Here is a 72,089-nt window from a genome sequence, read left to right as displayed (position 1 = left end):
GGACATCAATATCCTGTTACAGCTCAACTGCATTTCTATTGTACCAACAACATGGCTGAGTATGAGGCATGCATTTTGGTTTTGCGATTAGTGGAAGACATGGATGTCCAGGACGTTTTGGTCTTAGGGGACTCGGACCTCCTGGTGCATCAAATTCAGGGTGAATGGGAAACACAGGATTTGAAGCTCATACCATATCGACAATGTTTGCACGATTTGAGAAAGCGATTTCGATCAGTGGAGTTCAGACATATCCCAAGAGTTCACAATGAGGTTGCCGATGCATTGGCCACTTTAGCATCAATGTTGCATCACCCAGACAAAATTCATGTTGACCCGTTGCACATCCAGGTTCGTGATCAGCATGCCTATTGCAACATGATAGAGGAAGAAGTGGATGGCGAGCCATGGTTTTATGACGTCAAAGAGTACCTCAGGATGGGGATATACCCGGAGCAGGCCACCAGAGATCAAAAAAGAGCCATTCGGCGATTGTCAAATGGTTTCTTCCTCAGTGGGGGAGTGTTGTACAAAAGAACCCCAGATTTGGGATTGCTGAGATGTATAGATGTCAGTCAAGCCACGACAGTTATGACCGAGGTACATGCTGAAGTTTGTGGGCCACATATGAGCGGATATATATTGGCAAAGAAGATTCTTCGAGCAGGGTATTATTGGCTCGCTATGGAGCATGATTGTATCAGTTTCGTACGAAAATGCCATCAGTGTCAGATACACGGAGATCTGATTCATTCTCCACCAACTGAATTGCACACAATGTCAGCACCATGGCCATTTGTGGCATGGGGCATGGATGTCATTGGGCCTATTGAGCCGGCAGCTTCGAACGGTCACAGGTTCATTCTGGTGGCCATCGACTATTTTACTAAGTGGGTTGAAGCCAAAACTTTCAAGTTAGCAACCAAGAAGGCATAGTGGATTTTGTCCATTCCCATATCATCTGTAGATTTGGGATCCCGAAAGTGATAATCACGGACAATGGTGCTAATCTTAATAGCAATTTGATGAGAGAAGTATGTGAACAGTTTAAGATTACACACCGTAATTCCACACCTTATCGTCCCAAGGCAAATGGAGCTGTTGAAGCGGCCAACAAGAACATCAAGAAGATACTGAGGAAGATGGTAGAAGGATCCAGGCAATGGCATGAAAAATTACCATTTGCATTGTTGGGTTATCGCACTACCGTCCGGACCTCAGTAGGTGCAACCCCTTATTTGTTGGTATATGGAACTGAAGCAGTAATACCGGCGGAAGTGGAAATTCCATCCCTTCGGATTGTCGCCGAGGCTGAGATTGATGATGATGAGTGGGATCAAAACCCGTTTGGAACAGTTGAGCTTGATTGATGAAAAGAGATTGGCAGCTGTGTGTCATGGCCAGTTATATCAAAGGAGAATGGCAAGAGCCTACAACAAGAGGGTGCGCCCCAGAAAATTTGAAGTGGGGCAACAAGTGTTGAAACGAATCCTGCCACACCAAGCAGAAGCAAAGGGCAAGTTCACCCCGAATTGGCAAGGACCATTCATTGTAACCAGAGTGTTGTCCAATGGCGCTTTATGTTTAACAGATATCAAAGGGAAATGCGTCGACATGACTATCAATTCTGACGCAGTTAAAAGATATTATGTATGATCTCTTTTGATTGTAATTGTCATTTGTTTGTGGTTGGCATTTATCGGAGAATGAAATGACCGAGGCAATTCTTTCTTCTATCCAAACACCTTAACCTTTGCTTACCCTTTTGAGCCTTATTTATTCTTTCATATCCCTCTTTTGGAGTCAGTAATTAAAAATAAAAGATAAAAAGAGAGAAAAACAATAATAAAGACAAAAGCAAGATCACAAGAAAAACAAAGGAGTTGGGAACTAAGTTTGACCTGATTCCTCAAAGAAGGATACGTAGGCACCTCACGGCTCGGTCATAATGTAAACAAAAAATAAGAATCCCCAAGCAAGAAAAACTGGGGCAGAATTTGTGTTTATAATTTTGGGAAAGAAAGTTTGATTCCAAGAGTTGTAATGTTTTACCCGTCAAAATTATTTTGAGCTTTTGATAGCCTTTTCTTTTAACCCCACACAAAAATCCCTATTGATGTCCAAAAAAAAGACCTCCCGATCAGTATCCGAGAAGTGCCAAGTCATGCAAACGGAAGTCGGGAATAACACTCTGATCCCTAACAGAGAAAAAGATCATAAGCTGGAAATGAATTGATAGCCGAAAGAATCCCCAACAAAGAGCGTCATATCGACAAACGCTCCAATCCCCAACTGAAAAATAAAATAAAATGAGAGAGTCTTGTTGGTGAAAACCTTCACAGGCACCATGAGGCGACGGGAGTTGAGAGAAATGAGAGAGCCTTATTAGTGAAAACCCCTCGAAGGGCACTATGAGGCGACAAGGCGAGATTGGCGGAGAAGGTCCACCTTTGTCAAAAGTTGAGTATTTATTTATCCCCAGCAATATGAGGCCATCCGAAAGATTGATTGATACAAGTAGACTAGGTTGATCAATCCGAAATGCACGACATGATCGTTGGGATTAGTTATATCATTCAGATAAGTTCTTTTCTTTTCTTTTTCCCCAGCGTTTGTTCAGAAAGTTTTCTTTTTCATTTCTCGGTTTAAAAGATTTTATTTCCCCAATAGTTTATTTTTGAAAAGGATTTTCAGAGTTTACTGCCAATTGCCAAAATGGTGCAAGGCAAAATGCGAAAAGGACAAGCCAAAGATAAGGCGACAAAGCGAAAAGAAGTTTGTCGCAAGACCAAATGATGAATGAGTCTAGATCTTAAGAGGCCCAAATTTCCAAGGGAAGTTATGGATCAAATTCCAAGATGATCCTCAACAGATTTGCGAGATACAAGGATAACTCCGACAGATTCTCGACCAAGCTCCACAATGGTCGGACGACACGGAGTGGAGAAGGAAGAGAAACGACAACCATCCCCAGCGGGAATATCAGCCCCAACAATTAATATTCTCCCCAGCAAGTTTTATAGCAATGCAAGGAAAGGAAAAGGGAAAAACCACTCTTCACCATTTTAAACTAATAAATTTTTCTTTGATTTAAAACAGGGAAAAGAAATATTATTGACCGCAGGAAGACAGGGTCACAGAGAAGATCATCAAACTGGGGCAGAAAATTTTCTCTCATTACAAAAATTTTCTTAAAATCAGATAGTCATTTGGGAAAGAGAAAAAATAACACAAGTGTTGAAGGAAGAAAAAAAATCCCCAGCAATATACGAGAAAAGAGATACAAGTTTTAAGAGAAAAGCAATCTTGGAAGAAGCAAGATAATCAGTATCATCCCTACCATTGTTAAAAGGAGAAAGATAATTCCCCAACAGTGTTATTCCCGACAGGTTTCAGGGAAGTGAAAGCACCAGCTTTAAAGGAAATAGTCTTTAAGGAAGAAAAATGACACATTAATGAAATAAAATATCGATGTTATCCCCAGCAATTTTCAGAGGAATAAAACATCAATTTTGAAGGAAGCAGTTGAAGAAGTCAGGAGCCCGCCTGGAGAATAGAGGTGATAGAATTTAAGAAGTTGAAGAAGTCAGGAGCCCGCCTGGAGAATGGAGGTGATAAAATGTAAGAAGTTGAAGAAGTCAGGAGCCCGCCTGGAGAACGGAGGTTGTTATATTTTTAAAGTTGAAGAAGTCAGGAGCCCGCCTGGAGAAAGGAGGTGTTATTTTTAAGGAATTGAAGAAGTCAGGAGCCCGCCTGGAGAATGGAGGTGTTATTTTTAAGGAATTGAAGAAGTCAGGAGCCCGCCTGGAGAATGGAGGTGATAAAATTTAAGAAGTTATTGAAGTCAGGAGCCCGCCTGGAGAATGGAGGTGATAAAATTTAAGAAGTTATTGAAGTCAGGAGCCCGCCTGGAGAACGGAGGTTGTTATATTTTTAAAGTTGTTGAAGTCAGGAGCCCACCTGGAGAATGGAGGTGTTAAAATTTTGAGAAAGTTGAAGAAGTCAGGAGCCCACCTGGAGAATGGAGGTGATAAAATGCAAGAAGTTGAAGAAGTCAGGATCCCACCTGGAGAATAGAGGTGATAGAATTTAAGAAGTTGTTGGAGTCAGGAGCCCGCCTGGAGAACGGAGGTTGATATATTTTAAGTTGAAGAAGTCAGGAGCCCGCCTGGAGAACAGAGGTTGTTATATTTTTAAAAGTTGTTGAAGTCAGGAGCCCTCCTGGAGAATGGAGGTGTTATTTTTGAGGAAGATGTTGAAGTCAGGAGCCCGCCTGCAGAATAGAGGAACGCATTTCCAGATCAAACAGAGAAATCAGTAATCAGGAGGAGTACAACGAAGATCCCCAACATAACAAGCTTTAACATAGGAAGCAGTTGTTCCCAGCAGACAGAACGGAATAATAAAACTTATACTCAAAAAGGCAAAAGGCCAGTGTCATCCCCAGCAGTTTTCGAAAGAAAGGCGCCAGAGGAAACACAAGCCGACAAGAAAGCAAGGAAACCAGAGCAAGGGGGAAGACAGATAAGATCTTGTAATTCGTAGTCTAACCTAACTTCTTGATTTTTCTTTTAAGCATGGTATAATAAGGAGGTCAGCAAACAGTAAAAGTAGCATGCAACAGCAGTAACATTGCAGTCTCATGGTAGTCCCAGCTACCAAAACTTCCCGAACTACATTGACCTGATTCCTGTTCAGCCCAGGATATGTAGGAAACCTTTGAAGCAGAGGTTCGGTCAGATCTTTCAAAAAATGCTTCACACGGAGTACTCGAACAGGCAAAAATCGCTCGTATCCGCTCACTTTATCTTTGCACGAAAACCCTTCGTATTTTCGGACAAAGAGGGGCAGCTGTGAGCACGTGATTTTTGCTCTATATGAGAATCACTCCCAAAAAATTCAAAATAAAATAATTTTCCTTTGTGTGCAATTTTTGTATTTTGGTGGTATTTTTGTATAATTATTTGTATTTTTGTATGTGCATGTTTATTTGTTTTAAATTAATAAAAATATAAAATATGTAGCATTTTCATTTAGTATTTATTTAAGTTTGTTTTACAAAATGAGAAAATCATAAAAAATAATGTACGTTGCATTTTTAGCATTTAACGTCTAAATTGTGCGATTTTATCGTTAATTGCTATTTAAATGTGTGATAATAGTTATTTGGAATTAATTAATATTTTTGATAAGTTAATTTAGAATTTTAGTTTTATTAATTAGGAAGTAAAAGAAAAGAGAGCAAGAATATAAAGAAAATCGGAATTAGGTCTTTTCTTCAATTTTGAACCACAGGCCCAAATATACCCAACCTTTCCCTATGACCCGGTCCATTTCAAAGCGGGTCGACCCAGTCCATAACCCCAAAGACCCAACACCCCTATTTCCCTATCTTTCATTTCAAAAAACAAAACCCTAAAAAAAAATTCACTGTTGAAAAATCCCACTCGCCCCTCTCTTACCTTCTTCTTCTTCAAAGCTTCCAAGCTGCCCTCCCATGTTCGCCCGTCGACCACCCTTCGTCCAACAGTCCCAGCTTTACGTCCGTCATTGACGCAGCAACGAAGCTGCTCTCCGACCACCCATGGCTGCCTTGTCTTCATCTCCTTCTTCTTCGTCCAACTGTCCCAGCCCTATCCGCCATTGATGAAGCTCGTCGAGCTCCCATGGCTGCCCCGTCGTCATCTTCTTCTTCTTCACTTCTGTTCCTTCACGTCCAAACGGCTCTTTTCTATTTCTTCTCCAATGTCAAGCTCCCATGGTTATTTGCTGAGCTCCGGTCATCTTCTTCCTCGTTCCGCCTAAACAGTCCGTCACCCATAACCCCGCCCAGCAGCGAACCAGCATCCATCATCCCCAGCCCCGTCGTCGTCATGTCCAAACGACTATCGTCGCCTTCATCAACCAAACAACCAGTAGCAACTACCATGGCTGCCGCTGCTTAACCTCACCTCTCATAGCTGTGGTTTTTTCTCCCTCACGTCAGTCCCTCGACCAAACAACCATAGCAACTTCCACAACTACACGCACACACACGGAGGAAAAGCGAAGCAGTCCGGTTAAAGTCCGGCGAAGTTCTGTCAAATTTCGTTTGGTTTCGTTTGAGTCCGTTCGAGTTCATCGTTGGTCATTTCCGGTCAGTTATTTTAAGTTTCATTTCTTCCGTATTTTGTTTGATATTTTCGGATTTGAAATAAGTATATGTTTGATTCTTTTCTTGTTCATTATTTATCATTTCTTGATTATTCCTTCATTTTTGTTTTTATTCATTTGTTTTGGTTTAGTTTTAACATAAAAGAATGTTAGTTCGATCGCTTGAATCATCCATCTTTGTTGTTTAGTTTAGATTTAATTCGTGTTCATTTTTTGTTTTGTTTGAAGTTCGTTTTTAATTCGGTAATTTAATGTGAGTTTATGTTTTGGTTTTTAATTTTTTGAATCATGTATTTTTGTTATAATTTTATTGGAGTTAATTAAAAAGATCAATTGATTATTTGAAGTTTAGTGATTTGAATATGTTTATTTGTTTTGTTTAAGCTTAATTCGAATTTGAATAAAACTTGCTTGTTATTGTTGTTGAAACTTTTCATTTATGTTCATACTTTGTTTGATTGTTCTTGAATCCGAAATTAGTATAAGTTTGATTTTCTTGTTTGTTGTTTATCATTTATGATTATTTCTTCAGTTTGCTTCATGATCTTGTTTAGTTTTAATATAGAAATTGTTGGTTGTAATGTTGTTAGATTTAATTTTAAGTTCAAATGATTATTGAATTTAGAAATCTGAATATACATGTTTGTTGTTGTTGAATCTGAAAGTAGGTTTGTTTGTTGTTAAAAATATTGGTCAATCAAGATAATTTTAGTTGTTTCTTTGTTGTTCATCATTTAGTTTGAATTTGTTGTTAAAAATTTGTTTAGAAATTGGTCATATTTGCTGTATTTTGGTTGAAATTAATTAGGTGAATTGGTTATAGCTGATGGGGGTAGTTTGGTAATTTGCAGTACGTTCAGGGGTAAAATGATAATTTCAGTAAGGGCAGAGGGGTATTTTTGGAATTAAAATTCTGAATAATTATTTATTTTGAGTGTTCTTTCCATTAAAATTAAGATAATATTAAAATAATCAATAATGGGGGGACAAGATATAATGGTGGGGAATAATGCAATTGTTTAATATAAGCATGGGGGACAAGATATAATGGGGTATTTGTTTAATAAAGTGGGGGACAAAACATTAGGTAGTGAGATTAAAAGGGGGATGAGTGGAAGATAGTGAGTTTTAATTTTTTTTTAATGCTGAAAGATGTTAATAAAAGGAAGGACTTGATCAGATTTTGAAAAAAAAAAGGAAGACAGATAGGGAGAGAGAGAAAAAAAGAGCTGAATATTTAAGAGAGAAAGAAAAATTCCGAAAAATATTAAAACTTTCAAGAAAAAAAAAGAAAAAAAAATACAAATAAAAAAGGAGCTGGAAATTAGAATAGAGAGTAGCACACACCTGATAAATATTCTGATATACGGGTTTAGAAATTAAGGGTTAAACATTAATTAGCCTTTCAAATCTGAAAATTCCCTTGGTTTCTGTCCGTTGTTTGTTGTCGGTGTTTCTAGATTTTATTTTGATTTTCAAATCTGTCACTGGGATTTCTGTTGACTGGATTGCTGGTTATTATTGTTGTTGTTGTGTTACGTACTACGTGGCTGACTTTCTTCTTCTTATATTGGCAATATCAGGTACACAACTGTAATTTTGAAATTTTGTAAGCTGAAATGAAGAATGGAATGTTAAATTTCTAATTTAGTTTTAATTTTTTTTAATTGTATTTAGATTATTTCATGTATTATTATTCTGTAAATCACTGTCATTTGGCATAACTAGACATGTTTTAGCGTATATTAAACAATGCCTTAACCTGATTATTAGGTAGTATATATTTAAGCCTGTTCATTACTGATTAAACTGTCTAATAATTAGAGCGAGAAAAAAAATAACGTAAAAAATGACTTTATTAAATTAGTTTGGCAGAATTGATTAAGTTCCTTATTTATAAGGGTTTTAGTATCGCTAACCTTAAGTTAATCAAAATCATGTAGCTAAATTTAGGTGAAACAGGAATTTTTTTTGATTTTGCGAATCAAGTATTATAACATGATTTGAATTAAAACAAGGTTAGTTAAGGTTAAATTAATTAAATTTTAGAAATACGCATTAGTAATCAAGATTGTTTCTAATTCTCCGTAATTGTAAATAATTAATTTCAATAGCTCAAGTCATCTAACAATGTGAATTTAATCAAGATGGGATAATTAGTTTCTTTTAAAATATTATTTGACAATTCCATATTGTTTTTACAATTACATTTTTAGTGATATTTCATTTCGTTAAATATTTGTCTTAAACTAGTATTTAATACGTTATTTTAAGTATGTAAAAAATTGATTTTTGTATTTATAGACAAGTTTAATAAAAAATGTAGTCATTTTAAGATATTCATAAAATAAGGGAGGATTTCGCTAAAAATAAATAAATATAAACAATACAAAATTTGCAGGGTCCTTCAATCTTATTTATTTATTTTTTTAAAAAAATACTTAGATTCTGGGATGGGCCATTTAGTAAATTTCACAGTCCTACCTAATAGTATAATAACGCGTAGTATTTTGGCGCATATTTAATAAGGGTATTTTTTTAAACATGGGTGTGCATTTATGTAACCCAAATCCCAATCTTGGCAGAGTCAAAATGCGTCAACAAATCACGTGTACACTGGTTGTGACGTGGTTCGAGATGCGTTTTCACAACGTTGCAATTCTTGTATAAAATAATAAGAGGAATAATGATAAAAGCGGTTTAAAAGCTAAATTTGCATATAAGTTCTTAATTATTTAAAAAATCAGATAAATAAGCCAAATATAATAGTTGAGCGACCGTGCTAGAACCACAGAATTCGGGAATGCCTAATACCTTCTCCCGGGTTAACAGAATTCCTTATCCGGATTTCTGGTTCGCAGACTGTAATACATAGTCATTCTTTTCCTCGATTCGGGATTAAAATTGGTGACTTGGGACACCTTAAATCTCCCAAGTGGCAACTCTGAAATAAATAAATAAATTCCGTTTCGATTGTCCTTTAATTGGAAAAAACTCCTTCACCCCTCGCGGGGCGGAAAAAGGAGGTGTGACAGCCTCAACACAAGGTCTTGTTTGAATTTGTCAACAAGTGCCTATTGCCTAGACAGGAGAAAAGGCATATTGCAAATTATATGGACCTAGTTCTTATGGAGTTCCTGGAAAGTGGAAGGTAAATTAATTGGCCTGCCTTCATCATCAAGCTACTGGACAGGGTCATCAATGGCTCCAAGGCTCATGCTACCCCCTATGGCTTTATTCTGACTATGATTCTGGATATGTGCAATGTGCCTCTGAAGAAATGGGAAATGGCCTCAAGCAAGGATCACTTTGGCATTAACACTCTGATTGTTTGTGACTATTTAGTCAGTGCCATCTCAAATGAACCTGGTTGATCCAAGAAGACTCCTATCAACAGTAAAGTCAGGACTCTTGTTTAGGAATATGCAGCCAAGGATGCTGAGATAGCTAGGCTCAAGGCTCGTGTGGCAGAGGTAGAATCTGAGAGGGATGCTCTCAGAACTGAGTTTACTAAAGAAAAGTAGAAGAATGATGGAATTCTTCATAATATGCTGAATCTTCTCCAAGCCCAAAACTAACCCTCTAGCTCCCCCAAGCCTTAGAAATTCTAGCTTTTGTCTCCTAAACCTGTCTAGTACCTTCAGTGACCAGCATTAGGGATTTTTCTATCTTTTTGTTCATGTTTTAAATGTTTTTTTCTTTCTGGTTGTGGATTGTGGTAGCAACATATCCTCTATCAATGATATCTACTGTTTTTGCTCTTGTTCTATGTTAATCTTTCCTTGATAGTTTAAATATGTTTGCTTGATTACTGATGATTAAACCATGATTGCACTTGCAGTTGCCCCAGTGGGCATGAGTACTTATTAAAATCTGGGACTCGTACTTTGTATGCAACTTTTCGATGATGCCAAAAGGGGAAAGAGAATTTGTGCTTTACTCATTCTGAATAAGTGATATTTATAACCTAATTAACCTGGTCCTTAATGATAAATAAATTTTCTAAACTTTGTATTGATGGTTAAGCTGAGTTCTTATAGGATCCAAGTAAGTAAAAAGCACAGAGTTTGTCATCATCAAAAATGGGGAATTTGTTGGCCCAAGAACAAGTGAAACTTTAAAGATTGACAAAAGAACTCAGACATGGACCAGGTCCATCTTGTGAAGCACAGTTATGATCAACCTGTACATGTGAGATGCACGTAAAGGAGATAAATCTAACTGATCAAGAAGCAATATCTCCTGATCTGATCGAAAATGTTGCATATTGGATAAGGAGAGAAAGACTCTTTACATGAAGAGAACACAGTTTAGGAAGAAGATAGTGTTAGAGTTTGAGATCACCATGAACTCTTCTACGATATAAGAGTAGCAATTGAATCCCAGTCAAACTCTGATTACTAACCTATTAAATGTCAGTGTTTCTCTCTTTTACAGGTGTCACACCTCCTTTTTACCTACACCCTAGGAGGGGGTGTATATAGGGAGTTTTTTCCAACTTAAAGTGACAATCGAAACGGGATTAATTATTTATTAAATTCAAAGTCGCCACTTGGGAGATTTATGGTGTCCCAAGTCACCGGTTGAATCCCGAATTGAGGAAAAGCTTGACTCTATTTAACGGTCCGCGAACCAGAAATCCGAGTAAGGAATTCTATTAACCCGGGAGAAGGTGTTAGGCATTCTCGAGTTCCGTGGTTCTAGCACGGTCGCTCAACTGCTATATTCAGCTTAATTATCTAATTTTAAAACACTTATGTGCCTTTTAGCTTTAAACAGCTTTTAATCATTTTAAGGAAACTTTCAACGTCATCTGAAATACATCTTTAGACCGCGCCACATGAAATGCACCCACAATCCGAGACACATTTTATTTAACGTTGTTAAGATTTGGATTTGGGTCACATGAAATGCACACCCGAGTTTAGGAAGGTAATATTATTAAATGACGCGCCTAAAGCAACTACGCGTTTGCACTATGCGAGGGCCATGGAATTTGCTAAATGGCACGCCTCGGATTCTAAGGTTGAGTTCAAGCTAATTAAAACAAGGGCTACACAATTGATATTTTATTCGGCACGACGCACCTCAAATCAACTACAAGGATCTGCTAATTAAATGAGGCTAAAGGAATCATAGCTACTTTTAAACCGCAGCTAAATTCAAGTTGTGAATATAAAGGCTAAGACTAAGTGAAGTCTGCTCTATTTCCGTCTCAGAACTTGGGCCTGGCTTGATGCCCGACAGTTAATTGCCATGATAGGCGAGGGGGCATGATTGGGCTCACCATGAAGCCCAGGTTAAAACTTAACACAAATGGGGAAGCTCAGTGTATATGGATCCCTGTTGATGGCCAACCCAATGCTGTTATATTTGAGAGTATTACATCTTCTATACCATTTCCACTTTGAACCAAATCTTGACACACATTAAACACATGAAAGTCAAAATTCGGAAAATAATACATATATTCTATGGCAAAGTGGAACTCCCAATCACGTTAATAAGCATTTGCCCAAAATATCCATCATTTGATATCAAAACTTAATGATCATAAACTCGTGCAAGGTCTGATTCAAACCAACACATTTAACTAGATCATACATGACTCGCAATTCTTAAAGAAGAGGAGAGAAAACCAAACGTGAACTGACTTAGGCCTGGGGGTTGTCAAATTTGAAGTCAGACTCAGTTCACTTGAAAATCCCTTTCCAGAAATTCGAAGAGCTCAGGACACACGTAAAAGAAGAACCAATGATAAATTATGAAAACATTGAACCGTGTTTCAAACCACACGGAATCCAAAAGCCAAATAATTTAAACTAATCAAACTACAAAATCAGAGTCCCTAATTATTACATGTTCCACCAAGTCTACAGCACTCTAGAGTCTTTTATACTCAAACAAAATTCAAATTCAGCATTTGGAACAGGTAGACAACAACTTCGATTAAGATTTAGAGCAAAAAGAACCCAAGAGATGACTAAACTTGACTAGGCCTACTGTTAATCAACTTTCATGATAATTTAGAACCACGATAAAGTTCAGTTATACAACACCATCATTTAACTATGAGACATTTGACAGAAAATGGTGTCTCTGGCCAACTCTAAACCAAATTCAGCCCTTAAAGGGTATCATCACCAACCAGTGGAAAAGGAGAACAGGCACCATATAACTCATGATTATTTTTTAGAAAAAGAAAACAAATAAAGCTACGCTACACAAAAGAACAGGTTGACAATAGGCTCCAAAGCTCCAGATTTCCATATCAAACTTGAAGCAAGCTTTACATTAGGTAGAATTAAAGAACATATACCTGGAAAAGCAAAGAAAAATAAGAAGACTGAAGGATTAGCAGTAGGCAACAATAGAAGTCAGCCCAGATTCAACCAGTCAAGCTATGAAATTAGCTCAAGAAGATCAATAGAACGTTAAACCAACAACAAGACTTGAACCAAAACTTTTCACAACCCAAATTCAATCCATTTCAACCCCAGAAAGAGAATCTATGATTTTCAGAAGTTTTTCAAGGAATTCTCACTAAGGAAAGGATCAACAATTTCCAATTTATTCGGAATTTCTGTACAATTCTTTTTCCGTTTCTGTTTTCAGGTTTCTATTTTTAATCCCTGCCTTGATTATCAAGGTAGAGTGCCTTTATAGGCAAGGCATTTAGGGCTGCTTAAAAGAATTCAATTTTGCACTTAGAACCTTTTGAAATTTTGGTTTTTGCTTAGATACCCTTAGCTTAAAACTCAGATTTTCAAATTAGCCCCCCACCCCAGCTTCCTAGAAATTTCCTTAGGCTGTTACAACTGATACAATTCCTATTTTACCCCTTAAACACCATGTTATTACCCCTAAAATTAGACGAATTTGGGTCATGGGTTGAATTGACCCAGTAGTTAAGCCCAACGTGGGCTCAATGCTGACCCAATGGCCTAAAACAAACCCCTTGGAGGAGGTTCTGATTTTTGCTTCAAAGCCCAAACAAAATGATCCAAATCAAATTAGTCAACAAATTGAGGGCAGTCACTTAAATGATTTTGAAGCTAAACTTGCACTAATTGAACACAAGTAAGTAGGAAGTTGACTAAATTATCAAAATAAACCTAATTAAATTAACTAAATGACTAAACAAGAGACGAAATCAGAACTTCATTCATGCTGTTACCAAGAAAAACTGAACCTACCAAGAAAAACCAGGGGATAGGATTTTTGAAAAACAAATTTAAAAGGGAATAAAAAGAACACTATATATTCTCTCCCAGAAAATTTTGGTCGAATTTCAATTGAATTGACCAAAGAAGAAAAAGGATAGATGAAGATGAACGAGACTAAAACAATGTCAGAAAGGAGTAAGGAGGGAAAACTCACTGACCAAAACTTGAACTCGCGACCGATATTTTGATTTAAATCCCCAACGAACGTCAACTGCTCGTTCTTTGTCGAATAACGTTGTTTTGTGGTAAAACTGGCCTTGAACACTCGTGAAGACTGGGGAAACACCTTTGCATTAACGAACTCGACCATGACTTCCATGGCTTGAACCCTAGATTTGAAATTCGAGAAGCATCAGACAGATTCGAGGGAAACCAACGGTGGATTAGGAACAAGGGGGTCATGGTGGTTATGTGGTGTAAATTTGGTGAGGATTTGAGGCGTTAGGGTTTTGGTTGTTCACTTCGATTCAAGATTCGAAGAGTTCTAGTAAGATTCAAGGGAGGGGGTTTGGAGATTTGGAATGGGGAGGTGGAGAGGAATCAGGGGTGTAAAATTTGGTAGTGTTTGGACGCCGGCCGACGCCGTGGGCGATTTCCGGCGGGGCAAAGGCGGTGGTTTAGGGCGGGGCAAAAAGGGAAGGTCTCTGATATGGTGAGAGACGAAGATAGAGGGGGGGGGGTAGGCGGATTCGGATATATATACCATGTGTCCCCCACTTCTGAGCCGTTAGATCGGTTAACCTCGACGGCTCAGATCTATCCTGACTAAACGGTGTCGTTTTGGTTTAAGGGGGATTGGGAACCGGGTAATGGGGCGGATTTGGGCCGGATTGGGGCAGGTTTGGATGGGTTTTACATTGGGCCTGGAAAGATTTATTACTTAGCCCAAAATTCCAATCCTCTTTCTTCTTTTCCTTTTCTTTTCATTTCTTTTTTTCTAACTTCTTTTAAAACAAATCTAAATTAATTCCTAATCAAATTATCCTATCCAATTAAATTGACTATCTCTAAATAATAATTACCACAACTAATTAAATACCAATCTAAAGAAAAACCACCAAAAATCAAAACTAAAACTAAAGAATGCAAGATAAACTATTTTTGTGATTTTTTCATTTTTATAAAACAACTAAATTACTTAATTAATGCAAAATTAGATCCTAAATGCAAATGCAGAGTATTTTTGTATTTTCATGAATTAAATAAAATAAACACGCACATACAAATGCAGACAATTATCAGGAAATGCCACGAAATCCACAAGAATTGCAAATAATGAAAGAAGTTATTTTGTTTTGAATTTATGGGAGTAATTCATATAGGAAAAAAATCACGTGCTCACAACTGCCCCTTTTTGCCCGGAAACCCCAAGAGTTTTCGTGCAAAGATAAAGTGAGCGTGCACAAGCAATTTTTGCCCGTTTGAATACTCTGTGGGAAGCATTTTTGAAATATTTGACCGCACCCTGCTTCCGAGGTTGCCTACATATCCTTGGCTAAAAAGAAATCAGGTCAGTGTAGTTCCGGAATGTCTGGTAGCTGGGACTACCATGAAGCCGTGATTTCACTGTTGTTGTTGCTGCTACTACTACTTACTGCATCCCCTTATTACACCATGATAAAATAAAAAGAAGCTAGACTATACTATGATCTATGCATTACAAAATCATATCTATGTCTTCACACTTGCTCTTGTGGTTCTTGTTGCCTTGCTGACTTGATGAAATCTCTTTGTTGCCGCCTTGAGTTATAATCTGAGATGTTTTCCGCTTCTCCAGGTGGATGCCTGACTGCCACCTACACTTTGAGACGTTTTTCCTTTCTCCGAGTGGACACTTGACTGTTGAACTTGAATGTATTCCCTGCTCTCCAGGCGGGCTCCTGATTGCTAAACTTGAATGTATTCCCTGCTTTTCAGGCGGGCTCCTGACTTCTAACTTGCAATGTATTCCCTGCTCTCCAGCCGGGCTCCTGACTTCTAACTTGAAATGTATTCCCTGCTCTGCAAGCGGGCTCCTGATTGCTAAACTTGAAATGTATTCCCTGCTCTCCAGGCGGGCTCCTAACTACTAAACTTTGAATGTATTCCCTGCTCTCCAGGCGGGCTCCTAATTGCTGAACTTGAAATGTATTCCCTGCTCTCCAGGCGGGCTCCTGACTTCAACAAAATAAACGAAAACAAAGGAAATTTTCTGCCCCAGTTTGGGTATCTGGGAACATATGTAAGTGTAAAACTAGTCACATTACCAAATATCAATAAGAACTTGAAAACTAAAACTTGAATTGTACTCCCTTGTTCTCCAGGCGGGCTCCTGACTGCTGAACCTGAATGTATTCCCTGCTCTCCAGGCGGGCTCCTGACTGTTGAACTTGAATGTATTCCCTGTTCTCCAGGCGGGCTCCTGACTACTGTGTTAAAATGTATTCCCTGCTCTCCAAGCGGTCTCTTGATTGCTAAACTTGAGTGTATTCCCTGCTCTCCAGGCGGGCTCCTAACTTCAACAAAATAGACAAAAACAAAGGAAATTTTCCGCCCCAGTTTGGTAGCTGGGCACAGATGTGAGTGTAAAACTAAATCATATTACCAAGTATTACTAAGGATTTGAAAGCTAGATCCCATTATTCAGGGGGGTCCTGACAACTCTTTACTAAACGACAATTATAAATCTAAGTTATATCTTCTACAGGTGTGGCTTCTGCTAAATCTTGCTATCTAAGAGGATCTTTTAAACTACTTCCCATTATCCAGAAGGGTCCTGAAACTCAAAGGTCAAATTTTATCTTAAGAGTGACAACTTTTATGGCTGAATTATACTATCCTACAACAGAATTTACGCTAAATGTTGTTATCTAATCGAAATCTTAAAGCTAAGTTTCATTATTTAGGAGGGTCTTGGAAACTCCTAATTGAATCCTATCTTGAACATACAAAATTCTAAACCTGCTTATACTCCTTTGGGATGCTAGATTACGCTATTTCTAAACTTTACACTGGGTCCCATTTTCCAGGAGGGTCCTGAAAATCAAAAATCAAACCTGTTTGGTGACCGCCTTTCTCCACGGTGGGTTTCTCCGAAACAACCGAAATTTCCTGCCCCTGTTTTAATCAAAGAAAAATCTTGTCTGTTTAAAATATGGTGGTTGGTTGATGGCATTCTTTGCTGAAGGTCTCTCCGCTTCATTGTTTTGTTTTGACTGGCTTCCCCGAACTGGCCCTGAACCGCTTGACTTCCGACTGACTTTCAAAACACTATGACCCTGAATGACCCGAGTGTTCTATACCCAAATCGTTGTTTTATATCTCTGCCCGCTTTATCTGAGTCTTTGCATCTCCCATGAAATTACTGAATCATTCCACCGATGAAACTTTCGGTGACTCCTTATATCCCACTTCACATCATGCTGTCTTTGGTATGTCCTAGCCACATTGTGCTTTGCACATTTGGACGTTGGTAGTAAGCTTTGAAATTCTTTCTTACTTGCTCCAACAAAACTGACATTGGGAACATCTTAGAGAAATAAACCCAAAGAAATGAAATGCAATGATTTCAGAGTTAAGGATAATAAAATTCAAAACTAGAAGACTATCTGAAGAGGAAAAGGAAAAGAGACTTATCTGAGTGGAGCAGCTGGCACCAATGATCATGACATGTATTTCGGATTAATCGGCCCAATCTGTTCAACCAATCAACTTTCAGTTGCCATACTTTGTTGCATTGGAATTTCCATAACCTGATTTCTTCACCCAAATCCTGACCTTGTTCATCCTGCGGTGCCTTGAAAGGTTTTTACCAGCAGACCTCTCTCATTCGTTCATCCGTCAACTCACTTTCGCCTTAAGGTGCCCATAAGGGTTTTCACTAATAAGACTCTCTCATTTTTATTTCTCTCTGCTCCCGTTGCCTTACGGTGCCCATGAGGGTTTTCACCAATAAGACTCTCTCTCATTTTAATTTCTTTTTCCTATTTGGACCAGAGTGTTGCCCCTGCTATGAATCCTCTCTACCTGCTCGAATTGGCATTTTTTGAAGACTGATCAGAAGGTCTTTCTTTGGCCCGTAATGTGGGCTTTTGGATGGGGTTAGAAAGAAAGGGTATAAAATGCTCAAAACAACTCAAATGGGTTAAAAATTACAACTTTCGGAATCAGATTTCTTGCAACAACCACAACTTCTGCCCCAGTTTTTTGCTTGGGGACTTTTGAATTTTTATTTTGATGGGACCGAACCATGAGGCTGCCTACGTATCCTTAAAAGGAATCAGGTCAAACGTAGTTCATGTCATAGAAATTACTTTGTTGTTGTGATTTTTCTTTTTCACTTTCTTTACTATCTCTTTTGCTTTCTTTTTCCCTTTTGTTGTTTTTCTTCCTCTTTTTTTCTTTTCATTCTTTTCTTTCTTTTTTCATTCTTTCTTTCTCTTTTCTTTTCTTCCTATTTTTCTCTCCTTCCTTTACTTATATTTTACGCTTGTGTTTCTGATATTTGTTACTAATTCCGAAAGAGGGTTATGAAAGAAAACAAATAAGGCTCAAAAGGGGTGATAAGGGATAAAGTGTTTAGATAGCAGAACAAAATGACTTCGTCATTTCAATATTCGAGACATGCCAAATACAAACAAGTACAATTAAAGAAAGAAATCATACATAGTATCTCTTGACTACATCAGAATTGATAGCCCTTTCTACACATTTGCCTTCTACATCTGTCAAATACAATGCACCATTGGACAACACTCTAAGAACAACGAACGGCCCCTGCCAATTTGGGGTGAATTTTCCTTTTGCTTCAACCTGATGAGGAAGAATGCGTTTCACTACTAACTGCCCCACTTCAAACTTCCGTGGACACACCTTCTTATTGTATGCTCTTGCCATTCTCTATTGATACAACTGGCCATGACACACTACTGCCAGTCTCTTCTCATCGATCAAACTCAATTGTTCCAAGCGTGTTTTGACCCACTCCTCATCATCGATCTTAGCCTTCACGACAATTCGAAGGGATGGAATTTCCACTTCTGCGGGTATCACAGCTTCGGTGCCATACACCAACAAATAAAGAGTTTCCCCTACTGAAGTACGAACAGTAGTGCGATAACCCAACAATGCAAAAGGTAACTTCTCATGCCATTGCCTGGACCCTTCCACCATTTTTCGAAGTATCTTCTTTATATTCTTGTTGGCTGCCTCAACCGCTCCATTTGCCTTGGGGCGGTATGGGGTAGAATTGCGATGTGTAATCTTGAACTGCTAACATACCTTTTTCATCAGATGACTATTGAGATTCGCCCCATTGTCTGTAATGATCACCTTTGGTATCCCAAACCGGCAAATGATATTTGAGTGCACAAAATCAACCACCGCCTTCTTGGTTACAGACTTGAATGTTTTAGCCTCTACCCACTTAGTGAAATAATCAATGGCCACCAGAATAAACCTGTGCCCGTTGGACGCTGCTGGCTCAATTGGTCCAATGACATCCATTCCCCAAGCAATAAAAGGCCACGATGCAGACATCGTGTGTAATTCAGATGGTGGAGAATGAATCAAATCTCCATGCACTTGGCACTGATGACATTTACGCACGAAACTGATACAATCTCGCTCCATAGTGAGCCAATAATAACCTGCTCGGAGAATCTTCTTTGCCAACACGTACCCAATCATGTGCGGTCCACAGACTCCAGAATGTACTTTGGTCACGATAGCTGTAGCCTGCCTAGCATCTATGCATCTCAGCAGTCCTAGATCTGGAGTCCTTTTGTGCAGAACTCCCCCATTGAAGAAAAATCCGCTTGCTAAACGACGAATTGTTCTCTTTTGATCACCTGTAGCTTGTATTGGATATACTCTCATCCGGATATATTCCTTGATATCGTGGAACCACGATTTTCCATCGAGTTATTCTTCCACCATATTATAATAACACATGCTGATCGCGGACCTGAATATGCAACGGGTCTATATAAGCCTTATCTGGATGATATGAAAAGTAGTATATAAAATACATGAAAGAAATATGGAGTAAGTACTCAACCTGTAAGTCTGAGTAGCTATGTGAATCATAAAACATTTATAATGTCATGCATGTGCATGTAAATGTCATATCATGCATAAGTATATGCGTACATAACATCATCGAGCTCTGATGGCATCCCATCATATCATCTCGACATCTGTGGGCAAAATCATCAATGTATACCAACTGATCAGGTGGTGGTGCGTATATAACGCCATAACCTTTTCCCATACCCCATATATATATACTATACGCGTATATAACGCCATCTGGTCATGGGTCAATATAATGTATAAATGAATGCAATGCATAATGAAGTAAGTCAATAAGATCTCTCAAAATGTCATGAGACCTATGAACAGACAATATGATAGTAGGACATATGGGAAATCAAGAACATAGGCAACCCTAGTACTTCTAAGAATAGAACCATTTGTGAAGCTTACGTGCTTGCTCGTTTCGTTGTATCATATGAATCATGCCAAAAGGAAAGAAGGGATAGCCTTAACATACCTGTATGATATCTTCCTTATTACTCAACCAAGCTCGACACAACATCTTGCATCTACAACAAGTGAAATGATATTGTCGTTAATATATAATGTTGTACCATCGTATTTGGCTAGTCGTATGACTTAAGGAAAATCGGGCAGAAACTCCCCTATTTTTAATACATCCAATAAGGGTCACAAACATCCCAACAACAACAACTATAACCAACAATAGCGACAACATAATCCAATATGAGTTTCTCTGATTAACTTAACAATCATATTGAGCAGAAGCTCGTTTTTACTCATAACAAGATATGAATTGAATCCAACTCTTATTCCATAAATTATTACAACCTTCATAACATCATACTTATGTGTACCATATTATTTCTGGTTTAAAACATCCAAAAAATGCCTTCCAAAAGAACCCCATGAGTCAAGCACCTTAATTTTTATCGCCAATCACTTTGTTTTCATCTTTTCTTCTTCAATCAACTTAATTAACACCTAAAAAAGCTTAACAATAGCAACCACAAAATTATCAAATTATTTCTCACAATTTACAGCCACCACAAACCATATATTTAGCCCCAAAACAGTCCAACCAAAAAGACAACCATATCATGTTCCTTCAAGTGCATCTTATGGTTTTTCACTCAAAATATATAACAAACACTAGATTAACCTTAGGAACAATCAAGAAGATGTTATACATACCTTGGACAGTAGCTACCACTCAAAACCCTATCTCAACTTAGCCCACAATAGCCCTCAATCACACCACAACACCATAGAAACATTCTCTTATAGTCTTTAACACATTTGATGATAATTTGAGTTGATTTTCCTTGAGTTTGGTTCTTGGGATCTTGGGATATGTTAGGGTGGGTTTTGGAGATGTTTAGAGTGTTTTGGTATGAGTAACATCTGCAATTTTAACGAGATTTAAGGGGATAATACCACCGCCTCAATTCTCCAAGCAGGTGGGTAAGCTGCCTGCTTGGCAGCTTGAGTAGTGCCACTTCGGATACTTGTATCTCTCTACTATGATATCATATTGACAAACAGTTTACAGCGTTGGAAACTAAACACATAGGGATTTAATTACATATAAAGATCTCCATGTAACTCTTAATATATTGAGAGAAAACTGTGTCGCAACCTGGCCTATAAAACTGCCAGTTTCTCCGAAGTGCGGCGACGTGACTTGACCATCCTACTTTATAAACTCATATTTCTCTACCTCGATATTGTATGAATAAATGGTTTGGAACGTTGGAAACTAGGTTCCAAGACCTTCATTTTGATATATAATATGTCCCAAAACAACCTCATATAACACATGAAATATATTGCTCAAAATATTTTATTACAAGGCAAATCCTTAGTCGGATTTTCCGTAGCTTAAATCCGATTTTTCCCAAACTTTATATTTCATATCCAAATATCATATATAGTCATATCATGACTTTAAACTCATTTAAATCATGATTAACAAGTCTCATATTCATCTTAACTTACCTAAGACTTTAGTAAACCTTTATTATCCTTGTAGAAGGATTTCGTCCTTTTTGAGTTCACATTAGATAATCCTATAATGACAATGACGTGTGAAGTACGAAGTGTAACAAAATTAAATCACTTTATATACTTTCAAAGAACATCTCATTTCCGAGCTTACATAAATTGACTTACGACATACTTTCACGTACAAAAATATGGGGTGTAACACTCAAAATCCATCAAGTGAGTTTTATGATCTTCATTTACCTTCCCTCTGAAGACATAGTTGTTGTGGATAGTTTGAAGCAAGCCTTGTTTCAACTCGAAATTATTCGCTGCTACTGGTGGAGGTCAAACACTGGACAACCCCTGATTGTATACTAGTCTGGCATAATCACCCAATGCTCTACCGGGCCTGGGTACCGCATTCTCAAACTGGACTTCAATCAAGGGTCGATTTAGATTGAATCTTTGACCCCTATCATCTTCGACGGTCTCCTCAGCAGCTCTATGGGTTGCCTCAGCTGCTATCCTTGCAGCTTCTTCTCTATGCTGTGCTGACTCTCTTGCAGCTAAATCTACCTCGTCGTCACCGTTATTAGCCATGTGTTCTTGGGTTGAAGGTTGCCCCAAGAACTTTTCGGTGAACTCTTTCTCTTTCCTCAGTTGTTGCAGGTATTTTTCCAACTCCGGTTTGTAGGGTATTACTTCTTTTGAAGAAGATCGAGTCATCCACCACGAACTTAACATGTTGCCTACACTCGGAAATGAAACCCGTGAAGAACAAAATAAAAATATATTCCTGAATTAGCACCAAAAACTATTTTAAATACTATTGATTGCCAATTCCAGGCAACGATGCCAAAATTTGACGAGCGCAAAACACAACACGAAATTGATGCTCGCTAATCAAAGATAGTATAGTAAAATATCGTCTTCACGGGAATTGGATTTAAACAATATTCGAGTAATTTCTGGTTTAATTGCTATTCAGGAGGATCAACACTTGAGTTAAATGATTATGAACTACGTTTAACTACTAAAATAAAGCAATTGATAATTGACAGCAAGGAATTAGAGATTCGCACAGTTGGTTTCTTATCAATGTGAGGAATAAGGGGCTGACATGACAGGTGCCAGATAGTTATTTGGGATCTAACTCTAGTTTAATTCACGCTAATGTTCTAATGATTCTCACGAATTCACTCAATGATTACTTCAATCATGTAGTCAAGATTCCTCTCTCGATTAAATCTTAACTCTATGAGGTGAAATAATATAAGCACTGTGAAAGTATGCAAGCATTCGTTAATGGATTATTCTTTAGGAAAACGTCTTTCGAATATTCTCGTAACTTGATTTAATCGACAATTCAACAAGCTCTTTCGATTACTTAAGAGAATCAATGAGTTAAATCAAACAAAATAATGCAAAGATAATCACCAAACTATTCCTCTTTCGATTAAATAAGCTGGTGAATAAAATTGCAACAATTCAAAATTCCATAAGCGAATTCAAGCAGGAACTAGAGCCCGTTTGACTTAGCTGATTTAAGTAGCTGATAAGCATTAGGTGCTGAAAAGCACTTTTAGGTGCTGAAAAACACTTTTAAGTGCTGAAGCTGATTTAAAAAATAAGCAGTTACGTGTTTGGATAAAAGTGCTGAAATTAATAATAAGCAGCTGAAGAATTGGGTATACGAAGAGTTTTGTTTAAAAAGAATTATTTTAGGGATAGAATAGTAAATATTTTGGTCAAACCTAAAGTGCTTATAAGCTGAAATTTAATAAGTTGGGGAAGACCAACTTATGACTTTTGGCTTATTTTTGGCTAATAAGCACTTTTAATTTTACAAACACGTAGATAAGCCAGTTTGACCAGCTTATAAGCTTCGCCAAACACCCTCCTAAAGTTAAAATCCACAAATACTTATCAAAACACCATATCCATTAAACCCTAAGTAAAACTACTCCCTAATCATGGAGGAAGTCATCACAATTATAATTAAAGAGTAAGAAAGCATCAATCTAATGTTACATCCAAACTCTCGTATTGAATTAATGAAAAGATGATAAAATCTCGTGTCTTGTAGCCTCAAATGCTCTCCTAAAGCTTCCAAGATCAAAAGTCACTTAAAAAACGTCGTTTTGGCGTATTTATACTATGTAGGAGTTGTCCCAGGCGAAACTACCTTTTCCAAGCCGAAACAGGAAAATACTCTGAGAAAATCACACCTAGGCGTGCCACAATACACTAGAATTCAAGCTCAAATACAAGTAAAATACAATAATTAGAGTGCAAACTAAGACTAAAATACGTGATTCTAGCCTACCATCAATAATGAATCGCTATCTCAGGACCAACCTCGTGGTCGCGAAGAACAAATGATCACTGCCTTCAAAATACACTACACGAACACAAAGCCACAGCTGCGAACACGATGGTTACCAGACCTAACTCTTCGCGATCGCATGCACAATAACGCGATCGCGTAGACTTGAAGCCCGACGCTCCAGCTGACCACTCCTCTACACGAACACGTGAACCATCTCGCTTGCGATGACTTGAAACCTCAAAGCTTCGCGAATGCGTGCCCAATATCACAAATGCGAAGAATGAATTACCACTTGCCAGCAACAACTCTTCGTGATTACGTCCCTTTTTTCGCGATCACGAAAGTGGAAACCAGATACAGAAAATCTGTAGTCCAACAAACTCCAAAATGAAGCCCAACTTGATCCAGATCACATCCGAGTCCTCCGGGATCCCATCCAAACATACCAACAGGTCTTAAAACACGATACAAACTTAATCGAAGCCTCAAATCACATCAAACAACATCGAAATCACGAATCGCACCCCAATTCAAGCTTAATGAACTAATGAATTTTCAACTTCTAAAACTAATGCCGAATCATACCAAACCGATTTCTATTGATCTCAAATTTTTCACATAAGTGATAAATGACACAACGGACTTGCTCCAACTCTCGAAATCAAAATTCGAACCAGATAATAATAAAGTCATCTCTTAGTCAAATCTCTCAACATTCCAAACTTTCAACTTTCTAACTTTTGCTAATTCAAGCCAAAATAACCTAAGAACTTCCAAATCAATATCCGGACATATGCCTATGTCCAAAATTATTATATGAAGCTATCAGAACCATCAAAACTCCATTTCGGAGTCGTCTACACAAAAGTTAAATTCCGATCAACTCTTTTAACTTAAGCCTTTAACCTTGGGACTAAGTATCCCAATTCACTCCGAAACCTCCCTGGAACCAATCCAACTACCTCGGCAAGTCACATAACCATAATTAAGCATAAAAGAAGTGATAAATGGGGGGACGACACTACAATACACAAAAGACCAGCCAAGTCGTTAAAAAAATATCATTATTGTAATACACAGGGCTTAGACACAAAGTTCATATGCGAAGCGATAAACCTTTCAACTGACCCAATACTAGGTTTTCCCCTGACAACATACAAGATTATAATCATCCTTTATTTCTCAGTCCCATTTTCAATCTTAGTTTGTTGCAATTCCACTATTTTCTCACCATTTTGTATCTTGAGAGCAATGAAGGTTAAATTCATCCCTCTTGCAGCAAATTTGTTACCCGCAATTAAGTCTGCTCAGGTCTTTTTCCCTTTATCCATTCCCTGTTTCTCTTGAGCTTCATTTTTCACTTTCTCCCTAGCATCCTGGTTGAGTGTAGTCCCATTTTTCCCTGTCTGTTAATCATCTTACCTGCAATATTTTGTTTATACGAGGCTTCAATTACTCTCTTCCGTTCCGATTGAGCTACTGTGTATTGCTAGAGTTGGCCTTCATTGATTGCATGTTTAATTCTCGATTAACCTTGTCACTCTCCATTGATTCCGAGCATGTGATGACAGTAGGGCTCACTTTCCTGATCGAACCACCCATTGATTTTGGCATAGTTACGCTGGCGTCATTGGTTAGGATTCCTAGCGGAGATTTGCCAGATCTAGTTAGCTTCCTTTCAGTTGCAATAAAATCCGCAAGCTGCACCTTCACACCTTTCCTTGCCAGCCTTCCCCTCCCCATTACCGGCGGGGCACACGTTAGCGGACATATCGTACGCTTATTAATCTATACATTTAGTTCGCAACAAAAAAATCTTGTTTTTTTGAAATATTACATTACTTTTAATGTGATGTACAACTATATAATATGTTCATATATTATTGAATATTTCTTGATAGACTATGTTTTCGGCAAATATTTTCATCTAAATACTATTTTAGTTGATCAAAGCTCAGTGTGTCGATATTAAAATCCACTTGATATGCAATTTTTCCTTTTCTTTTTCCTTTTTCGGAATTTTGACATTTATCTTATTATAAAAATATACATTTCAATTATTATTACTCCAACTTTACCTGTTACGTTTTATAAACAGTCTAAAAGTCTCAATTTATTACTCTAAACTTTACCTATCAAGTTCCTTAATGTTGGAAAAAAGTTCTGGAGTTTTCGGTCAATAGACCTATAAATATCTCTTTGAGTTCCTTTTTCTTTCATTAATTTTTTCTTCACATTTCTTCGTATCGTTGCCCAATCATTGTTCAGTGACAGTGATCACTTAAAATATTTTAAGCGATTCTTTTTTTCTTTTTAATCTCAGGCCGATTTGCTTAGGAAAAGATTCGAGGCTAATAACCATGTGGTTTTCCTCATCACCATGTTAGTTGTATTTTACACATTTATATGGTAAAAAAAGCCATTTTCTTTGTAAAAACAAATGTTTTAAGCTAAATATAGAATTTAATATCTATACATCTATTTTACTTACCAGCGATAAAAAAGCTATATGTATTATTTGTTTTCCCTTTCCCCCAGTAAATCTACTGAGTATTAAAAGCACAAATTTAATAAAGCCAATCAAACATTATATTAAATTATAGGGTGATTTTCGTTCCATACTATCTTTTTTAAAGAATTTATCTTAAAAAAATATTTAATTGTCTTAATTATGAGAGTATTTATTTAAATTATTATTTATAACTTTAAAATTTAAGTATCTCACTTAATTTAATGTCTTACTTAATTAACTTTACACTAATTTAAACAGTAAGGGTAAACTTGAAAAATAATAAATATCTTCTTTTTAATAAGAATTAATTGAAATAAATTCTGTTTGCTAAAACATTAATAATATTTTGGATTAAAGTGAGTATTAAATTTTCCATTATATGTGGCTAATGAGGCAAACCAAATGAGAGTTAGTAGTATTTAATAAGTGAAGGGGTGTTATTCTAATGGATTTAAGCTCCACCCCAGGGCACGTTTTCACATCTGATTGAATGTGAACGAACTCCTTTTATCTCTCTTTTTTTTTTTTTTTTATCTCTTTTGGAAAAAGACAAAGTTATTCAACTCTTCTGCAACCCTCATCAAACAACACTGCAATTTTTTGAAAAAGCGTCAATTTTGATGAATTTGTATTGAAAAATAGACAGATTTTACTGAATGATTATAGAAGAAGAAGAAGAATGGTAGCATTATGTGGCGGCATATTCCGCGACACATGGGATGGTCTCTCCTTCTTCCCCTGCCTCTCCGACCCCGGTCCGTAACCTCTACGATCCTATTTGTATATATTTATGTTTGTATATTGAGTGTACACTGTTTCTACAACAAAGTTAGTTCAATTGATATTTCTCAATTATGTATATATTTTAAATTTTTGTTGATTGAATTTAGCTCGGAGATCGACATTTTGTTTGAAAGTTGCACTGGTGATGCTGCACCTGATCTATGCCGGTGTTCTATTTGAATTTGACAAAGACTTGATTCAGAAAACCAAACAAGATCCCTGGTAACAAATATTCTAACTCAGTATTATTACCTTCATCCCATTATACGTGATGGTGTTTGACTAACCACAGTGTTTAAGAGAGAAAGAATTTTGAAACTTGTGAAAAATAAGCTATGGTTATTTGTGTTGCTATAATTCATCTTATTAAGAATAAAATAGGAAGTGTAAAGCTAAATTATTTCTAAATATAGAAAAGTGTCATTCTTTCTGGGACAAACTAAAAGGAAAGAATGTTATGTAAACTGGGACGGCGGGAGTATTTCTTTCAATCAACATCTAGACGTGTATACCAACCTTCAATACTCAAAAATATCACAGAAACATCACTAGCTTTATGCCTTTATGATACGTGTAGGATTTTCTATATTTTACTTGCTTGTTTTCTGAATAAAGAACATATTACTTGCTTTTATACCTAACCAAACAAAGAAAATGATGATTTGTCATGTAAAGTATGTTCGTCTGTGTCAACGTCACTCGTTGTCACTTTTATTCTTTGGGTAAAACAGAGAACTGATTTTGAAGTTGAGGATACTATGTGAAGGAATAAAATGACATGTAATTGGTTGAAAGATGCAATCTTTAAGCAGCAATGTCTTTAAGCTTGACTAGGAAATTGCTTACTATAGCTTTGTTTTCCAGTACTTGCAAATTCTAGCTAATAGTAAGTGATTTAGTTTCAGAGTAGCTAAAGACCATATTGATCAGCAAACGGGAGCTTCGGCATAATTGAAATGCCAAGGAGTTCTGTAATTCAATAAGTACCAATCCTTCGATTTAAACTGCTTTAGTGTTGATTTTGAGAGAACAAAATCATTGGTAGATAAACATGTTAAATAGAGTTGGTTGCTGGAACTTCTCCTTTTCAGGGATTAAAAGTGGGTTCTGATGATATATTAAGGAAAACAGTAAGCCTCCAGGGTTGGTGGCGGATGAGTGCAATGAAAGAGAAGGAAACAGGACGTTTTAATCTTAAAGGTAGTCCATGCTCTTTGAAATTTAGGTTTAAATTTTCAGGTGAGCAACAATTAGGTTGTGAGTGGTTAATACGAGCTTGGAGAAGTTATAAGGACTTAAAATGCCCCATCTCATATTGGACACTATAGGATGTTTGGTTAATCAGACTTTTGAGTCAGCTACTTTTTTTAAATTTAGGATTAAACTTTCAGGTGAACTGCATACATGTTACTAGCTAGGGCTAGGTTTTTATGGTTGATACTGACTACAAAAACTGTAAGAGCCCTTAACCTCTCTATGAAGTTGTTGAAGAGAGTAGTAAAAGGTGCCAGTTCCACTAGATAGATGGCAACTACCTACTATTAGACGAAGATACGAAAAATGTAATTTCTTTGTTAGTTGATCTCTGGAAGTATGATGAAAGGATTGAATAGGCTGCTTCCTTTCATTACAAATTGAAAGATTGATTCAATCAGTCTTTATTGTAGGAAGAGGTAAGGTCCATGTCCCCCTCTTCTATCTGTACATTTTTGCTTATGAATAGACATGGTAGGGGTCTTGCCTAACCCCCCACACCTAAGGCAACATGTCTGAAGGTGGTGGCTTTAAACAAAAAAAAAAAAACTGTAAGTGCTGGAGTTGCATATGGTAAAATTGCTTTTCCTTAGAATTTCATTTTATTGATTTGGTAGAAACCAACTAGTTCTGAAGGACACAATTCATTGTTAATGTGTATATAGGAATGAAGGTTCTCTTAGCTAACATCCTGTGTTTCATTAGAAAGTAGAAACTTCTTTCTCTTTCTCTCCTTGTTTTCTTTTTATCTTTTTTGAGAATCTAAAAACTCCATGATGCTGCTCAAATGGATTTTTTTTTTCCCGATTTTGTGGGGTAAAGATCTAGGTTAAATGCCAATGCATAGAAGCATTTAGAACTTTGTAATTATAGGATGTCAAAGAAATCCCAATTGAGTTACCTGCCAATGCAAAAGTTAGATTTCCTTAACTGATCAAAACTTCATGTCTTTGATTATTTTACTGGATGACTTTTCTTAATATTTCACTTTCTCCGAGGCTCTTTTGATGAAATTGCTCATCACCCTCCTTTTTTGCTTCTAAGGTACACGACAGCGTATTTGCTGTTGCTTGCTGCTACACTGGCTCAATACTTCATCACCTCTGGTTCTTCTCCTGGGTAATTGGGCTAATGATTTTATTTTTAAGCTAAGCATGTAATAAGTCTTTACTAGCTTCACCCTACTACTTTACTGAAAGGCCTGTAAAAAGTTAATTTTCATGAATATGTAGCTATGTTCTTGATGCAATGAGGGCTTCCAATGAGACAGATGCATCACATAATAGGACATCAATAACCTCAAAGTAAGATATTTTTCCTCTCTGGTTTGTTACATGCAAAATAAATAACTGGAATATAAGGATTTTCTCTGTAAATAAGGTGGAAAATAGGTTTATCTAATTTCTGTTGTTTTCTGCCTTTTGTGATGTTATATGAACAAGCAAAGCCAGCCTGCTTCAAGCAAAAATGGCAGTGTGGTTATTACGATCGACAGAAACCAGTTAGAAAAGAATCTTCTTGGGAGTGGTACAACATCTTGGGCAAAGCTAGTGATGGATATGTATCCTCCAGGAACATCTGTTAGGTAGGGCTGACTTGAATATCAGCATGTTTATGCTTTTCTTGTTATATGTAAAGCAGCTTGAGTGCTTTGTAAATTGTAACTAATATACAGCATCTATTAACTCTATTTGCTTAATCAAGTTCAGTTTTGCATTTAGATTCTGCTTATTTCAATTTTGTATGAACCATGGATTTCAAAGTTTGCTGTGAGACTGAAATGTGCTTGACGAATTATATTTCATGGTGCTAGTTGGACTAGGAGGATTCTGGCTTCTTAAGTTAAAAAGCTTATAGTGGTGAAGTAGTATTTATCCCACACTATCCATTTTGAACAATGTGATTAGCTGTGGCCTGTGGATGAACATATTAGCACTTTCAGATATAAATGTTATAGCAAGGTACTCCATTTGGAAACTGCATAGTCCCATGAAGAAGCAAAACTGCTGTATAGCTTACAAGTGAAGCCCTTATGTGAAGCAGGAGAAGCCTAATCTTGCATTTCTTAACAAATCAAGACATGGTAAAGGAATATTCACACGACCAACTCATGAGGAGACTTGTTGTTACTCGGTTGTTTAAAGGCACACCTGATGGAATGTAGTATAGCTGCTTGCATTTGATGGATGGCGATTTCCCTCTCAAGATTCCACACACTGCACGATTTTGACAAGTTATTAGATGAGTTTGATCAGGAAGCTGATGTAACCCCCCTAATATGTCATTGAATTTGATTATGTGCGCAATTTGTGTGATTAACCCGTTCTTTCTTGTTCATCGCTTTTAGTTTTAGAAGCAGTTATAGATGGATTATACAATACTGAATGCTTAACTATTTTAAAGGGTGATATAATTGCACCAACAAACCGGGGAAATGTTGTCATAAGCTCTGCCACTGTAAATTCTTCTTGTCTCTCTTTGATGATGAAGCTTGTATTATCTTTGAGGTTGATGACAGTTTACATTAATAACGATTTTCCCAGTTGGTGGACATATATTTTACCATATGAATTCAATCTACCAAAATTATTTCCTTTCTATGTTCTTTCATTTCCACCTATTTTAGATAGAAATCTTACTGTGCGGTTGTGCAGTCAGATTGCATGATTTTCTTAGTATTATCATCAGGTTTTGCTAACTGATTCTCGTTCTCTTTTCCAGAAGTGTGACGTGCACCTACTGTAATATTATGCAGGTAGAAACTCCTATCTCTGTCTTCCATTTGTATGCAAAGCAAATATTAACCTCAATACCTGCGGATGATTCTTAACGACTTGAAGTATCTTTGGATTAGCCAAATTAGTGACATGATATGCGAGCTATATGATATGAATCTCTGTGCTATATTTTGGTAGGAAATTAGCTGAATTTTGACCTTAAATACAATTCTTATATTTTCTCTCGTGAATATTACTTATTTCTAAGATATTCCATCCATACAATGGTATACTTTGTTCGAGACTTATCCTACTGTATATACATCCTGAACAAATGTGCACCTAGTTGTGTTAGATAAATGGAACACTGATATTTGATAGTCCGTCTTGTTTGAATTGGTGAAGTCGAACTTTGTCCTATCTTTTGTGCATATGTTTGTGAAAGAAGCTTGGGTAGTTCTCCTTACTGGGGCACCATGCCTTTACCCTTTTTCTCTTCTTCCTTTGCAATTGCTATGCCAGAGCATGGTATGTTAACATGTATTTCAGTATTTTGTCTTATTGATGCATTTTGGATTGGACTGTGTCTTGGAGATTTTGTGATCTTGTGTCTGATGTTATTTTGAAACTTCAAACTGCTTCCATTTCTTTCAATTTAAGTAAACTTTACGTGGTAAAGATTAGCTATACATTTTAAATCTAATAACCCTGCCAATTTACACGTCGGGGTCCTTGTATTTGCACATACTCTTGCCTCAAATGGATGATATCTTTTGACAAGCACAAAAACTTAGACATTGTGAAAGATCAAAGAGGTCAAGTTAATAGGTGAAGATTTAAAGAAATGGGTTAATAATGAGACTATTTTTGATTTGTTAAGTACTTATAATTTGTCCTTTTATGTTTGTTACAGTTGTGCTAACAATTCCTAAGATTTATGATCTTTATTCTGCTTGATTTCCAGCCTCCACGAGCTAAACATTGTCATGATTGTGACAAATGCGTTCTCCAGTTTGATCATCACTGCGTTTGGCTTGGCACATGCGTAGGACAGGGAAACCATTGCCGGTTTTGGTGAGCAAGCATTACTCAATTTGATACACTCATGATATTTGTTTCTTGCTTGCTGTTCAAGAAAAAGCATTCTTCCAATTCAGTTGAAATCATTAAGTGCACCGGCCAAACACACCCCGCCCCCTCCAAAAAAAAAAAGAAAATAAGAAGAACCTCAGTTGAAATTGGTGATCCATTTTGTTGATTTTATATGTTATGTTGGAGCAAGATGGAAATTTGATGTTGCTACGACACAATGGTCATTTAGGTTTTAGAAAACTATATGATATAACATACTCCCTCCGGTCCACAATAAGTGGCCAATTTGCTTTTTTATTTTGGTAAAAAATAAGTGTCCATTTATATAATCAAGAAAAAATTCAATTTATTTTTACAAAATTACCCTTATGTACATATCCCTAAAAAGTTTTCTTATTCCTCACATTAAATGTTTAATTAAGGGTAGTTTAGTCATACTAGGTGTTAGAATAGTTATGTAAATAGTAGTAAATAACCCTAATCCCATATGTATTAGGAGTAAGACATGTTATGTATATATATAGGGCTCATTGTATCATGTTTAACATATGAGAATAATATCAATAATATTTTCTCCCGTGCTTTCTCACATGGCATCAGAGCAATTGTGAGAGATTTATCGCTGTGCATAAATTCCAGCGATTCCAGGAAGAGAAATCAGTCACCGGAAGCCTTTTTCCGGCGACTTTTTCAAGGCTGTTGTGTCTGCGTTGTCTCTGTCAGTGGTGTACAAAATCCAACACTACCACAAGAGTCACCACTGTCCGGCGACCAAACCCCAGAAAAATCTCCGGCAACAGCCTCCCCACGCGCCCCCACGCGCCACCAGAAGCTCAAGCGCCGGCGCGTGCAGCATCCTCCGGCCAGTTTTTGAAAAAATTTCTTCAGAAGAGTTGGGTCATGTACCAATTCCGACCCCACCCATACTGTTTCCGTTTGATTCTGACCACTTTGAGTTTTTCCGGCGACTACACTGATTTTTTCCGGCAGCTACAATAATTTTCTAGCAAAAACAATGTCTCCTTTATCTGTTTCAGCGAGTTTTCAATTGATTCTTTCTGTTATTTGGTGATAATTTTATAGACCTCACTTCAATCCAACGATGTCTTTGGGAGTCGATGCTTTCGGGTCTAAAAACCCGGGTTCTGGCAGTTCCAGTGTTATGATTACCTCAGAACCTTTAATGGGAAGTTCAAACTACTTAGCTTGGGCTTCGTCTGTCGAGTTGTGGTGTAAAGGTCAAGGAGTTATCATTTAACAAAAAAGGCTAGCGAAGGTGATGAAAAGGCCAAAACACTTCGGGAGAAGGTCGATGCTCGGTTATGTAGTATCTTGTGGCGATCTATTGATTCCAAGTTGATGCCCTTGTTCCGTCCATTCCAGACATGTTAATTAGTTTGGGAAAAGGCTCGTAATTTATACACTAATGACATAACTCGTTTCTATGATGTAATATCGCGGATGACAAGCTTGAAGAAACAAGAATTGGATATGTCTACTTACTTCGGACAAGTACAGGCAGTCATGGAAGAATTTGAGACGTTGATGCTAGTTTCTGCTAGTATTGAAAAGCAACAAGAGCAACGATAGAAGATGTTTCTAGTTCTTACACTCGCTGGACTCCCTGTTGACCTTGATTCAGTACGTGACCAGATTTTGGCTAGTCCGACTGTCCCTACAGTTGATGAATTATTCTTTCGATTACTTCGCCTTGCTGCAGCACCAAGTCACCCAGTGAGCTCATCATAGACGCTTGACTCATCTGTTCTCGCATCCCAGTCAGTGGACAATCGGGCATCTCAAACTATAGAGAATAGACGAGGAGGAGGTCGTTTTGGAAGATCTAGACCCAAGTGCTCTTATTGTCATAAACTTGGACACACTCGTGACGTGTGTTATTCTTTACATGGTCGTCCACCCAAAAATGCTTATGTTGCTCAGACCGAGACTATAGGTAACCAGGGATTTTCTTTATCTGAAGGGGAGTATGAGTTACTTCAGTATCGAGCAAGTAAGCAGACATCTCCACAAGTAGCCTCTGTTGCTTAGACTGATACTTCTGTTGCTGGTACTTCTTTTGCTTGTGTTTCCCAGTCTAGTACTCTTGGACAATGGGTTGTGGACTCAGCCGCTTCTGATCATATCTCTGGTAATAAATCACTTTTGTCAAATATTGCGTATTCACAGTCTCTTTCCACTGTTACTTTAGCCAATGGGTCTCAAACTAAAGCAAAAGGAGTTGGACAAGCGAATCCCCTACCCTCTGTCACTCTAGATTCCGTTCTTTATGTCCCTGGCTGTCCTTTTAATCTTGCATCTATTAGTCGTTTGACTCGTGCCCTCCATTGTGGTATATATTTTATTGATGATTCTTTTATTATGCAGGACAGTAGTACGGGATAGACGATTGGAATAGGACTTGAATCAGAAGGCCTTTATTACCTTAACTCACTCAATTCCTCCAAGGCATGTCTAGTTACATATCCTCCGGACCTAATTCACAGATGTTTAGGACATCCAAGCTTATCCAAGCTTCAGAATATGATGCCTAGTTTGTCTAGTTTATCTACATTAGAGTGTGAGTTATGTCAGCCCGGAAAACATACCCGAGCCTCCTTTCCTCGTAGTATTGAGAGTCATGCAGAGTCTGTTTTTTCTTTAGTTCATTCTGATATATGGGGTCCTAGTAGAGTTAGTTCAACCTTGGGATTTCGTTATTTTGTTAGTTTCATTGATGATCATTCAAGATGTACTTGGATTTTCTTAATGAAAGATCGTTCTGAGTTGTTTTATATATTCCAGAATTTTTGGGCTGAAATTAAAAATCAATTTGGTATTTCTATTCGCTCTTTTCGCAGTGATAATGCCTTAGAATATTTATCCTCTCAATTTCAGCAGTTTATGACTTCTTAAGGAATTATTCATCAGACCTCTTGTCCTTATACCCCTCAGCAAAATGGAGTTGCAGAGAGAAAGAATATGCACATCATTGAGACTGCTCGCACAGTTCTCATTGAATCTCATGTTCCGTTGCTTTTTCGGGGCGATGCAGTTCTCACAGCTTGTTATTTGGTTAATCGGATGCCTTCATCTCCCATCTAAACTCAGATTTCATATGCAGTATTGTTTCCCCAATCACCCTTATACTCTGTTCCCCCTCGTATTTTTGGGAGCACTTGTTTCGTTCATAACTTAGCCCCTGGGATAGATAAGTTAGCTCCTCGTGCTCTCAAGTGTGTCTTCCTTGGTTATTCTTGTGTTTAGAAGGGAATCGTTGTTACTCACCTGATTTTCGTAGGTACTTTATGTCATCTGACGTCATATTTTTTGAGTCTAAACCTTTCTTTACCTCTTCTGACCATTCTGACCAGCTTGATATATCTGAGGTCTTACCTATACCGACCTTTAAGGAGTTTACTATAGCTCCTCCTTCACCTTTCGCCACAGAAGTCTTACCCATTCCAACCGTTGGGAAGTCTAGTGTGGCTCCTCCTAGACTCCCCGCCACAGGAACACCACTCTTGGCATATCATCGGCGTCCGCACCCAGCATCAGACCCAGCTGATTCACGTCCTGCACCTGACCCTGCTCCTACTGCGGACTTGTCTCTTCCTAGTACACCGATTGCACTTCGGAAAGGTATACGGACCACCCTTAATCCTAATCCCCATTATGTTGGTTTAAGTTATCATCGTTTGTCATCACCCTATTATGCGTTTATATCTTCTTTGTCCTCTGTTTCCATCCCTAAATCTACAGGTGAAGCATTGTCTCATCCAGGATGGCGACAAGCTATGACTGACGAGATGTCGTCTTTACATACGAGTGGTACTTGGGATCTCGTTCCTCTTCCTTCAAGTAAATCTACTGTTGGTTGTTGCTAGGTATATGCAGTCAAGGTTGGTCCGGATGGCAAGATTGATCGCCTTAAGGTCCGTCTTGTTGCCAAGGGATATACTCATATATTTGGGCTCGATTACAGTGATACCTTCTCTCCCGCGACTAAGGTAGCATCAGTCCGCCTTTTTCTATCAATGGCTGCTGTTCGCCATTGGCCTCTCCATTAGCTGGACATTAAGAATGCCTTTTTACACGGTGACCTTGAGGCTGAAGTTTATATGGAGCAACCACCTGGGTTTGTTGCTCATGGGGAGTCTCATGGCCTTGTATGTTGCTTGCGCCGGTCACTTTATGGTCTAAAGCAGTCTCCTCGAGCCTGGTTTGGTAAGTTCAGCACAGTTATCTAGGAGTTTGGCATGACTCGGAGTGAAGCTGATCACTCTGTGTTTTATCGGCACTCTGCTTCGAGTCTTTGTATTTATTTGGTGGTCTATGTTGATGATATTGTTATTACCGGCAATGATCAGGATGATATTACTAAATTGAAGCAACGTCTCTCTCAACACTTTCAGACTAAGGAACTGGGCAAACTAAAATATTTTCTGAGTATCGAGGTCGCTCAGTCTAGCTCAGGTATTGTGATCTCACAACGGAAGTATGCCTTAGATATTCTTGAGGACACAGGAATGACAGGTTGTAGACCTGTTGACACTCCGATGGATCCGAATTCTAAACTTCTGCCAGGACAAGGGGAGCCTCTTAGCGATCCTACAAGATATAGGTGGTTGGTTGGTAAATTGAATTACTTTACAGTGACAAGACCTGCCATTTCCTTTCCTGTGAGTGCTGTGAGTCAGTTTATGGATTCTTCGTGTGATAGTCATTGGGATGCAGTTGTTCGCATTCTTCGGTATATAAAATCAGCTCCAGGCAAAGGTTTATTGTTTGAGGATCGAGGCCATGAACAGATCGTTGGATACTCATATGCTGATTGGGCAGGATCGCCTTCTGATAGACGTTCTACGTCTGGATATTGTGTTTTAGTAGGAGGAAATTTGGTGTCTTGGAAGAGCAAGAAACAAAATGTGGTTGCTCGGTCTAGTGCCGAAGCAGAATATCGAGCAATGGCTATGGCGACATGTGAGCTAATTTGGATCAAACAGTTGCTTAAGGAGTTGAAATTTGGTAGTCAGATGAGACTTGTGTGTGATAATCAAGCTGCTCTTCATATTGCGTCAAATCCAGTGTTCCATGAGAGAACTAAACGCATTGAGATTGACTGTCACTTTGTCAGAGAAAAGATACTCTCGGGAGATATTGCTACAAAGTTTGTGAAGTCAAATGATCAGCTTGCAGATATTTTCACCAAGTCCCTCACTGGTCCTCGTATTAACTACATATGTAACAAGCTCGGTACATATGATTTATATGCACCAGCTTGAGGGGGAGTGTTAGAATAGTTATGTAAATAGTAGTAAATAACCCTAATCCCATATGTATTAGGAGTAGGACATGTTATGTATATATATAGGGCTCATTGTATCATGTTTAACATATGAGAACAATATCAATAATATTTTCTCCCGTGCTTTCTCACACTAGGTATTTTTGTATAGAATTTAGTATTTTCTTAATGGGCGTGCCAAAAGCAAATTGGTCACTTATTGTGGACCGGAGGGAGTAGTACTATAGCAACAACTATGCCTCAATCCTAACCTAGTTGGGGTCCACTATATGAATCATCACTAACCATAGCACTCAATTTAGATCTGTACTAATCCAATATTTAAAATTTTAGGTTCTCTAGCGTTAGAAAGCCTATACAGTTTTACTAACATATATATGCTAGCGTTTGGACATAGATTTGGTTGAAAATTGAAAAAGGAGTTTTTGAAGTTGTGTTGAAAAATAGTTTTTGGAAGTTGAAGTTGTGTTTAGACATGCATTTTATTTGGAAAAAAGGTTGAAGTTTCACTAGTTTTTGGGAACTTAAAAATTATTTTCAAAATTTTTCCAGAATTGGTGCATTTGAAGGTTGATATAAGACATGACTAAACCATCTATAGAGACCACTCATTATCATCTACGTGTGCTGAACCTTCTGCAGAATGTGATCATTTCTAATTATGAGAAAGCATAGGAGAAAATATCATTAATTATCTAAAGTGTTGTACAATGCCCTATTTATATACAGTGATTACATAATAATAGGTATCTACTTCCCGATGTGGGACACTATTCATGACTAACTACTTAACATTCTCCCTCAAGCCGGTGCATATAAATCATATGTACCGAGCTTGTTACGATGTAACTAATACGTGAACCAGTTAGAGACTTAGTGAAAATATCTGCTAGCTGATCATTCGACTTCACAAACATTGTAACAATATCTCCTGTGAGTATCTTTTCTCTAAAAAAGTGACAATCAATCTCAATGTGTTTAGTGCTCTCATGGAACACCGGATTTGACGCAATATAAAGAGCAACTTGATTATCACACACCAGTTCCATCTTGCTGATTTCTCCGAACTTCAACTCTTTGAGCAATTGCTTGACCCAAACTAGCTCACACGTTGTCATAGCCATGGCCTGATATTCGGCTTCGACGCTAGATCGAGCAACTACATTCTATTTCTTGCTCTTCCAAGAGATCAAATTACCTCCTACTAGAACACAATATCCAGATGGAGAACGTCTATCAGAAGGTGATTCTGCCCAATCAGCATCTGTGTACCCAACAATCTGCTCGTGGCCTCGATCCTCGAATAGTAATCCTTTGCTTGGAGCTGACTTTATATACTGAAGAATGCGAACAACTGCATCCCAGTGACTATTACAGGGAGAATCCATAAACTGACTTACAACACTCACCGAAAAAGAAATGTGAGGTCTAATCACTGTGAGGTAATTCAATTTGCCAACCAACCTTCTATACCTCGTAGGATCTCTAAGAGGCTCCCCCTGTCCAGGCAAAAACTTGGCATTCAGATCCATAGGAGTGTCAACAGGTTTGCAGCCCATCATTCCAGTCTCCTCAAGAATGTGTAAGGCATACTTTCGCTGTGAAATAACAATACCTGAGCTAGACTGAGCGACCTCAATATCTAGAAGATAGTTCAATCTGCCCAAATCCTTAGTTTGGAAGTGCTGAAAGAGATGCTACTTCAGATTAGTAATACCATCATGATCATTGCCAGTAATAACAATATCATCAACATAAACTACCAGATAAATACACAGATTAGAAGCAGAATGCCGATAAAACACAGAGTGATTAGCTTCACTACAAGTCATTCCGAACTCCTGAATAGCTGTGCTGAACTTGCCAAACCAAGCTCGAGGGGACTGTTTCAAACCATATAATGACCTACGTAATCGGCATACAAGACCACTAGACTCCCCTGAGCAACAAAACCAGGTGGTTGCTCCATATATACTTCTTCCTCAAGATCACTGTGGAGAAAAACATTCTTAATATCTAACTGATAAAGAGGCCAATGACGTACAACAACTATGGACAAAAAGAGACGAACATATACTACTTGAGCCACGGGAGAGAGAGTGTCACTATAATCAAGCCCAAAAATCTGAGTGTATTTTTTGCAACAAGACGAGCCTTGAGCCAATCAACCTGGCCATCCAGGCCGACTTTGACTGCATAAACCCAACGATAACCAACAATAGACTTTCTTGAATGAAGAGGAACAAGCTTCCAAGTGCCACTCGCATGTAAAGCAGACATCTCGTCAATCATAGGATGGCCGCCATCCTGGATGAGATAGTGCCTCACTTATAGACTTAGGGATAGAAACAGTGGACAAAGATGATAGAAAAGCATAATGAGGTAATGACAGACGATGCTAACTTAAACCGACATAATGAGGATTAGGATTAAGTGTGGATCGTACACCTTTGCGGAGTGTAATTGGTTGACTAAGAGGAAACAAGTCCGCAGTAGGTGCAGAATCTGATGCAGGACGTGAATCACCTGCGCCTGATGTTGGACGTGGACGACGATGATAAGTCAAGAGTGGCGGAGTTGCAAAAGGTTGAACTGGAGCTATAGGTGGTGGAACTAGAGCTATAGGTGGTGGAGCTGCAACTGGAGCTGTAGGTGGTGGAGCTGGATTTGTAGTGGAAGATGAATGGGAGATAGTGACGGAATCTCCAAAAGATGAAACCGATAGCACCTCAGAAATATCTAAGTGATTACCTGGACCTGTGAAGTATGATTGAGTTTCAAAGAAGGTAACATCCGCGGACATAAGGTACCACTGGAGGTTAGGAGAGTAGCATCGATACCCCTTTTGCGGTCTCGAGTAACCCAGAAATACGCACTTAGAGCACGAGGAGCTAACTTATCTTTTCCTGAAGTAAGGTTATGAACAAAACACGTGCTTCCAAAGACACGTGGTGGAAAAGAGAACAAAGGTAAGTGGGGAAACAGAACAGAGAATGGAACTTGATTCTGGATAGCTGAAGATGGTATACGATTAATAAGATACCAAGATGTAAGAACTGTATCCCCCTAAAAACGCAACGGAACATGAGATTGTATGAGTAGGGTTCGAGCAGTTTCAATAAGATGTTTATTCTTTCTTTCAGCTACCCCATTTTGTTGAGATGTATACGGACAAGATGTTTGATGAATAATCCCATGAGAGTTCATAAACTGCTGAAATGGGGAAAACAAATACTCTAGGGCATTATCACTACGAAATATGCGGATAGAAACCCCAAAATTGATTTTGAATTTCATCGTGGAAGGTCTGGAAAATAGAAAATAACTCAGACCGATTTTTCATCAAAAATATCCAAGTGTACCTGGAATAATCATCAATGAAACTGAAAAAGTAGCAGTATCCCAAGGTAGAACTGACCCGACTAGGACCCCAAACATCTGAATGGACTAAAGTAAAAGGTGACTTTGCTCGATTATCAAGACACCGAGGGAAATGGGAGCGGGTATGCTTATCGAGCTGACATGACTCACACTCTAGAGTGGACAAGTGAGATAAACCAGGTACCATTTTCTGAAGTTTTGACAAACTGGGATGTCCCAACCATTTATGTAACTGGTGAATCAGTAACAGGACAAGTTGTTGAAGGAAGACAAGATGTGAGTCCATGTGATTTTGCAAGGATAAGGTAATAAAGTCCATCTGATTCATGCCCAGTACCAATGATCCGCCCCCTACTGCGTTCCTGTATAAAAGTAAGGTCATCAAGAAATAAAACAACATATTTAAGTGATTTGGCTAAGAGACTAGCGGCTATGAGATTAAAAGGACTACTGGGAACATAAAGAACTGAATCTAAAGGTAAGGAAGGAAGTGAGCTTGCTTGACCTATTGCAGTTGCCATGGTTTGAGACCCATCGGCAATTGTGACTGTTGGAAGAGATAGGGAATATGAAATAGTAGTGAAAAAAGATTTGTTACCAGAAATATGATCAGATGCACCCGAATCAATGATCTAAGACTCAGAGGTTGAAGATTGGGAGATACAAGTCACGCTACTATCTGTTTGAACAACGGAAGCTATCCCTGAAGATGTCTGTTTACATGCTTTGTACTGAAGAAACTCAATATAATCTGGTAAAGAAACCATCTGAATTGGATTCAATGCATTAGATCCAAAGGATTTTGAGTCAAAGACTTCTAATAGGAATGACATTATAATGTTCACGCCGGAAAAATCGGAAACCCTTCTGGAAATTACTATTAACGCCAGAAAAATCAGAAAATTCTCTAGAAATCTCTGTTCACACCGGAAAAATATAAAAGTGGTCGGAATTTGGTTTAAATTGGATAGGTAGGCTCGGAATTGCAAGGCGATGACATTGTCCAACAGAAACTTTTTCAAATTCTGGCCGAAACAACCTCACGCGCCGACGGCGGCAGATCTTCGACAGGCGTGTGGGGGCGCGTGAGTGGGCTTTTGGGGAGAATTTTTGTGGGGTTTGGTCACCTCTCTCTTGGGAACCTTGAGGTGGTGTTGGATTTTGCACAACACTGATAATTAGTGACTTTGACGCAAATAGTCACTTAGGTCACCGGAAAATCGCACGGTGACTGAGTTCTTTCTTCCCGGAGTCGCTGGAATTTATGCACAACGATAAATATCTCACGATTGCTCTGATACCATGTGAAAAAACACGGGAGAAAATATTATTAATTATCTAAAGTGTTGTACGACGCCCTATTTATATACCATGATTACATAATAATAGGTATCTACTTCCCGATGTGGGACACTATTCATGACTAACTACTTAACACTAATGCTATCTAATCTTTTTCTGGTTGCATATTCATTTTGACATTGCATTTCCGCGACACTTGTCTTGTTGATATGCTGCACCCTGGAGGCCCAACATTCACTCCCATATAACATTGCTGGTTATACAACCATTATGTAGAACTTATCTTTCACTTTGGGAGGTATCCTCCTATCGCATACCTCTGGTCACACTTCTCCCGTTCAACCATCCTATTTTGCTTCTTCATCATATTTACGCAAGCTTAATCTACTGCAACCCTCCTTCATCACCCAAGCTCGTAACCAGTTATATGAGCAAATTCACAGAGGCGTCTTTTACATAACATAGAGTCAAATTAAAGATTTATGTTTTAAATAAAACCCTTGTTCCTAGAAAATGACACATACATATATATTAGAATCCCTCTCTTTTAGCTTTATCCCTTATCCTGGTTATTTTATCATTCAATGGGAACATAAGGTTATCCTGTGTCCTTTATCATCTAATTGACAATTTAAAAATCTGCTTTTAATATTATATTTTCCTTAAACAAACTTGAATCAGTATGTGACATGCCCATGGCAATTTGGTCAAGTTGGATAGGTCTAAAATTAGACAGGAGTTCGATAAGCTGAAACACAAGAATATGTTGGACATTTCATAGGGTGCAGCAAGACTTGGAGACATATTTGTGTTGGGTTTGTGGCCTTCTTGGAAAATAGGTGCTTTCAAATGTCTATTTCATTGTCATCTAGTCTGCAAAGCAACAGGACTATGGGTCTATAACATGCAAGTACACTTGATTTCTGAGCTTTCAACTGGCTAATACCACTTACCTTGCATGTCAAAACACTTTTTTTTTGCGTACCTCTTAAGTTTTATTCCATTTACACAGGATGCTTTTACTCTATGGGAGTTTCTTGTTTTTATCTTTATCTCTCAAGTTTTAAGTTATTGATCTTTGCTATAGTTATTTACTTTACCAAGTATAACAGGTGGTACATTTGCTCAGAAACAGCCTTGTCCCTTTGGACTGGCACTTTATATATTCAATACTTGAAGTCTCACGTACCTAAGCCATGGTATGTGTCTGTCCAGCAATGCTTTATCTTTTGAGCACTTTTTTTTCAATAACCTCTTGGCTTAAAAAAATGGAGTTTTTGTTCTTGTCCTTCAAATATGTCTTTTTATTTTTTAAAATCAATGATATCTTCCTTTCAGTCAAAAAGAAGATATAAATGGAGTTTTAGGTGGAGCATACAATAGAAGGATAATTTGCATTACTGTCCAACTTAGATTGAACCTTTTTATGGCTTATGCTTCCTAAACTTTTAGTGGAAGCATGTTGGTTTCAGTTCAACTGCACCGATGTGAGCTTTGCATAGTCATATATCATGAATCATATAGACTTTAGCAGACCCAACTAAATTTGGGATTAAGGTATAGCTGATTGATTTTTATATGTTGGCTTCAATTGCTTTAGCGTAAGCAATAAATTGACTAGTGTATTCATTACATGAAAAGTGAATTCTTGCATATCTTGTTACTTTAAAAAGGAAGTTCCAGATTTTGTTGGATGGAACACAGACGAGTGGATTTGAATGTGTCAGTGCATGAAATGTCAGTCCCGCTTTATTGATGTAAGAAGCTTGGAAAAGAGGCCATGCCATTACCCTTTAATCTCTGTTGGCATTGCCTTCACATGTCACATAAGGTTAACTCCTTGACTGAACAATCTGAAAAGAAACCAAAGTAAACTTGAGTATGAATAACCACTGGAGGTATAATATTTTAGTTCTTATAAAATGGCAGTTGAAGAGATTACTAAGCAATGCTGACCTCAATCCCCGATATCTTGCATTTTTATCCAGGTGAAATTTCATTTTCATTGAACTGTGTTGAAGTTTCATTTGAGTGGGAACTAGGAAATTAGACTGACGAGCTGGGAGATAAAATTTGATTTGCATAAGTGCACCACTTTTGTACTCAAGTTGGGAGATCGAAAAAATAATGATAAAATAGCCATGCTGATTGAATCTGCAAGAATTGTTTCTTATTTAGGTTCCTTACGTCATCTAAGATGAGTAGGGAACTACTTTTGTTGTATAAGAGATTAACAGTGGTAACAGTAGGAAAAGAAGGGACTGCATCATGGTCCCCCAGGGCTTAGTTCAAGTGGCAAAGGTTGAGGGACTTGTGATTTAGGTCACGATTGAGCTCTACGCCATGTGAACTAAGCTTGGTATTTAAGTGGAGAAGGGTAGAGGGGCGGGCCCATTATCTCTGAGTTTCTAAGGCTGCGGTTGGTCCTAAGTGGCCCCAGACGGATTTCACGGTCATAAAAAAAATAGAAAAAAGAAGGGACTGCATCTGCATGATGAGGAAAAAACTTAAGCTGACATGATGACTGTTTTTGCTTCTGTTTATAAATCTTATCTGATGCAAACACATAAAAGATGAGGTTTCCCATGACAATCTTGCAATTAAAAAACGTAATGATGTTAAATGTGACAATGGCTTTGTTGCAGGTGGTCATATGCAATTGTGATATTGCTGTTAGCGGCTTTATCTATTTGCCTCTTCTTTCTTCTCCTTCTCCTCCTATTTCATAGGTAAGATTTCTCGTTACTGGTATGTAAACTCTTGTTACTTAGCGGTATTTGGTAGTTCAGATTTTTGTTGGATCTATTAAATTTGTAAGTTCTTTTTTTTTTTTTTTTTGATAAGGTAAAAGTTTTATTAATAAAGTACCAAGAAGGTACTCAAAACTACTACCAAACAAGACAGCCCCTACAAAAGTCTCTAGTTACATATTTGCAAGCGAGTCTAAAAATTCCATATACTGATTAATACTCTCTAGTATACTCCTTTTACACCCAAAAAAAAAAAAAACAGATTTTGCAAACAAAGGTTCCTGATGCTAGAAATGTGGTTCTTTTTATTGTCGAAACAAGCACTATTTCTCTGTCCAAAATAGTTCAGAAGATGCATAAAGGGATGGTTCTCCTGATCTGCTTTTGTATCTTGCCAATCCTCTGCCCGTTCCAATTTTTAAGTTCTTACAAGTCACATGTGATAGTCCCTGAACATGTTGCCTGGCTCTGTTTTCTGTAGGTGATTAGGAATTCATGGATAAGGCATGTAGTATTGTCACAATTCATGTTCGTAAAGAAGTAGAAATGAACTCTATATCACTTCACTTTGATCTTGTGAGATAGGTCACACCACATTGGAACTGAGCTAGGGGGAACTTTGGGCCAATCTGTTACATGCTATCTGTTCTAGTTTGGTTAACGGTAGATTAACTTGCTGGTCCAACATCATGGGAAACATCAGTAGTTCTTCTTTAGTCTTGTCGATTAACTTTTAGCTGATCTTACGCAGAAACATAAATTTCAACCATCGTTGTGAAAAGTGATACGGAGTATCGTATGCTCTTTTCAGTATCGTTAGCTGAACATGTGAAGTTTGCACTCCACGACATTTCTAAAATGCAACTTCAGGAATAATAACTTGACTTTTACATGTTTCTTGGACAGCTATCTTATTTTGACAAATCAGACCACCTATGAGCTCGTCAGACGACGGCGCATCCCCTATTTGAGGTTGGTTATTTCTTCATTTCTTGTATCATGTTATTTTGTTGAGATGTAAGAGGTATGTCTCAGGATTGCTTTGAGCTAGTGCTTTTAATAATATGATGGCATATATTGGCTTAACATGAATTGCAGATGTAGGAATTTTGAGTTATTTAAAAAACCAAATGAAGACGTGCATGGCCTTCAGGATTTTCTTGTATTCAAAGTGCAAATTGACACTTGCAATGATTTGCAGGAACATTCCGGAAAGAGTTTTTCCATTTAGCAAAGGAGCATGCAGAAATTCATACGAGTTCTGCTGTGCTCGGAGCAGCATGTACAGGATGGAACCACTGCCAACAGCACAAGAACTTCAAGAGAAGTCAAGACCCTATACATGCTCGGATATTTTTTCTTGTCGGTGTTGCTGTTGATCACTTCTGCTGCAGCTGTGATTGAAATCAAAATTTTACCTCGGTTGTACTGGTATGGAAGTTTATGCTTTCTAGGAGTCTTTTATCTCTATTAGAAATTCTTATACCGATAGGAAATATAGTGAATTTCTAGTTACTTTTCATTTTTTAATATTTTGTATAATGATGGCGTGAGATGAATTTAAATGGGGAACATGGTCAGTGAGGATTCATATAGTCAGCCCCAACTTGTTTGGTATTGAGTCATAGTTGTTGATTGTACCAGTGTGAAAATTCTTTGTCAACCATATGTTTGTAGTATCAATGTGATGATACGTACATAATTTTACCTTTATCTGTGGAATTCACGATATCTCCTTAGCTTTTCAAAATGATGTGGAATCTAAACTTGACACACGTTTAGGATCGCCTTGTTTCCAATTTAAACATGGATACACTGTGCTTACTGCTAGTCACTGTGCCACAAAGTATTAGGGGGCTGGTCTGGCCGGTGAACCATATACCGCATTATCAGGGTCCACGCCTATCCCCTCAATCAGGAACTAGGAATTGACCCGGTCCGGACTGGTTTCGACTCTCTGCCCCTCTCCCTTGAGAATAAAAGAAAGTAGAACGAATGTCTTTTTTTATATAAAAGTAAGAACGACCCAGAGATATTTTAACATTACATAAATAGTACTTCGTTTGATTATTTGCTTGAAAACTGCTATTCTTGAAAAAAAGGAAATGTTTGTACTTTGTGCATCTTCAAAATTAAAATCCATTTCTTTCGCGATATATACACTATTACGCTAAGTTAATGTATATCAAAGGGAAATCTAGGGCAGGTTTTATAGATTCGAGAAAATCCACTACTTTCACCTCGAACTATGCATGTTATATCCTAAGTATTTTGCTTTATATATATATATATATATATATATTAAAAGCATGAACCTCTAAAGTTAAAGTTGAATTACTAAAATGCCCTTCTTATCTACCTAAATATTCTACTTCTAAAAATATTTAGGAATAACATATTAGTAATACCGTTTAGATAGGAAAGAACCGATTTGACTTAAGTGGCGTTTGTAAAAAGTTGTGTTTGTTCTTATTAGCAACTAAGTTTTCTTTTAAGAATAGTTTCAACCGTTGGCTTTCTAAAAGTCTTGTTCAAAAGATGCCTTGAAGGAAAAAAAACTTGCCTAAATGTTTGTCTCTTGCTGTCAAGTGTAGAAAGAAAACAATGCAATTACTAGCTTTTTTCCGAATTTTTTTTTATGACAACTTTGCCAATTCGCCATTCTTGTCAAATCACTTTATCAGTTCTTCTATTCACTTCTTACTATTTGTTTTGAGTTTTTTTGTGAAGAAACTATGATCCCGTTTGGCCATGAAACTTTTTCATTTTTTTTCGAAAACATTTCACTTTTTTAAGAAATCAGTGTTGGATTTTGGTGTTTTCCGAAAATTTGAAAAACTCCAAAAGGTTGTTTTTCAAATCTTTTACTCAAATCACTCACAAAAATTCAAAAACAACCAAAAATTATATTCATGTCCAAACACAACTCTAATTTTCAAATACCATTTTCATTTGAAAAAAAAATTCACTTTTCCCGGAATTTTATTCTATTGCGTGAGCAAATACGCTGAAGATTGCTTCCTTCAAACACCTTGCCTACATACACTCCTTCATACTTTTATTATATAAAATTTTCTAGCATGATTTACTCAATTGAAGGGATGCAATCTTTCATAGTATTAGTTACTAACGTTCAAAATAGTTTCTAACTGTTCCTTTTTCTTATTCTGTTCTCAATTGTGGCAGTCTTTTAAAAACAGAGAAACTATTGGTTGGCTTTTAAAAATGAGAACAAAGCCTTGATGATCAGATGAAAAGATGATCGCGCATTATAGAGCCATACAGTTCTTTGGTGAAGGTAAGCATACAAAATTATATCCTCTTGCCATTGATTTGGGTCTGAAATAACTCATGTGCTTCTACAGAGATGATAGTACATGAGATTATAATAATATTTTATATATGTGTTCCTCTACATATATAATGTGAGACCTTCATATATAAAGGTAAATTTATACTTTTTATCAGATATATAACATGGAACCTTATAAAAAACACTTCTCTTTGTTATTCGTTGCTACAAACCCTTTGTTCTTCGACATAACAAAGGTGCATCCTTTCCCTATCCTATGAACAACCCTTCCATACGTGACAATTAATAGGATTAAGGGTTGTTCGTATCATATGACAGTGTATCTCATTATCAGTGTGGACGTTGCATTTTGCTAATCATAAAAGGTTATCATACATGACTGGAGAATGCACATCTTCTTTTATTTATTAACTAATTAATGTGGTCGGATGTTCTAATTCCTTTATGTTTTGCAACGACGATAAATAAAGTATATAGTTAAACAATCCCAATCCTTTTAGCAGAAGCTCTCTTCTCATTTAACGCGGTTAATTATATAGAGATGCCATGATTATCTCTATTACTTATTATAATACTACTAGGACTTATGAACAACATAAAGGATACATAAGAAACATAACTTTTATTTGTTGAATTTTTTTTCAAGAAACAATAAATTTCACATTAAATTCAGAATTCTGTAACAATTGGTTGCTAAGAGGTTACCTTCTTTGAAATTTATGCAATATATATTTTCCAGCATATATGTGTCAAAATACTAATGAATACACATAAAATATACTATAAAAATAAAAGAATAACCTATGCTATTTTGCTTTACCTTCATTAATAATGAAGTTCATAAAATAAAAAATCTTTTCTTGTCATCCAACTATATATTAGTACCTTTAATGTGCCAACTTTTAATATTAAGCGCTGAAATGCTCTCGGGTCATCCAAAACCCGATCCAAACATACGCCCAAGTCCAAAATCATCATATGAACCTATTAGAAGCATCAAATACCGGTTCCGAGGTCGTTTACTCAAAATGTTGACCAAAGTCAAACTTATCCCTTTTTGCCAACCTTAAGGAACCAAGTGTTCCAATTTCAACCCGAATCCTTCCAAATCCCGAACTAACCATCACCGCAAGTCATAAAACAGTAAAATCACATACAAGAAGTCTTATTTAGGAGAAAGTGGATCTAGAAAGCAAAACGAACGGTCGGGTCGTTACATTCTCCACCTCTTAAACAAACGTTCGTCCTCGAACGAGTCTAGAATCTAACCTGGAGTGTTGAATAAGTGTGGATATCTACTCCGCATGTCCTCATCGGCCTCCCAAGTCGCCTCCTTAACTAGTAGGCCCCTCCACTGAACTTTTACGACAGAAATCTTCTTGGACCTCAACTGATGAACCTGCCTGTCAAAAATGGCAACTAGATCCTCTTCTTAACCCAAGCTCTCATCTAGCTGAACCGTGGTGAAGTCTAACACATACGATCTGTCGGCATGATATATCCGGAGCATAGACACGTGGAAAATCGGATGAATTCCTGATAGACTGGGAGGCAAGGAAAGCTTACAAGCAACCTCTCCAACTCGCCTCAACACCTCAAATGGACCTATAAACCCTGGGCTCAACTTGCCCTTCTTCCCGAACATCATGATCCCCTTCATCGGCGAGACTTTCAAGAGAACCTTCTTGCCCACCATAAATGATAAATCATGCATCTTCTGATCCGCTAACTCTTTTGTCTGGACTGTGCTGTGCGAAGTCGCTCCTAAATCAACTTTACCTTTTCCAAGGCATCCTTCACCAAATCATAACCATATAACTTAGTCTAGCCGGGATCAAACCATCTGATGGGTAAACGACATCACCGACCATATAAAGCCTCAAATGAAGCCATCTCGATGCTAGACTGATAACTGTTATTGTAAGCAAACTCGGCCAAAGGCAAGAATCGATCCCAGTGCCCTCCAAAGTCAATCACACATGCTATGAGCATGTCCTCTAAGATCTGAACCATCCGCTTCGACTGCCCATCGGTCTGCGAATGAAAGGCTATGCTGAGATCTGCCCGAGTCCCCAACTCATTATGTACTGCTCTCCAGAAATACGAAGTAAACTGAGGGCCTCTATCTGATATGATGGAATCAGGCATACCATGCAACCGAACTATCTCCTAAATATAAATCTGGGCCAACCTCTCTGAAGTATACATGGTCACAACCGGAATGAAGTGTACTGACTTGGTCAAACTGTCGACAATGACCCAAACTGTATCAAACTTCCGCAAGTTCTGCGGCAACCCAACTACGAAGTCCATAGTAATGCGCTCCCATTTCCACTCACGTATAGTCATCTGCTGGGGTAGGCCACCTGGCCTCTAGTGCTCATACTTAACCTACTGGCAATTTAGATACCTCGCAACATAATCAACTATGTCCTTCTTCATCCGCCGCCACCAATAATGCTGCCTCAGGTCGCGATATATCTTCGTAGCACCTGGATGAATAGAATACCGAGAACTATATGCCTCATCTAGAATCCTTTCCCTCGGCCCATCAACATTAGGAATACATAGACGACCCTAGAGTCGCAGAACACCATCAATGCCGATAGTAACCTCCTTGGCACCACCCTCTAGTACCGTCTCTCTGAGAACCAACAAGTGCGGATCATCAAATTGGCGAGCCTTGATCCGCTCGAATAGTAAAGCCTAGGCGACAACGCATGCAAGAAATCGGCTGGGCTCTGAAATATCCAACCTCACAAGTCTGTTAGCCAAGGACTGAATGTCCAAAGCTAGTGGCCTCTTCTCTACTGAAATGAATGCCAAACTACCTATACTCTCCGCCTTTCTGCTCAAGGCAACCTCAACTACATTAGCCTTGCCTGGGTGATAATGAATGATAATATCATAGTCCTTTAGTAACTCAAGCCACCTACGTTGTCTCAAATTGGATCCATTTGCTTGAACAAATGCTGCAAACTGCAATGATTAGTGTAAATCTCTCAAGACACCCCATAAAGATAATGCCTCCAGATCTTTAGAGCAAAAACTATCACGGCCAACTCCAAATCATGTACATGGTAATTCTTCTTATAGGGCTTCAGCTGACGTGAAACATATGCAATAACTCGCCCCTCCTACACCAATACACAACCCAAACCAACACATGAAGCATCATAATACACCATATACATCCCCGAACCGGAAGGCAATACTAGCACCAATGCTAAAGTCAATGCAGTCTTGAGCTTCTGAAAGCTCGCCTCACAATCATTGGACCATCGAAACGGAGCACCCTTCTGGGTCAATCTAGTCAAAGGTGCTGCAATAGATGAGAAGCCCTCTACAAATCGACGATAATAACCTACTAACCTCAAGAAGCTCCTGATCTCGGTCGCTGTGGTGGGATGAGGCCAACTCTAAACTGCCTTGATCTTCTTGGGATAAATATTAATACTCTCGCTTGATACAACATGCCCCAAGAATGCCACATAATCCAACCATAACGCACACATGGAGAACTTAGCATATAGCTTCTGTTCCCGCAAGGTCTGAAGCACCACTCTTAGATGATGCTTGTGCTCCTCCATGCTACACGAATAGATCAAAATGTCATCAATGAAGAACACGACAAATGAATCAATATATGGCCTAAACACCCTATTCATCAAATCTATAAATGCCGCTGTGGCGTTAATCAAATCCAAGGACATCACTAGAAACTCATAATGGCCATATCTAGTCTGGAAAGCAGTCTTTGGAACATCCAAATCCCAAATCTTCAATTGATGGTACCCCGATATCAAGTCAATCTTAGAGAACACCCTGGCACCTTGCAACTGGTCAAACAAATCATTAATATGCAGCAACGAGTACTTGTTCTTAATGGTAACTTTGTTCAACTGGCGGTAATCAATGCACATCCGCATAGTCCCATCTTTCTTCTTGACAAATAACACTGGTGCACCCCAAGGTGATACACTTGGTCTGATGAACCCCTTTGCTAGCAACTCCTCAAGTTATTCCTTCATCTCCTTCTACTCTTTTAGAGCCATGCGGTATGGTGGGATAGAGGTAGGCTAAGTACTTGGAGCCAAGTCAAAACAAAAATCAATATCATGATCCGGTGGCATACCTGGAAGATTAGAAGGAAACACATCATAGAACTCCTGGACCATGTCCACTGAATCAATAGCCAGAGTCTCTGTAGTATCCCGAACATAGGCTAGATAAGCCAAACAACCCTTCTCGACCATATGTCGAGCCTTCAAAAAAGAGATAACATGACTAGATGCACTGATAGACAAACCCTTCCACTCCCGTCTAGGAAACTCTGGCATCGCCAAGGTAACAGTCTTGGCATGGCAATCAAGGATGACATGATACAGAGATAACCAATCCATGTCTAGGATGACCTAACAGTCAGTCATATCAAGCAACAAGAGATCCGCTCTAGTCTCAAAACCACAGAATTTAACAATGTATGACTAATAGAGCCGATCCACAACTACAGAATCGCCCACTGGAGTGGACACATAAATAGGAGTACCCAAGGACTCGCGAGGAACATCCAGGAAATGAGAAAATAGAGATGACACATATGAATATGTAGACCCTGGATCAAATAAGATCGAAGCATCCCTACCGTAGATAGAAATAATACTTGTGATCACAGCATCTGGTTTGGCTGGAAAAGCATAGAATCTAGCTAGAGCACCACCTAACTGGCCTCCACCTTTAGGACGACCCCTATCCACTTGCCCTCCGCCTCTAGGTGGACATACATCTGGTGTTGTAATAATAGGCTGAGAACCCTGACGTGCTGCCTTTCCCCAAGTCTGGGACAAAACCTTTTCATGTGGCCAGGATACCCGCACTCGTAACAACCCCTTGGAGCAGTGGACTGCTGCCCTGAAGTTTGACCTTGATGGCCTGAATACCTACTGGAGGAACCCTGAATAGCTAGTAGGCGATAGGAACTCTCTAGCATGGCTCTGAAATAAGGTCGAACTGGGGCACCCCGAGGAGAAGGCGGTACTGGATATGTGGGCCTACTAGGTTGATCTCTCCGAAACTGACCCTTGTCCCTAGACAGAGCACCACTGAACCCTCTAGAATAATGGAACCGCTTGTCCTGCGGCATCTGCTCTCTGCCCCACTGACGAACACCCTCAATCCTCTGAGCTATCTCCACAACTAGCTCGTAAGAAGTCCCTATCTCAACCTCTCGGGCCATAGTGGTCTGGATACCTTAGTGCAACCCCGCAACAAACCTCCATACTCTCTCCGTATCAACAGGAAGTATCATATGTGCATGGCAAGACAACTCAGAGAATCTCTCCTCACAATCGGTCATAGACATCTGACCCTGCTGGAGCTGCTCAAACTGAAATCGCAACTCTTCCATCTGAGAGGGTGGAATATACCTATCCAGAAAGGTACGTATGAACTGGTCCCAAGTCATGGGAGGAGAACCTGCTGGTTTGCCAAGAAGATAAGACTGCCACCATCTATGGGCCCTGCCCTCCAGCTAGAAAGTAGTAAAGTCCACCCCGAAGGACTCCAATATCCTCATGTTGTGCAGTCTGTCCTTGCACCAATCAATGAAGTTTGAGGCTCCTCATGTTGTTCGCCTCGAAAGACATGAGGGTGCAACCTGGTCCATCTATCCAATACCTTTTGCAATCGCCAGCCGTAGCTGGTATGGGCTCAAGCATGGTTGCTACCACTGGCTGGGCTCCGCCCACGGGGAGTGCGCCCAGGGTCTGATACACGGTAGCTTTATTCCTAGGAGCCTGAGTTGTAGGGTTTTGTGTACCCCCTCCCGCCTAAGATATGGCTGGGTTCGTTGGAAGTAAACCAGCCTGCGTCATAGTGTCCATGAACCATAGCATACGACCCATGATCTCCTAAAATCCCGGTGCGAACATGAAATCTACCGGGGCTGGATCTACTTCAGGCACCTCGCCCTGTTCCTCAATAATGAGATCCTCTACTGGATCCGCTAGTGGCATAGCTAGAGCAACTCTGGGACATCCTCGTCCTCTGCCATGGGCTGGAGCCCTCCCTCAGCCTCGGCCTCTAGCCACAGGGGGAGCAGCTCCTCCCTGGTCTGGAACATTCATTGTACGCGTTCTCACCATCTATGAGAGAATACGAGAAAGATACTTAGTACCACATCAACTGCATGATGGGAGATGATGAAAAAGTTTCCTAACACCCTATAACCTCTCAAAGTTAAGAACGGACGTCTCCGCACTGATCCGCGAGATTTCATTAGGCCTGCTCATAATTCGTGAGACCTACATGAACCTAATGCTCTGATACCATGTTGTCACAACCAATTTCTCCTATAGGTCGTGATGGCGCCCAACGTTACCGCTAGGCAAGCCAACAATGAACTAACCATATGATTGTTTTTTTAACAATTTAGAAATAGTTGATTTTTAATTATTGAATAAATAAGAAGTGAAGATTTGATAAAATGTGAAATAAATAATTTTAAGAGAAAATATGATGAAGTAAATAATCAAAAATCATAGAGTGTCTACTAGCATAATTTCAAAGACTTGGTGTAACAAGTGTATGAGTTACTAGTAGAATATACAAAAATACTTAACTATTGTCTGAAATAAAGTAGACAGAAAGTAAATGCAAAAGAAAGACTTCGGGGGCTGCAGAACGGGCTCGGAAGGCAGCTCACCACAAAGTCTCGAAGTATCAGGAGTGCACGCCGGGAAAATAACAAGATGCACCTGCCTCAAATCCTGCACGGTCAGTGCATAAGTGTAGCGTGACTATACAAACAACATGTAACCAGTAAGTATCTTGTCTAACCTCGAAGAAGTAGTGACAAGGGGTTGACTTCAACACTTACTATGGGCTAACAATAAAATACCGAAATTTTAAATAAGCATGGGCTATGTAAATGATAATGAAAACTCAATAACAAGCAATAAATAAACAATTCTTTCACTGGTAGTAAATCCTAAATCAATTTTCATCATTTAACAATTGTAACCTCTCAAGCCAATAGAACGATATCAAGTATAATTGGGCTCCAAGTATTATTACACACGAATTATGCCAAGGTCGTACGGCCTGATCCAAAATACCTATACATATACTGTATGCACTGCCGAGGGTCGAAGGACACGAACCATAGATGCATCTATTAAACTGTCGATGCAAACAACCCGCTCCCATGAGAGTAGAGGAATTTACCTCGCTTGCGGAAATGCTTGCGATACGAGTGAACATAGATTTCTCAAAGTTATTATAAAATTCTTCAATTATTTCCAAAAGTAAGAAGTCTAAACCGGAGATATTAAATCTTACAATCCTAAATCTCAGCTCTATTTAAGACAATTAATACACATAATCAAATAATGATGCCAACAAAGCATGATGTAAACATAAGACTACCCGGATATCACATAGAAAATATAGCTATACACGGACTCTCGTCACCTAGTGCGTACGTAGCTCCCCACACAAGTAATTTACAATAAACACATCTAAGGCGATGATTTCCCTCTTACAAGGTTATACAAGAATCTTACCTCGTTCTCAAGTTCACTTTCGATCCACAAATATGTTTTAAATCATCAACTCAGTGCCAAATGACTCGAAACTAGTCAAATGTTATATAAAATGATCAATACATGTTCAAAAGTTCATATCCTAACTATTAGAGTGGTTACCCAACCCCAATTGAAGGATTCCTAAATTCATCCCCCGAACCCACGTGTCCGAATTCCAAAATTTTTGAAGAAAGTTGTTACCCATAACCTCAAGAACCCATATATATAATTTTCACTCAATTCCATAACCATTTTCATGGTTAAATTCCATTTTTATCAAAACCTAGGTTTTTCATCTAAATCCATAGTTTTCACAATTTTTCATGTTAAAATCTACCCATAATCTATGTTTTAAACTCATATTGTATAGAAATCACTTACCTCAAAGTATTAGGTGAAAACCCCTCTCCAAAAGCTCCAAAATCGCCCAATGAATGAAAGAAATGAGTCAAAAATGGTTTAACTCCCGACTTAAATGAACCTCACTGCCTAGTGACTTTTGCACCTGCGACACCTCTGTAGCACCTGCGGTTAAGCTTCTGTAGACAAAATCACGCAGGTGAGGACGAAGCCCAGGTCGACCTCCCCCGCTTCTGTGACCAAAGGTTCGCATCTGCGAGTCCACTTCTGCGGTGAGTGCGTCGCACCTGCGCCCCCATTCCGCTTCTGCGATAACCTCCTTCGCACCTGCGCCTCCGCAGGTGCGGTACCTTCCCCGCTTCTACGGTCACTAGGCAGCCTATACTGTGCTGCTTCTGCGGTCCTTGGCTCACTTCTGCGAGCTCGCACCTATGGCTGGCCCTCCGCAAGTGTGATTGCACTAGAAGTTGGGTGCTTCAACTGTTCAAATGGTATTCAGGTCCCCAAGGCCCCGTCCAAACATACCAACAAGTTAGAATCATGAAACGGGCTCGCTCGCACTCTCGGAATGCATAAAACAACATCAAAACTAAGAATCACACCCCAAACTAAATTGAATCAACTTATGAACTTCAAGTTCTTCCAACTTACTCCGAACGCGCCGAAGCATACTTAGACTACTTGGAATGACTCCAAATTTTGTGTGCAAGTCTTAAATCACCATACGGAACTATTCCCAGTCTGGGAATCTCAATTGGACAACGATAACACTAAATCCTACTTCAAACCAAATTTAAAATTTTTTAAAACCTTCAATGTGCCAACTTTCAATATTAAGCGCCAAAACGCTTTCGTTCATCCAAAATCCGATTCAAACATACGCCCAAGTCCAAAATCATCATACAAACCTATTGGAACCGTATCCCGGTTCCGAGGTCGTTTACTCAAAATGTTGACCAAAGTCAAACTTAGATTTTTGCCAACCTTAAGGAACCAAGTGTTCTGATTTCATCCAGAACCCTTCCAAATCCCGAACTAACCATCTCCGAAAGTCATAAAATTGTAAAAGTACATATGGTAAGTCTTATTTAGCGGAACAGGGATCTAGAAAGCAAAACGATCGTTCAGATCGTTACAATATGAGACCCTGTTCGAATTGTTGAGAGGTTCATTTTTGGAATCTAGTTTTCTTCTCAAGATCAGGATTTTAGTTATATATTTGCAAAGTTCTTAGAGAGGACAGAAGATTGGAGAAACGAATAATTTATTTGGAATTTAGTTCTCTTTTTTTCTTGATATTATGTATATGTGAAGTCGGTGAAGGTTTTTCTTTTATAAGGGCTTGTCTTATAAAGCCTTAGACCAATACCATTCTCATATTCTATTAGCCTTTCACATAATGACAATGGACATATCTCGTTTTTAGTTTAGATATTTATTCTGTACAAACTTAGATTTTTTAGGACTAGTTTATCTCTTTTCCTTAGCATCTATGCCACTGCTAGCTAGAGCTTGCCAAAAGGTTCATTCATTCAAAAAATAAGTTGGTTTAGATAATGTAGGAGGGTTTTCCAAAGTTGTCTGGATTAGACAAACTTTGGCATTATTGGACATTAAAGCATACATATATGACAGGGATTGCATTCAGAGATGTAGTTAAATCATAGAGAGCTGCTTAATAACCACGCTAATTTGGCCCAATTGTTGCCACACTTGTGAAATGACTACCATAACCTCATTCGAATTTCTCCCAACAATTTTCCCTCCAAAACACAATAGTAAATATAGTAACTTCCTCCTCTGCCCAAATACATTGAGCAATATGAAATCATTTATGTTCCCATACAAAGGAAGATGAAAATTCTCTACATTCATTGTGTATTTGATGTGTAGATGTATGCGGCGAAATCGAAAGACTTAATTTCTCGCTATTAAGCCATTTCGGAAGAATGCCTCGAGACCCCGAGGACGTGGAGCTGCGACCGAGTCCCCTCCCTCGAGGCTCGTCAAGGCCCGACTCGAAGAAGATGAAGGTCGAGGCTAGAACGGAAGTGGAAGTTCCCAAGGCATATGACTAAGTCTGACAGAGCCGACCTATCCAGAGCTTATGCCGAAGCGTCGCATCTAGCTGTCCCATCTCCATACTTTACAATTAATGCATGTTGTACTATAACCGGGTTCCCCTCCTATATAAAGGGAACCCACACTACTTTGTAATCGGCTGATGTTACTCCAACTATTCTCTACTAGATCAATAATATCTCTCTCTCTTTTCTCTCTAACTTGCTCGTCCTTACTAGCTCGAGGCCACTTTAGCATTTACTACTCTCTCACTTGTTCTTCATTTATTGCTTGGTATTGGCCATAAAGAGCCTTGCTTGATTATATTGTAACTGTTGCCCCATTCCCGATTACCCCCGATAGCTCGAGATCGAGCCCAGATATTGACCTTGAGATCCTCCATCGACCAGTCCGAAGCCAGGGTAGCAAGCCCCTCGGTTTGATTACTGCCCCGTTTTAGCTTGTATTTTATCGTTAAACTTCATATTCTTAGCACCATCTTCTCTAACAACTAGCATAAAAATAGATCACGTATTTTTAGAATATCATTTACAAATTTAATTGTTGTTACCATTTTCACGGTAAACAGTTTGGCGCCCACCGTGGGGCTAAAAATAATAGTGATTATTTTCTTGCTAGTTTCATTACAAAAACGCAAGTTATCTTTCACACTTTTTCTTGTCCAAGATCTCTTGATTTTGGTCGAAATGTTCTGGCTCGGTAAACAAAGTCGAGAATGACAACCTCGAAAACCATGGGGAAAACAGCGTGGCTGTTCTAGCTGCTGGAACAGAACCGCAGAATCCCAAGGACATGCTCGGACCGATTCTAGCGAACACGGATTCACATGACGCACAACAAGTTAACGAAACCTCACACACCGACGGAAGCATACAACATGGTGACCAACTAGAAGCCCAAAAAAACCTCGGCTCAGGAAGCGCAGGAAGTTAGTCTTCACGATATTTTTGAAATGTTGTAGGCAGAGCAATTGGCTATCGCTCAGTTACAAAGCCATCCGAAGACTTCCAGCACAGTAGCGCCGAAAACTACTCCCCCAGCCGAACGGGTACTAGAGAGGTCTAGCAATGATGGATCGGTAGCCGATCCTGCCATGGTGAGAATGCTGGAGGATTGCACCAAAAGGATCGAGTTAGGCGAGAAAATGATAGCAGCCAACGATAAGAAAGTCAAAACCCATAACTTCAGAGTTGACAAAATCCCGGATGCACCCCCGGTCCTCAAGGGTGTGGATTTGAAGAAGTTCATACAAAGGTCGTTCCCCGAGGAAGCAGCCCCGGAACCCATTTCAAAGAAGCCCAGAACACCAGAACTCCCTAAGTACAGCGAGACCTCAGATCCCAACGAACACATCACCGCTTATACGTGTGCGGGAAAAGGCAACGACCGAAAAGATGATGAGATCGAGCCCGTCTTATTGAAGAGGTTCGGGGAAACACTCTATAAAAGAACCATAATGTGGCATCATAACCTAGCGCCTGACCCCATAAACGCGCCTAACGTACCGGCAGATTCCTCCATAAAGGCACACGCCGGTGCCATCGAAACAACGATGAGAAAGCCCGACACATCCAGGGCCGAGCAAAGGGAGAATGAAACGTTACGGGGATTCACACCTCATTTCCTGATGGAAAGAACGGGATTACCCCCAGTCTTGGATGAATGGGCAACACAGGCCTTCACTCGAAGCCTAAACAAACTGAGCCCGACGATTTCAAGGTAGTTCAAACAAAACTTGATCAGGTACCCAGCCAAGACCTGGTTAGGTTCCCATACCCGGCATCATTCGCAAATCAGGGTCATGGATGACCATTCGGGAGACTCCTCGCAAACAGGCTCCTGGCAAAGAAACCAATGCTAAACAGAGGGAGGTACCGCCCGTGCGCTGCAGACAGGAGGAACGCCCCGAGATGCAATCAACCTCGCAACGACCGGAGAATGGCCCGAGGACAATATCCTCGAGGAATCGACAACAAAGCCAGATTCGACGAGGACACATGGCCGTCAAGGGCACCTTGCCCGTCAGAGTACAATTTCCACATCGATATACCAAACATTGTGTTTGCCATAGGCAAAATCAGGAACGTCAAATGGCTCGGACCAACTCGGCCGAATTCCTCTCAAAGGAATCACAGCCTGACGTGGGAACTACATAGCAAGTACGGCCGCGAGGCCGAAGATAGCCACCAGCTCCGAAGGAAAGACACCAAGCCGCTCGACAAAAATTACCACCGAGAACTGACGAGCGACCGAATTCGAGTTCAGTCCCCAGTGCGGAAGGCGGCCAGGAGGACCGAAACAAACAAGCCACAGCACATTACCATGATAATGGAGGAGCAACGACCCTTTCCAAGAACTTGTAAAAGGAAGAGCAAAATTTCTCGCCGCCGGAGAAAGGCAGATCTGGGGATATACCCCCAAGAACGCCCTTACATTCAGCAAAGAGGGAACCTAGAACTCGTCTCTACCTCACAATGATGCACTGGTAACCTTCTTCCTCACTCGATCCATTATTAATAAAACATGTGCACATGAGTGCAGGTGGCTTGATCAGCACTGACGGGCCAAGGATGATGGGGCGGCTAAAACCGCCAGGTCAAAACACAACCACCTCTCGAATCTTTGATAGATTCCAAACGGCAATCACTACGACAAGGAGAAAGACCATTTTCTCAGTACGGCATGACTGGCCCAAACCGGAATGCCGAGTTCCATATCAGCAAAGGAAGCGCAAGGCACGTACGCCTTACCCATATGACCACGAGCACATCGCCCGAGGACAGGGCCGCCCCCACTTTGCCAAAAGGATGAAATTCCACACAAGGGATAGAATTAAAACCGTCGATAGGAAGCAATACGCGACAAGGGTAAATCCTGCATCACATGATGCATCACTGGCACCAATATCTCCACTCTCGAAAGAGTCAAAGGGTAAGCGAACCACATCATCGGCCAAGCCCGATTAAACATAGCGAAGGGCTGTACTAGAGTCCCCACCCTGAAACGGCAGGAACATACCAAACCTCGAAACATCGCCTACACATCCTACGGTAAAAAAGAACTACCTCACTCCTTCGTTATTTTTTCACTAACATGTATGCAGACAATCGGCTAGGGCGTTCGGAAGTTCTAACTCTACCCGGAGACCCCAAGGCCTTAACAGAACCCGTCGCGCTCTTTCCCCTCGGTCAGACTTCCGCCCTGAAGAGGGTCTTGCCAGCAAGGTTCTTAGTGGAGCAATGTACCCCCTGAGGAGGATCCGACAAGACCACATGCCTTCTTCTGCAATCAAACGATGAGGGACACCCCCCCTTTTTTTGAAGGCGCCATCCGCTCGGAAGGGCCGGGGAACGGCAGACTGAGTTCTTGTAGGGAAGCAATGTACCAGTCCAACGGGTCGAAAAAACTGTGTCTGTATAGTCAGGCTCCCGTTGTGATAGGGATAGGATTCACAAAACTAAGTTTACCACCAAGAGTAACAATTGTAAAGCTAGGTTCATTGCTATTTTGGATGATTCTAATTGTTGGCGTATCTCTAAGGTCGTTAATGAGCACAATCATGATTTGCTCCTCGCTATATTGCGGTTGATGGCTAGACATAGGTCCAGTAGTGATTCTTTGAATAGGGATCATGTAGCTCACAATATGCCAGATCCTCCAAGAATGTTAGACTTGCCGAGATTCAATGTGGTTGACTACAAAATTTGGATTGCACTCAAAAGGATTGTAGAAATGTTATTTTAAAGAGTAAGAATTTTGAATTGCAAGAAGGGGATGCACAATCATTGCTCAACTTTTTTCGTGAAATGTAGGTAAAGGATAGGGAATTTTTCTATTCAATAGACGTTGATAATGTTGGTCGGCTGTGAAATGTGGTATAAGTACATTCACACTGTAATGCGGTGTATGAGTAATTCCATGATTCAATATGCTTCAATTTGACGTACTTTGTGAATTGCTATAATGTGCCATGTGCTTCATTTGTTGGCATCAATTACCACAGACAATCCATACTACTAGGATGTACTCTTGTGTCTCGAAGATATCAATAGTTACTAATTAGTTTTTAGAACTTGGCTTGAGATCACGAGAAATGTTCATCCAGATACTATCATAACCGACCATGTCCGAGCATTAAGCCATCCAATGCTAAAGTAATGCCACATACAATACATAGGTATTGTATTTGGCACATATTCTCGAAGTTGCCTCGTTACTTAAGTGGGGTTCATCATTCTAAAATTGAACATGGAGAATTTAAGTCCATAGTCCTTGATAGTATTACTGTTGAAGATTTTGAGAGAAATGTATAGAATATATTGCAAACTATAATTTGTATACAAGGAATTGGTTCAACAAGCTTTACTCTGAGAAGGAGAAATGGGTCCCTATGTACCTTGATGTCTATTTTTGGGATGGTGTACTATATACGTAAAGAATTGAGGGGATGCATGCATTCGTTGATGGATATATTACCCATCAAAACATCCTGAAAATGCTTGTTCACCAGTGCAAGTTAGCTATAAGTGCTAAGCATGAAAAATAGTTGAAAGCAGAATACAAGTCAAAGGGCTTTCAAATTGAAAGTGAATCACAATTCAAGTGGGAGGAATATGCAATTCAGTGTTATACTCGTGCATTATATGAATGTTTCAAGATACAATTAAGAAAATTATATCATTGTAAAATCAACACCCCTGACGATCATCAAGTTATCCCTGGTGTTGAGATATTCATTGTTAGTGATTATTCAGCTGTGGTAAAGATGGTAGAAATCTATTAGAGTACATAGTTGAATATACACCTAGCGGTGATTATTTTAGTTGTAGATGTATATAGTTCGAGTGTAAAGGGATACATTTTTACCATATACTCAAGATCTTGTCACGCATAAAGATTGATAAAATTGATGTAATGTATATTCTGACAAGGTGGAAAAGAGATGTTATTCCGCCAAACTTGAATCGATTCTTTCAAGGAGGTTACCCAAATATGACTCTTGAGTACAAGACATACAGAGGCATGTTGAATTATTTTGACATGGCTTGTGATATAGTATTGGGCACCAACGTGAAGGTTCATTATGTTATGCATAACTTGAAAAGAATGGTGCATAATCTTCAAAATCGAGACGACAAAATGATCATGCCAAATCCCGACCTAGATTACTTAGATGAAACTAAAGGTCCATTTCTACGAGATCCCTAATACACTCAATCATGTGGCAGGGCACGTTTGAATCGACATAGAGGAAGAATTGAGTACTATTTTACAAGTTCAGAGTCATGAGGTGGATTTGGATCTAGTAATGATGGGAAAACTTGTGTTAGGGGAGGTAGTAGGGGTGGTGGCAGTGGTAGTGGCAATCGTGTTGGTAGAGGTAGTGACAATCATCTTAGTTGTATTCTATCTTTTAGACTTAAAATATTGTTCTTCTAAAAAAAAAGAGTACAAAAAGTATTTGTTTGGTGCCTATGTTTTTGTCACTTTGAATTCTAATGTGCTACATGATCCTAATCCAACACTGGATAAATGTAGATTAGTTATTATTGATGATGAAATAACTTGAAGTTCATAATACTCCATAACGCAAGTATGTGACCTTTCCTTTGCCTCTTTGGGATAATGCAAGTACGCATCCAACGATTCTATTAGCAGAGGAAAATAGAGTTTCTCTATTAGCAATGTTGATAACAATATATAAAGTACGACTATGAAAACCTAGTGAAATATAAGCTTAGTATTAGACAATAACCTATGATTTGCAAACAGAGGTGGATCTAGGATTTCAAAGGTGCAGGTGCCAGGTGTCATTGTCTTTCATGTTCACTAGCTAGAGATGGAAATGATTCAATCCATTTTAGGTTATTCGATTTAGAAAAATTTTGGTTCATAAATAAATCATTTAATCATCTAACTGAAATTAGTTTAATTCAATACTGATCTAGTTCCTATCGATTCAAATTATATGAATAAAATAAGAAAATACATTAAAATAGAAGCAGGTTTGTTAAAGAGTAAATTGCACCCTTTTAATTCAAACATATAATATACTTAAATCATAGTAACAAGCGAATTGCAACTTATTTATAATTCTATTAAAACATACAAGAAAAAGTAACTTCAGCGAGAGAAATGCACTCGTTCCATCAACAACATAGGTGTAACGACTCGGTCGGTTATTTTGAGTGTTGTAGCCCATTCCTCCATTTACTGCTCTTTTTATGCTTAACTGTTGTTCTGTGACTTGTCGGGATAGTTGATTCGGTTCCGGGAATATTTTGGAATAAGATGAAACACTTAGTCTCAAGGTTGGAAGCTTAAGTTAAAAAGATTGATAGGATATTGACTTATATGTAAACGACTCTGGAATGGAGTTTTAACGGATTTGATAGCTCCGTAGGATATGTCCAGATAATGATTTGGAGGTCCGTAGTTGATTTAGGCTTGAAATGGAAAAAGTTGGAAAATTAGATATTTTGAAAATTGAGAAGTTTGACCGAGAGTTAACTTTGTGGTTACCGGCTGAATTTTGGTTATGGGAGTTGGAGTAGTTTATTGTGTCAATTATGACTTGTGCACGAAATTCGAGGTCAATCGGACTTGATTTGATAGGTTTAGGCATCGATTGTGGAAGTTGGAATTTCTTAGTTTTTGTTAGGCTTGAATTGAGGTGCGATTCGTGTTTTTGATGTGATTCAAGACCTCAACTAAGTTTGAATCATGTTTTAGCACTTGTTGGTATATTTGGTTGAGATCCCGTTGGCCTCGGGTGGGTTTCAAATGTTTAACGGATCAAATTTTGGACTTGGGAGATTGCTAAAGTTTTTCTGGTGTACATATCTGGTTTCCTTCTATGCGATCGCATAGATAGGTCTGTAATCGCGAAAGCTTGTTTGGGAAGCTGAGATTTTTTTACTTTACGCATTCGCGAGATAGAGCCTGCGATCGCGTAGGTTGGTCTAGCAGTGAATCGTGAACACGTGGGCTAGGCCGCGTTCACAAAGAGGAAACAAGGCAGACCTGAGTTCGCGCGTTTGTTCTTCGCGATCACATGAGGAGGGACGCGATCGCGTAGGTATGAGGAGGTAGTGTTTCACGTTCGCGTGAGACTTATCACGTTCACGTAGGGTTAATTATTAGGAATCTTAGTTTGTGCTTCGCGATCGCGAAAATAGCATTTTTTGCGATCGCGAAGTATTTTCCGCGATTGTGATTAAGGTATAACGGGGCAGAATCAAAACAAAGGTTTGAGTTTATTTCACAATTTAATTTTGGGAGCTCGGTTTTGAGGCGATTCTTGGAGAGATTTTCAAGGGAGTTATTGGGATAAGTGATTCTTACTTAGTTTTGGTTAAATTCCATGATTATATCTTTGATTTCATCATTTAATTATTGATTTGGTTTGAAAAACTGGGGGGAACTGGAGAAACCTTCTTAGGTTAAATTTTGGGTAGGGGTAGGCATCGGTTGGTTCGGTTCGGTTTTGTAGAAGTTTGGTTCGCTTTATTCGGTTTTCGGTTTGTGATTTTGATAACCAAAACCGAATCATAATAACTTTGGTTCGGTTCGGTTTAGTCGGTTCGGTTTTTCGATTTCAAGCCATGACAAAATATTATGAAACAACAAAAATAGATTACCTGTTGAGAGAATAGCCAAAAAGACTAACCAAAAACTCTAAGTCCAATAACAGATCTCTACAAATTTTCTTGATTTTGCTCTCTTTTCATGGCCTTGGTCTTAGGTTGCAGCCTCCTTATTTTGTAATCTGATCTGCTCAGGGTGGGAGGGAGGGGCGGGGGCACAACATCTTACCATGTTCACCATCATCTCAGGTTGGATCATCTCTTCAATTCTAGCTTATGAACAATATCCTTCTTGGAGATGTTCAAAATGTCACCTTGCTCTTCCACCTTTTCTATGAGAAGTTTTAGTAGAGGCACGTTTGACAGTGTATTGCATGAACCTAACATTATCAACTTCTTCTGTTCAATCAAAAGAGAAGTACATTATTCCATATAAACTGAGGAACTTTACAAAGTTTCAAAAAGAGAAAATTTCAGTCAAATTTCTCAGAGGAACAGTATCTAAACTTAGCACGTGTAAGGGCCACATTAATCCTGTGCCAGCCTCCAAGCAATGAAGAAATGTAGTTTCTTGGATTTTCACTTGACCTTACAAAGGATAGCATGATGCAATCTTTATCCCTTCCCTACAAAGAGTAGATCAAATTACAACAAAGAGCCAGGTTTTATTCGGTTTTGGGCTTAGGCTAAACAAATTTGTTTTATCGGTTTAACAGAAAACCGAATCATTAAAACCGATCACCGAACGAACACCGAACTTTTTAAAACTATAAACCGCAAACTGACCGAATACACTGAAAAAACGAAACCGAATAAACCGAAATTTTTGATTCGGCCGATTTTTCGATTCGGTCGGTATTATACCCACCCCTAATTTTTGAGATTTGGGCGAGATTTTGGTATCGGATTTGAGTAATTTTGGTATGGTTGGACTCGTGGTTGAAGAGTATTCCTATTTTGTAACTTTCATCGAATTCCGAGGCGTGGGCCTCTAGGTTGACTTTTGAGTTGACTTTTCGACTTTTGATTAGGAACTTAGCATTTTCATATGGAATTAATTCCTGCAGCTTGAGTTTATTGTTTTGAATTGTTTGTGGCTAGATTCGAGGCATTCGGAGGCCGATTCGCGAGGCAAGGGCTTGTTAGAGTAGATATTTGCACGGTTTGAGGTAAGTAACACTTCTAAACTTGGTTCTGAGGGTATGAAACCCCAAATTATGTGTTATACAATTGGTGTTGAGGTGACACACATGCTATGTTACGGGCGTGTGGGTGTCCATCATAGGAATTGTGACTTGGTCAATTCCATGGAACTGTATAGTTGAATAATCTTGTTGTTATCCATATATTTCTCCATGTGTTAGAGAATTTGAGCCGCAAGTCTTGTTAGAAATCATGGTTAGGCTACACGATGGTACTTTTGAGACCCACAGAGGCTGTGTTACATGTTGAGTTGTTTGCCTAATTTAAAATTATGTACTAATCACTGCTATTATTTGCATATCATATCTCAATCTCTGTTGCCCTTTATTGATACATCATATCATCATTGTTTGGGCTGATTATCATGATTTTTGTGAGCTCGAGAGACTAGAGAGATTGATGACTGAGTGAGGTTGAGGGTCTGATTGTGAGGATATTTATGGGATCGGGCTGCATTCCACGACATGCTTTATTGATCCATGCCATGATTGGCTTATTATAGCGTTTGGACTGGATTTTCCCTTCCGGAGTCTACACACCCACAGTGAGCGCAGGTACCGACTGAGTACGAGTGCAAGTGTTGAGAGATTGGGAGGATTGAATGACTGTGAAGATGGAGTGATTGTAAGGAATGTGTGATTCGGAGGATGACGTGAATAGGAGGATGGAGTGATTGTTCCTCTGAAAGTATGCATATGATTTTATCACTGTTTTTTACTCCAGTTGACATACGTAACTAACATGTACATATTGAGATGCATTATTTCTTATCTCAATTGTACTGGGCATACCCTACCTGTTTGGGCCTTATTTGTTAAATTGGAAGCATGTCTACCTTTCTGTATCGTATTTCTGTAATTGAACCGTAACTGTAAATCTCAATAGTTAGACTTTTTACTTACTGAGTTGGCTTTACTCACACAACACCCTGCGCTTAATGTGCAGATCCAGCTATTTCCGGTCACGGTAGTTGCCGATTCTCAGTGTTTTCAGCCATTCGGAGATTTTCAAGGTAATTGCTATGGTGTCCGCAGACCTTGACTCTCCTCCCGTATCCCTTACTTTTGCTTATTTAGTTTCTCCATCTTTGTAATGGTGTAGATGCTCATGTACTCAGTGATACCCTGATTTTGGGAAACTTATCGAGTTGTGACGGTTTTAACTAGTTTTATGAGATTTTTCACTTATTTAAATCAGTTTTAGGATATTTTGAATTTGAAAGGGGTGGTATGTATGAGATGTCAGCTTGACTAACATCATAACAAGCACCATCGCGACAGTTGAATTTTGAGTCGTGAAAATAGTTAAAGGGATAAGGCGTCGTCACATTCATGTATTCTTGTCGTGCGGATTTGTTGATTTCGGGAACTAAACTTCTATTATTATATTCTCTCACAGATGGTGAAGACACGTACTACCGGCCCAGACGGACATCCATCAGTACCACCGGCTAGGGCCACGAGAGGTTGGGGCCCTGTAAGGGTCGCTATAAGGGCCGAGGTGCAGCTCGTACAACATCTAGAGTAGCACCTGCAGATCCACCAGTTGCTCCAGCTTAGGAGCAGGTTCCAGATATGGTTGAGATAGTTGGGCCAGCTCAGGCACCAGCTGTGCTCGTTGTGATTCCAGACCTTCAAGAGGCTTTGGCTGAGATATTGACCCTTTGCACTAGTCTTGCTCAGGCAGTTTCTGTTCACACCACGCTAGCCACTTCTTAGGTCGGGAGAGGTACTCAGACTCCCGCTTCTCGTACTTCATAGTAGGTGATGTAGGGACTTCAGACACTAGGGGGTACTACCAACCTAGCCGACTGCAATTGTTCGGGCTCAGGTGGGTCCTATTATGACTGATGAGGAGCAGAAGAGGCTAGAGAGATTTGGGAGGCTTAGGCCTCCATCATTCAGTGGGGCTAAGTCAGAGGATGCCCAGGACTTCTTGGATAGGTGCCAGCGAATTCTTCGCACGGTGGGTATTCTAGAGACTAGTGGGGTCTCATTTACTACTTTTCAACTGTCGGGGGCTGCCTTTAGATAGTGGGAGGTCTATGAGAAGCGCAACACATTCGGTGCAACACCACTTTTATGGCATGAGTTTTTCGTTCTATTCTTGGAGAAGTTTGTGCCACAGACCCGCAGGGAGGAGCTACGTAGGCAATTTAAGCAGCTGTGTCAGGAGGGCATGTCTATGACCTAGTATGAGATGAGATTTTCAGAGTTGGCTCATCACGCAGTTTGGTTGGTTCCCACCAAGAGGGAGAGGATTAGGAGGTTTATTGATGGCCTCCACTATCAGTTGCATTTTGTTATGACTTGGGAGAGTGTATCAGGTGATACGTTAAAAGAGGTGGTTGATAGTGTTCGATGGCTAGAGATAGTTCATAATCAGGAGCGTGAGGAGAGGGAGGCCAAGGGGCTTTATGGTTTGGGTGGTTTCAGTGGGTGTTCCTTCTGGGAACAGTCCTACCACAACAGTGGTCGCCATTATAGGCCTTTTCAGATGGCTCATCTAGTTCATCATGGTGCATCACTAGCCATGGTCTCATTGCCCGTCCAGGTCAGTCATCTCTCAGTGCTCTCCCAGCTCATAGTTCATCCCGTGCTCCATTAGTTCAGGGTTCATCTGTGCTAGGTCCTTCTAGCAATTACTCTGGTACTCGGGGCTTGATTATGTCCCCACCACCACAAGCGGGGAGTTTCTTCGAGTGTGGGGAGTTTGGCCATATGTGGAGATAGTGTCCCTATTGCTTGGGAGGTCCAGTTTAGTAGAGGGGTCAGGCTATGACTTCCGCACCAGTTACTTTACTACCCACCCAGCCAGCTCGAGGTAGGGCTCAAGAAGCCAGAGGTCGCTCTAGAGGGGGAGGCCAATCAGGTGGTGGTTAGGCCCGATTCTATGTTATTCCTGCCAGGCCATATGTTTTTGCTTCCGATGCAGTGATCATAGGTATTGTCTCAGTATGCCACAGAGATTCTTCAACATTATTTGACCCTGGTTCTACTTATTCCTATGTATCATCCTATTTTACTCATTATTTGGATATGCCCCGTGAGTTCTTAGTTTCACGTGTTCATGTATCTACGCCGGTTGGTGATACCATTGTTGTGGACCGTGTGTATCAGTTGTGTGTTGTGACTATTAGGGGATTGGAGACTAGAATTGATCTCTTATTGCTTAGTATAGTTGATTTCGATGTGATCTTAAATATGGATTGGTTGTTTCCATGTCATTTTATTCTAAATTGTCACGCTAAGACCGTGATGTTGGCAATGTTAGGGTTGCCAAGGATCGAGTGGAGGGGTTCTATAGATTATGTTCTCAGCAAGGTAATTTCTTATTTGAAGGCCCAACGGATGGTTGGGAAGGGGTGCCTGTCATACTTGGCCTTTGTGAGGGATATTGGTGCTGATACCCCTAGTATTGGCTCTATTTTGGTGGTGCGATACTTTCCGAATGTGTTTCATGCAGGCCTGTCGGGCATGCCACCCAACAAGAATATTGACTTTTGTATTGACTTGGTGTGGGCACTCAGCCCATTTCTATTCCTCCGTGTCGTATGGAACTAGCTGAGTTGAAGGAATTGAAAAAGAAACTTTAGGAACTTCTTGATAAGGGGTTTGTTAGGCCTAGTGTGTCGCCTTGGGGTGCACCAGTTCTGTTTGTGAAGAAGAAGGATGGTACTATGTGGATGTGCATCGACTATAGGTAGTTGAACAAAGTTACAATCAAGAACAAGTATCCTTTGTCGCGCATTAATGATTTATTTGACCAGCTTTAGGGAGCGAGGGTGTTCTCTAAGATTGATTTAAGGTCTAGGTTTCACCAGTTGAAGATTCGGGACTCTGATATTCTAAAGAAGGAATTCAGTACCCATTATCGTCACTATGAGTTCCTTGTGATGTCTTTTGGGCTAACCAATGCCCCAACAACATTTATGCATCTGATGCACAGTGTATTTCAGCCATATCTTGACTCGTTTGTCATAGTATTTATTAATGATATCCTGGTGTACTTACGTAGCTAGGAGGAGCATGCCTAGCATTTGAGGATTGTATTGCAGCGGCTGAGGGAGGAGAAGCTTTATGCCAAGTTCTCAAAGTGTGAGTTTTAGCTTAGTTCAATGGCGTTCTTGGGTCATGTGGTATCCAATGAGGGGATTAAAGTGGATCCAAAGAAGATAGAGGCAGTTTAGAGTTGGCCGGATCGTCCTCAACTACTGAGATTCGGAGCTTTCTCGGCTTGGCCAGATATTATCGTTGCTTCGTGAAGGGTTTCTCGTCTATTTCAATGCCTTTGACTAAATTGACCCAGAAGGGTGCTCCTTTCAGATGGTCGGATGAGTGTGAGGAGAGATTTCAAAAGCTCAAGTTTGCCTTGACCACAACCCCAGTTCTAGTTCTGCCTTCATTTTTTGGCTCTTATACAGTATATTGTGATGCTTCTAGGATTGGTATTAGGTGTTTCTTGATGTAGGAGGGTAGAGTGATTGTTTATGCTTCGTGCTAGTTTAATCCCCGTGAGAAGAACTACCATGTTCATGATTTAGAGTTGGCAGCCACCGTTCATGCATTGAAGATTTGGAGGCATTACCTCTATGGTTTGTCTTGTGAGGTATTTACGGATCATCGGAGTCTCCAGCACTTTTTCAAACAAAAGGATCAAAATTTGAGACAGCGGAGATGGTTGGAGCTACTAAAGGAATATGATATTACCATTCTGTATCATCTCAGGAAGGCCAATGTGGTGGAGGATGTCTTGAGTAGAAAGGCGGCGAGTATGGGCAGCCTTGCATTTATTCCCGTTGGTGAGAGACCACTTGTAGTTGATGTTCAGTCCCTGACCAACCAGTTCATGAGATTAGATGTTTCGGAGCCCAGCCGGGTTCTAGCTTGTGTGGTTTCTCGGTCTTCCTTATATGATCGATTAGAGAGCGCCATTATGATGATCCTCATTTGCTTGTCCTTAAGGATACTGTTCAGCACGGTGATGCCAATAATCTTACTATTAAGTATGATGGGGTGTTGAGGATGTAGAGTCTAATTGTTGTGCCTAATGTAGATGGTTTGCGTGAGTTGATTCTTCATGAGGCTCACAACTTGCGGTACTCCATTCATCCGGGTGCCGCGAAGATGTATCAGG

At 39.2% G+C, this 72,089-nt stretch overlaps 1 protein-coding gene and 1 long non-coding RNA gene across 3 annotated transcripts; both read left to right on the top strand.

Annotated features, from left to right (window-relative positions):
* The first annotated feature begins 26,689 nt into the window (after positions 1 to 26,689).
* Positions 26,690 to 46,576, top strand: LOC107766585 (protein S-acyltransferase 10). Of its 2 annotated transcripts, XM_016585389.2 has the most exons (11): positions 26,690 to 26,997; positions 27,133 to 27,247; positions 29,324 to 29,398; positions 29,512 to 29,583; positions 29,727 to 29,864; positions 31,001 to 31,034; positions 31,961 to 32,070; positions 43,189 to 43,275; positions 44,722 to 44,805; positions 45,733 to 45,798; positions 46,028 to 46,576. In XM_016585389.2, exons 1-11 carry the CDS (start codon positions 26,922 to 26,924, stop codon positions 46,203 to 46,205), a joined length of 1,035 nt encoding a protein of 344 aa, XP_016440875.1. In that variant the 5' UTR covers positions 26,690 to 26,921; the 3' UTR covers positions 46,206 to 46,576. The 2 variants fall into 2 exon arrangements, with proteins under 2 accessions (XP_016440875.1, XP_016440876.1); XM_016585390.2 differs by lacking the exon at positions 43,189 to 43,275.
* A 996-nt stretch (positions 46,577 to 47,572) lies between these two features.
* Positions 47,573 to 69,672, top strand: LOC142174809 (uncharacterized). The gene is made up of 4 exons (XR_012703881.1): positions 47,573 to 48,124; positions 66,852 to 66,919; positions 67,899 to 67,965; positions 68,352 to 69,672. It is a non-coding gene; the product is annotated as an uncharacterized LOC142174809 (long non-coding RNA).
* The last annotated feature ends 2,417 nt before the right edge of the window (positions 69,673 to 72,089 follow it).

The sequence above is a fragment of the Nicotiana tabacum genome, chromosome 3 (assembly GCF_000715075.1).
Source record: "Nicotiana tabacum cultivar K326 chromosome 3, ASM71507v2, whole genome shotgun sequence".
NCBI classification, from domain to species: domain Eukaryota; kingdom Viridiplantae; phylum Streptophyta; class Magnoliopsida; order Solanales; family Solanaceae; genus Nicotiana; species Nicotiana tabacum.
This window is presented reverse-complemented; position numbering and strand designations above follow the sequence as displayed.

Excerpts from the sequence above, each read along its gene's own strand:
- LOC107766585 (XM_016585389.2), top strand. The coding sequence starts at position 26,922 with ATGGTAGCATTATGTGGCGGCATATTCCGCGACACATGGGATGGTCTC. Across the intron at positions 29,865-31,000 it reads CCTCCAGGAACATCTGTTAG|AAGTGTGACGTGCACCTACT; the intron begins GTAGGGCTGACT and ends TCTCTTTTCCAG. Across the intron at positions 44,806-45,732 it reads CTTCTCCTCCTATTTCATAG|CTATCTTATTTTGACAAATC; the intron begins GTAAGATTTCTC and ends TTTCTTGGACAG.